Source organism: Malurus melanocephalus, unplaced genomic scaffold (assembly GCF_030028575.1).
Source record: "Malurus melanocephalus ecotype Western Australia unplaced genomic scaffold, MMel_1.1 scaffold_86, whole genome shotgun sequence".
Lineage (NCBI taxonomy): Eukaryota > Metazoa > Chordata > Aves > Passeriformes > Maluridae > Malurus > Malurus melanocephalus.
The window spans coordinates 2,077,487-2,148,393 of NW_026623318.1; the positions used below are offsets into that span (position 1 = coordinate 2,077,487).

The 70,907-nt window shown below is 49.9% G+C and overlaps 1 protein-coding gene across 7 annotated transcripts; it reads right to left on the reverse strand.

The window, feature by feature from the left end:
* Positions 1 to 3,771: 3,771 nt before the first annotated feature.
* Positions 3,772 to 57,889, reverse strand: TSPOAP1 (TSPO associated protein 1). 7 transcript variants are annotated; one of them, XM_057367939.1, is made up of 29 exons: positions 57,771 to 57,889; positions 56,028 to 56,156; positions 53,803 to 53,979; positions 50,357 to 50,611; positions 46,037 to 46,144; positions 45,156 to 45,239; positions 44,397 to 44,486; positions 43,569 to 43,691; positions 43,068 to 43,172; positions 42,292 to 42,342; positions 36,204 to 36,387; positions 35,660 to 35,880; positions 33,363 to 33,472; positions 31,500 to 31,609; positions 29,286 to 30,101; positions 28,628 to 28,779; positions 26,633 to 27,205; positions 24,991 to 25,293; positions 24,540 to 24,719; positions 20,297 to 21,430; positions 19,564 to 19,690; positions 19,259 to 19,410; positions 18,681 to 18,843; positions 16,765 to 16,836; positions 16,358 to 16,390; positions 15,178 to 15,281; positions 13,320 to 13,391; positions 11,711 to 11,839; positions 3,772 to 5,030 (listed from the first exon to the last, which is right to left on the reverse strand). In XM_057367939.1, exons 4-29 carry the CDS (start codon positions 50,483 to 50,485, stop codon positions 4,818 to 4,820), a joined length of 5,538 nt encoding a protein of 1,845 aa, XP_057223922.1. In that variant the 5' UTR covers positions 50,486 to 50,611; positions 53,803 to 53,979; positions 56,028 to 56,156; positions 57,771 to 57,889; the 3' UTR covers positions 3,772 to 4,817. The 7 variants fall into 7 exon arrangements, with proteins under 7 accessions (XP_057223922.1, XP_057223925.1, XP_057223926.1 ...); XM_057367941.1 differs by lacking the exons at positions 53,803 to 53,979; positions 56,028 to 56,156; positions 57,771 to 57,889 and adding an exon at positions 8,584 to 8,643 and having other exon boundaries at positions 4,966 to 5,030; positions 50,357 to 50,541; XM_057367942.1 differs by lacking the exons at positions 50,357 to 50,611; positions 53,803 to 53,979; positions 56,028 to 56,156; positions 57,771 to 57,889 and adding an exon at positions 49,634 to 49,708.
* Positions 57,890 to 70,907: the final 13,018 nt, after the last annotated feature.

Below are 70,907 nucleotides of genomic sequence, written 5' to 3' on the forward strand. Positions count from 1 at the left end.
TGCTGCTGCACCGGCAGCTCAGCTGGCAAAGCAGCTCCTCCCGCGGGCCAAAGTCCCTCTCTCTGTGTCAGAGCAAACGCACCTGATGSGCAAATCCTCACCACGCTGATGGGGCAGGATCCTGCTGGACCGGTGAGGGATGTGTTTGAGCACAGAGGTGTTCAGGGAGGCAGAGGAGCTTCTCCTCAGCTCCTCCCGACTCACTGCACACTGCGATTGTGTTTGCTCTCATGATCAAAACTCTTTGRATCAGCAGATCATCAGACTGGGAACAACAAAGCTCCTGCCAGGGCTCCCCAGGGCTGGTTGGATGAAGGTCTTTACCTGGACTCTGCCCTGCATGGACACCCCAGGACCCACAGTGGCTGTGGAATGGTACAAGTGGTGCAGTGCTTCTGGCAGTGACTCTGCAGGTGTGTCCATCCCCAAAGCTGGGCTCCACCATCCCCATCCCCAAAGCTGGGCTCCACCATCCCCAGCCCCATCCCCAAAGCTGGGCTCCACCATCCCCAGCCCCATCCCCAAAGCTGGGCTCCACCATCCCCAGCCCCATCCCCAAGGCTGGGCTCCACCATCCCCAGCCCCAAAGCTGGGCTCCACCATCCCCATCCCCAAAGCTGGGCTCCACCATCCCCAGCCCCAAAGCTGGGCTCCACCATCGCGAGCCCCAGCCCCAAAGCTGCCTCACTGCAAGTGGAGCCATGCACTGATGCTGATTCTGGTCCTCTGAAGTCTTAAAGAAAATCAGCAAAGCTAAATACAAATCTTACAGTGAGGCCCAGGTGAGGCTTTAAACCCTTTCTGATGACTGGTTTTGACAATCTGGAGGGAACCCACCTGGGTTTGGTCAGCCTGGAGGGGAGAAGGCTCTGGAAGCCTCACTCTTGACTTTGACTGTCTCTTGGAAAGGTTTCAGAGCAGACAGAGCTGTTCAGAGTGCCCAGGGATGGGACAAGAGGCAATTGCATGTGGTGCTGCTGAGAAAATTCCCAGCAGATGTAAGGAAAGGCGCAGGAGAGTTGAAGGGCCCAGAACAGAGGTGGGATCTGCATCCCGGGYGAAAATGCTCCCTTAAATGAGACCTGGATAACCTCTCCTGCCCYTCAAGGTGACCCTGACCCAAGTGACTCAGGAGGTGCCTCCAGCCCACCCCTTTGTGTGTGTGAGACAGAAGCCGAGTGCCTGYGGTCCCAGCTCCAGCTCCAGCAGTTTGCCCAACAGCAACCACAGCACGGCTCTTGGGCAAAGGGGCAGAGCTGGTGGGTTTGCAAAGCCACTCTGAGTCCTTCCCCTGCGGTGCCAGTACCAGATAGAGGAGGAGGATAAGGATTTTTCAAAGGCTACAGACAGTTAGTGCCTGTCAGTGTTGATAACTGTTTCACAATTAGGAACTTAATTCAGAGAATCACAGAATGGTTTGGCTTGGGAGGGACCTTACAGACCATCTCATTCTACCCCCTCCCATGGGCAGGGACACCTTCCACTGGCCCAGAGTGCTCCAAGCACCATCCAAGCTGGCCTTGGAGATGTCCAGGGATGGGGCAGCCACAGCYGCTCTGGGCACCCTGTGCCAGGGAAGCCATTTCTTCCTCACAGGAAAGAGTTTCCTCCCAATGTCCCATCCATCCCTCTGGCACTGGGAAGCCATTCTCCCTTGTCCTGTCTCTCCATCCCTTGTCCCCAGTCCCTCTTCAGCTCTCCTGGAGCCCCTTTAGGTACAGGAAGGGGCTCCAAGGTCTCCCTGGAGCCTTCTCCTCTCCAGGTGAGCACTCCCAGCTCTCCCRGCCTGGCTCCAGAGCAGAGGGGCTCCAGCCCTCAGAGCATCTCTGTGGCCTCCTCTGGATCCAATGTCCTTCCTGTGCTGAGCCCCAGGGCTGGAGGCAGCTCTGCAGGTGGGGTGTCACCTGAGTGGGGCAGAGGGGCACAATTGCCCCTCACCTCTGCCCATGCTAGAGCATCAGCCCAGGACAGGAGGGATTCTGACACAGGGCCAGGGCACATCCATGGCAGGGACTTGGAAACAGATGATCTTTAATATCCCTCCCACCCCAGGCTATTCTATGATTCTGTGTTGTGTTTCTCATCCACTAGCACCTCCAAGTCCTTCTCCTCCACCCATCCTTCTCATCCATCCATCCATCCATCCATCCATCCATCCATCCATCCATCCTCTTCCCAGCCTGTATCTGTGCTTGGGATTGCCCTGACTCCCATGCAGGACCTTATACTTGGCCTTTTTCAGTGTCATGAGTTTTGCACAGTCCCATCTGTCCAGCCTGTCCAGGTCCCTTTCATGGATGCCCCATCCCTGCTCTCCAGTGTGTGATCTCAACACAGCTGGATGGCACCAGGACACTGCTGAGGGTGCCCTCGAGCCACCTTGTGCTGACAAAGATGTTAAACACATCAGCCTACACCAGCCTCTGAGAAACACCACTTCAAACTGCTCTCAAAAACCAGAAACTGCTCTCTGCCTCAGAAACCATGAAGGTGGGGGGCTGTGAGATGCTTTGTCTCTTGAATATTTACTTYCCTGGAGAATGTGACCCTGCTCCCAGATCAGGGTGAATGGGAAAGGCCACGGGCCAGGCTGAGCCTTCTGGTGAGCACCAACAGCAGCACAAAACCCTCATGCTCAGAGACCACGTGCTGCCCCTCCGGAGAATGGAAACAGGAACACGTTGATGCCATCAGCAGCTCCTCCGAACAGGGGTGCCATCCACACCTGGGCTGTAGCACAGCTATTAAGAGCAGAGGATGCAAAGTAGACCTGGATGTATTTTATCTTTTTTCTTGTAGCCTTTTGTGTTTAGCCACAGCAGCTTGAAGGTCTTAGATCCTTCTCATGGAGAAATCTCTGAGCTTTGCTGTACAGCCTGCCTGGGGTTGGGGAACCAGCTGAATTAGAAACTGCTGAATGATGGGTCTGGGCCTACCACAGCAAAATTTACAGGAGGCAGAGACACAACACACACTGTGGTGCCAGGGGCTCAGCTGGGCAGGGTAAGGATAGAAGCACCAGGAGCAAGGGAGCTAGGCAGGCATTGGCTTTGCATGACCTCTGGCTCTGGGCAGACTCCACAACGTTCCAGTCGCTGCTTTTCTTTCTAAAGGTTTTGTTCTTCAATTCATCCCCTGAGGAACTGATAAAAGCAACGACAGTTTCTTTCAAAAGACCTTCAACAACTCGCTTAGGAAACTCCAGTTGGTAAATTCAGTTAGAGAGTGACTTCCTCCATGGGAGGACAGGCTGCAGATAAAGCTCTGGGTCGTTGATGAGTTTCATCACTGAGGCTGYGCCAGCAGAGCTGCTGCACTTCACCCTTTCAAAGCCTCGGGTCCTTGCCCTGTGTCCCATCCACCCCAGGACACGGTGCCTTACTGTGGTATCAAGATCCTCATGGAATATTKCTCTCTAAGGAGCAGCAGCTTCCTGCCTGTCAGGACAATCCTGCAGGATCCCCACAAAGTCCCAGAGTGACTTCTGCCACCTTGGCTGGATTCCCAGGGGCTCAAGGTGCGGGAGCACCACGCTGACACGAGGCTCACACTCCAGTGGAGCTGGGAGCACAGGGCTCCAGCCCCCAGCCCTCCCTGGTGTCCGGCATCCCCCGGGCTGCCACCTCAGCCCCTGCCTTCACCCCACACCCAGGGGCACCCACAGCCCCATCTGTCCCTCTAAGGGCACATGAAAGGTGCAGAATACCAAGGTGCAAGTGATTGGTATAATTTCCCCAACCTCTGAAGAAGCATCACTGAATCTTTGGCTTTTTTAAGGAAAATGTATTTTTGTGAAAATAGACTTTATTATAATAAAATTTGATATTAAATAAAAACATACCATACCACCACCACTCATGGCTGCTGTGCGGGCACCACTCACGGAGCTCACGGAACTGCCCTGCTCAGAACAAGGACCCACTGGAACATGCAGAGAAAGAAACACGGGGAGGGACAGAAACCATGGTGTTCAAAACCCTCCATGCTTGGACAGGGCTGTGTCTCAGCTGCAGGAACACAGGGTCTCCTATGAAAACACAGCAAACACACCAGCCCTGCTCTACCAATGCTCCGGCTCGGGAGCAGCTCACRGAAACAGCCAAACAGAACCACAGAAAGAGGCAGATGGASAAATAAATAAATAAATAGGTAGATAAATAAAGAAATTGATAAATAAATAAATAATAAGGCGGAGTCCCCAGCCAGTGCGTGGTCAAAGTGAACCAGACAAGAGCAGCTGACAGCAYCCCCAGGCTGAAGAACCGACCCCTGCCAGGGCATTGCTCCTTCCTCGCCGGGAATCCTCGTGCTGGAAGCTGACTGAGGCAGTGTGGGATGCTCTGAGGCACAGCTGCATATTTACAGGGCTACAGTACAAGTAAGAACTCACTCGTCAGCCCAGAGACAGCRAAGGGGAGTCACAGGAACAGCAAAGTGCAAATTTTCTTTGCAGGAAGTGAAGGAGTTGACATGACCTCCTTTGGAGCAGAGAAATACCAGGGTGTGGAGTACAAGGGAACTCTCCTAAGGGGCCGGGGCTTTGCTGGGAAAAGCCAGTTAGCTAACTTACAGCCAGAATATAATCCTTAAATTAAAATATTTACAGGGAACCGGTGCACCGAGGGCTGCATGGAGCAGGATACGCTGGATCCTGGAGCTGAGCCCTCAAACCCCAGAACCACTTTCCTCCCACACCCTCCAGAGTTTTCAACACACACATCTTCCCTTATGGAAATAATCAGCTTATTGCAGAGGGCTTCTCCTGAACTCTCAGTCTCTGGGGCTGYGTGGGCAGCCTGGACGGAACAAACCCCTCGTTAGTTTTTCTTATTGGACCCAAGTTTTTTGAAGAAGTTTTTCCCTTTGAAGAAGAAGCCTCTCTTCTTTTTACTTTCCCCAGGTGCATCACTGCAGGTGAGGAGGGCTAGTGATGCCTGGTCTGGACACTGTTCTCCTGGGACAAGGCAGGAAGGTGCTGGAGGAGGAGATGGAGAGGAGTCACTCTGWYCAACAGATCCATCTGGATTTAGCTRGGTGGGAAAGAGAAAAAACAAAAGACAAAAGCAGAATTTAAGAGCTGCAGAAGGAGGTCACACCAACATAAGCCTCAGCCAGAGAATCCGGCCTTCTCCCCTCTATGAAGGTGCAGTTGAACTTAGGAAGTTTCCAGTGGATTTAAATTTCATACCTATGACCCAGATGATTCTTGAGGTCAAGATTCTTGAGACTTCCTGAAATTCCTGAACTTTGGGCTAAGGACAGGGCAGCACAAAATACCCACTAGGGACTTGGTGAAAGATGCTGCTCCACAGCAGAGTAAGTGAAGCAGCTCCTGAGAGCATGGATGGAGACAGGTACTGATGAATCCATGGGCGCCTCAGCAATGGAGTGTGCTGGGCTCCCAGCATGATCTGGGACAGAAGCTAGGATATTAAAAAAAACCAAATTTAATAAGAACAAGGGCTCTGCAAGACCTCCAGATGATCAAGGAGACTGGCTAAAGGCCTAAGGCTTCTCAACAGTGCCAGGACTGACACGGTAGGAGGGGGAATTGGGGGTTCTGCAAGGTTGCTCAGTATCCAGCACATCCAGAGGCAGGAGGGGCAGAAAGCCAAGTCTGGTGCTCTGCAGTGGCACCAATGGAGAAGCTTGCGATGGAGCAGGACACGGAAAAGTCTTGGATCAAGTGGTACACAGGAATGTTCCTAAGCCCCCGAGTATTTGAGAAGGTTAGCTGGGACCCACCAGTCTCAAACGGGGCTGCTCCTTTTGGAAAGGGTTTTTGGAAATCAGGATGTGCTGTAGTCCTGGGCTCAGCTTCCTCTTCACAAAGCACTTACAGGTCCGTTCCCAGCAGCAGCCTTCCTCCCGTGATCTCTCACTGGGTTTAGGTGTTCAGACAGTAACAATTCCCAATCTGGCAGGTCAAGCTTTCCCAAGAGGCTGAAACATTTCTCACGGAAGAGGCTCTGGGCTGCTGAGGCCTAGGACAGCCTTAGTCTCATTGACTTCCACACAAGCTTTCACAAACCAGCAGCTTCGAAGCTGCAGCTGTACATCCTGCTTTGGCATTACCCAAAACACAAGGTGAGAGTAGCTGGAGCTGTGCCAGGGAAGAGCCCTCTGGACAATGAAACATCACAGCCTCAGCTTCTCTCTGTCTGGGTCCCACTGAGTCCCTGGTGGGTCTGCAGCAGCCACAGCCCCCAGAGGAAATGCAAGATGGTGACAGTGGCAGCAGGAGCCTCTGCCTGAGRTGGAAGCACTCCTGAAGATCAGACACCAGCTGGGAACTGTGTGAGGATGCCAGCAGCTGCCCCTGGGCAGGACTGGATGTGCCTGGTCCTGGTCCCACTCTGTGTCCAGGGAAACCAGCTGAATAAGGCAGAGGCACAGCCAGTGTTTCTGCCTCACTCTGGCACAGCCATGTTCATATGCTGTGGGGACTTCCTTTAAATAAAGTCTCCTGTGGTGCAAAGTCAAAGCAGCCCTGCTCTGTCACCCTGCTGCTGGTTCAGCACACACCTCCTGTGGGAYCAGGAGCACCCAGAGGCTGTGAGCTCCCCTTCCCTCACGGGTGGGAGCTGTGCTGCTCTGGGCTGATGCAGGAGTGAAGCATTTCTGGCCCAGGACGAGCAGAAACCTCCGCTCTGGGTCAGACTCAGTCCTGAGCAGGCAGGAGCACAGGGGGGCTCTGGTTGGGAGTGAATCTGCGACCCCTCCCAACTCCACAAGGCTGAGARTCAACTTCTGCCCCACAGCAACGACTGAACTGTGCCAGGGCCATYGGCCTCTCCCTCACCTGAACTACAGGACAGAGCTGGAACTCTCCCCCACTTCTCTCCATGACAATAACCAATCCCATGGCTGACTTTCCTTGAGCTCATACTCTCTGTTCACCTGGAGATGTTGCTTTCCAAGGCACGCCTATGACTCTCCAGGTGTGCAGCATTGTTCCCAAAGGCTGGCTGCTGCCCAGGACATGCTGCAGGATGCCACACATGCTAATGGATGGCCCAGCCTGCCCCTTGGGAAAGCTGCACTCTGCTTGCCAGGTCCACTCCAACCTGCTGCAGCAGCAACTGCAACCTCTGGCTGTCCTGGCAGCTCCCTCGTGCAAGGAATGCACTTGGTGCTGATGGTCCCAGTGTTATTCAGGTCTGAGAAGTCTGGGAACAAACTTGAAAAAGTAAGAATCCTCAGGTTCTGCTCCAGAAACTATTTRTGATTTGTGCAATGAAGAATCCTTRGCTAAAATGCCCAAAAGCACTGGGCTAACATCAGAAGGAAGTCTGATGTTCTCTAACATCAGCAATACTCAGGAAGTGATGTCAGAGGGATGTAAAAGGCCCCTGTGCAGCCAGAGCAGTGGAGGCTCTGCCCATGCACCACTGGAAACCACATTTTGGGTAAAGGTAGAACAGTTGCAGGGTACATCTGAAGTGGCCCCACAAACAATTTCTCCTGCAGAGATATGCATGAAAAACTGTGCAAACAGAGGGTGGTACCCAAACCAACTCATAAAGTCACAATTATTTACTGGAGTAAGGACACTGCAGCACCAATGTCACTGCCAAATATCAAACAGCCAAAAGGAGGTGGAAATCTCCTGCCTGTGGCTGGAAGTCCTGCTGTGGATTCCCAGGTCTGGAATACGATGCCCAGGCAGAAATCCACACACAGAGGCACCCTCACACACACAAACATGTACAKATATTCTCAGAGGTCTCTGTGTGGCAGAAAAGCAGCAGAACCAGTTCACAAATTCATCTGGTAAGAGAAAAATCATACTAAAATTGGGGGGGGTGGGTCTTCTCTAAGACAAACAAAGGAAAAGCTGCTCTGTCAAGACCCTCATAGAAGTTATTAGAGTGACAGAGGAGTGATGTCAGTTTTCAGGAGTGGTTTCAGTGCTCTCTCAGRTGGCAGATTTATACAACTTTTTCTCCACTGCTAATTTACACAATTTCTGGAAAACAACATTTGAAACTAAGGAAAACAAAGACTGCTCCCACTGTCCCCCCAAACCAGGGGTCTCACCCACCCAGCTCCAGAACAATTATCCACACAAAGTTGGTTTTAGGGACTAAATGTTACTATTTTCTTAAATTGATGGTGGGCAGGGTTTTTTCAGGACTCTTCTCAGGAAGGATTAAAATCCAGAAGGTAAAAACCCCAGGCTGAACATGAAGTGTGCTTTTGTGAGCAGTGAGCAGGATCTTGCAAAGGCCAAATGAAGCTTTGGCTGTTGATGTGAGCAGCATTACAGGCTGTGATGTACAGCTGCATTACAAAGCAGGTCCTTCCCAAACCTGAATATCCAGCAGARTCCCATCCTGGTCCCCAAAACCACCAGATAATTGTTCCAACCAACTGCACTTCACGTGTGTAACAGATAATGGTTTGTCTTTAACACAGAACCCACGTGGCAGCGAAAGGTCTGACATCAGACCTGAAGGCAGATTTGCCAGCACAGCCCCAAACCAGCCTGTCAAACTACAAACAAGAAAAGGAGCCAACYCCAGGTGCAGGAGCCTTTCAGGGGCTGGGCTGGGTGGGAGGTTGAAGGTCTCACACACTTACATGGTTGCTCTCTCTATGTATCATTCATATCTATCACTGCACTCTTCTCTTCCWCATTCTCTGAAGAAAAGAACCGTCCCGGGTGCACAACACAGGCAGAAATAAATACATGAAATCAATTAGAATCAAACACTTTCTGAAGGTGCTTTACAATCAGTCTTTGACAGAAACTGCATCTTACTGATGGAAAAATATTCCATCAAGAGGAACAGCGTTAAAGCAGCGTTAAAGAAGCGTTAAAGAGCTGATGAGCACAAATGTTTTGGGCCCTGGCTGTGRCCAGAACTTCTTGGATCCTCCTCTTTGTGCTGTTTTTGTTTGCTTATTCTAATCCCCAAATGCTGTCAGTTTGTAAGGTCAATTGCTTCAGAAATGTAGGTTGCCAGCATTTTAAGATTTACTCAGAAATAATTCAAAATGATCCACCTTCCCCAGTTCAATTTGGAAATCAATTGTCCTTATTCTCAGGCCTTTGSTAGAGCAGCAGGAAGAAGGGAAGTGTGAAGAACACACAAGGTGAAAACATCAAATCCAAGAAGTTACAAGTGATTTAAAAAATCACTCATGGAGAAGCTTCTGTTGCAACAGGAACAAGCTTTAACCAAGCCCAAAATTCTGCCACGGTGCAAACACATCCCCCTTAGGTGCCAGGTTTCAAGCTGGGATTGGGAATTGGCTGGGAGCCTGATCTGYCAACAGAAAATTAAACAAGCAATTTTTCCTTAACTCGGTGAGGTGAAAGTGCCACTGGAATTTGGAAAGCCCCAGGCATAGCTCTATTACTGAGAGAGTTCCCTCCAGCTCAGGGATGGATATGGAATATGTCTGTTTTACAGGAGGTGTTTCTTCCTTCTGCTTTCCCCATGAGGTTTTCTGCCCACAGGCTGGGATGCTGTGATTGCTGTGACAGCCAAAACCTCTGTGAGGTCAAGTTCTGTCTCCTCAGGAATCACTAAACACACTTAAATGCAGTTTACTAATACCAGYTTGGCTCTGAGCAGGGTAAATATACCACTTTTAACAGGGGGCAGATATGCCCTTCCTGTTTGGAAGCTGTTTAGACAGGTCTGGACTGCAAAACAAAAGTGGGAGGAGTGCCAGGAGTGCTGAGCCAGAATCCCTGGGACAGGCATCCAGGGGAAGCAGGGAGGCAGCAGGACAGGAGCCAGGCACAACGCAGAAACAGCCAAAGCACAGTCATGCCTAGAGAGTTCAAGTTGATTCCCACTGAAATAAAATTGGTTTACTCATCCACTGAATTTTCCAAGTCCCCAGACTACAAAGAGCAGCAGTTCATGGATCAGGAGAGTACCAAAAGTACCAAATCCAACAGGTCCCTTCCCACTCTGCACACCCAAAAGTCAGAGCCAGTGCAAACAGAAGCTCCCTTGGATCTCAGGTACAGAGGACTGGAGACAAATGGGAAGGTCTGAAGGGCAGGCAAGCCTAAAACATATCTATTTTATATGTGTTGTTTTTAACACACCTGAAAGGCATCTCTGTTCTTAAAAAGTGCCAAAAAACATAGGAAAAGAGCTCCCAACCTTCAGCATGCAGGGATATTGGGCCAAAGTGCTGTCCAGGGAATGTCACCCATTGAACTCAGCAGCAGTGGAAAGCAGAGAGGAAAGTGGGTTTGGCTTTGCAAACCCTTCACCACCTGCAAGTGGCAGACAAGGTTACCTGAACTCCGCCTGGTTCCTGGGAGAACCCAGGCTGGGTTGGAATAACGAACCCTGGAATCTGAAATGTGCCCTGTGACTGCTGGTTGATGCCAGAGAGCAAGGGAAGATCTGCAATAAATTACACTTAGAATTCCACCTTTCATTTTACTGGTTGAGGTCTCATTTGGCACCCTCTATTTCAACAGAATAATTTTGTAAAAGTAAATAATTTTGAGAGGGAAACTGAAGAACCCCGCTTTGCATTCTTGTTAACTCCCGAGGAAGGCAGACTTTGGTAACCTCAGGGCTCTTAAACCCTGACAGTAACAGCTGATTAACCTGTGATTCCCAGCAAGGACCAGTATCCTCAACAGGGAAGCACAAGGATGCCAGAGAGCTATTGAGGTGAGAAAATGATCCAACAAAGTGCCCACAACCCTCATATGTGAGCCAGGCTGCTTTGCATCAAGGCTGGGGTGCAAAGCCTGGAAGCAAGAGATGGGGCTGAGGTGAAGGGAAACCAGGCAGCATTTGAAGATAGAAAGAAGAGGTGGGTACAGAGAAAAGGAAGAGCTGAGCATGAAAAACAGGYCAAGGAATGCTGCAGAGAGCAGGAAGGCTGGGGTGGCACCAGTGGGGAGTTCAACATAGCAGGACTCAGGGATTCAGAGACAGGATGGCTCAAAGCCAACTTGCTCTAAGTCGTGTGGGTCTGGCACCACATGACAGTGCCAACAACCTCCCAAGAAGGACTGAAGGTTGAAGCCCACTTGAGCTGGGACCAAGCTGGGACCAAGCCTCCCACTCCAGAGTGACACAGCACAGGAGGTCCAGGAGTGACGAAGGAGCTACACTTTTGGCCTCAGCTTTTGACATGACCCAAATCTCCCACTTAAGCGTTCATTCCAAAAGTCTCAGCACCATAATGCAAGGGGTTACTTTAACCTTTGAATTCCCTGCCTCTGGGGGATGCTTTTGAAACATAGGATCCATCCCACAGATGTGTTTGGGGAACTCCTCACAGTGTTTCGAATTTATCCACAAGCACCTCAGCCTGGATTAAGATAAATCTAACTCAGGGATGGAAGAACATTGGTGTTTGGGCATTGCTAATTCCAGAACTCACTGGCATGGATATAAGCATATTTAAGGAATTTCATGTGCATGGGGAGCTGGCTGAACTTTTCCTCCAGTAGGATTTCCCCATGGACCTTTCAGTGGATCTAAAGAATTTGCTGGTGGGATTTGGGCTCTTTGCCCACGAGGTGTTTGTTTTTTGCCTCTTTTTGCACTACAAATAACTCTTTGGGAAGAGCTCCCAGTACTYCCTTGGGCATCTCCACAGGATGAACAGGCTGCATGCAGTAAGTTCAGTGATCCCACGGGTGCTGCATGCCGTGCAATGCCCAGGCTCCAGCCACAGCCCAGCCTAGATGGCAGTGCCATGCAGTCACACAGCTCACCTGGCTCTCAGCACTCAGCGAAGAAGTTTCTTTATCTTTTGAGTGGGATTCCTCAGCTGTGTCTCCGTCCAAAGGGACAGCTTCCAAGAAGTTGGATGGGACAAGCCCTCTCTGTTGGTTCAGCTCTCCCTGCAAGATCAACAGTTAATTCTCACATCAGCTTTCCTGGCAAAATAAATAACTTGAGGTACAGTGCCCTGCAGAGAAGGTTAAGCTGTGGGCTGAGACAAGTTCAGAAGACACCCAACATTGGGAGAATCCTCAGCAAATTCAACAACTCACATCATCCTTGCTTAGCTTGCTAACAATTCAGAGCATGGAAATACACAAGAATGGAAGAAGAGATGGCAGCAAGCTGTGACAAAGGCATTCCAGCAATATTCTATTTCTACAAATTCAAAATTTCCACTACCATACTGGAATATGACTGTGCCACACGCTCCCTAGAGACCTTTGATTTGCCCTGGTATTTACTGATGTCTTTTAAGAATGAGGCAGTACTGGTACAAGGTCCTGTAGGTATTGCATCCATGATCACAAAGGCCCAGAGCTGCACTACTGTACTAAAAGAACGTCTCCAGTTCAACAGACAGTGGTTGGGTGAGACAAAACCCACCCTGGTAAAGCTGTTTGTTCAACACTATAAAAGGATCAAACAAAACATTCCCTGTGATGCCCTCAGACTTAACCTGGAGCTCAACCTCAAGCCTGATGTATGAAGGCTGGCATGTGCAGGAAGACGTGGATGATCCAAGGGCCAAGGCTCATGTTTGGCACACGAGAGGTCAGGCACAGCCTCAGGAATGTGTTTGCTTCCTTGGATCACGATTCCAGCCTCTGGCCCAAGTGTCTGAGTGCCTGCTGAAAAGTCAGCTCTGAGCAGGTGCTGGTTTCAGCTGCTGTGTGCATGGAAAAGCACAGGCAAGGCTTTGGGAAACCTGCAGGCAACTRATGCCAAAAGAACTCAGAACCACTRGGATATTTAAAGGCCACAGAGATGCTCTAATGGCTGGAGTCGCTCTGCTCTACAGCTGGAGTGGGAGAACCACGGGTGCTCACCTGGAGAAGGATCAAGAAGGAGAAACCTCACAGCCCCTTCCAGAATCTAAAGGRGCTCCAGGAGAGTTGGAGAGGGACTGGGAACAAGGGCCTGGAGTGGCAGGACAAGGGGGAATGGCTTCCTATTGCCAGAGGGCAGGGTTAGATGGGATGTTGGGAAGGAATTCTTGACTGTAAGGGTGCTGAAGCCCTGGCACAGGTTGCCCAGAGAAGTTTTGGCTGCCCCATCCTTGGAAGTGTCCAAGGCYAGGTTGGATAGGGCTTGGATCAACCCAGGGTGGAACTAGATGAGCTTTACGGTCCCTTCCAACTCAGGGTGGAACTTTTAGATGGGCTTTACRGTCCCTTCCAACCCAACCCATTGCAAGGTTCTGTAAGCAGGAGCAATGAGTGCCAGGAACAGGCTGCCCTGCACTAAGCAGAGAGGGGTTTATTTTTTTTCCCAAAAGCAGAATGGGAACTTTGTTCCCTGATTTCTGCTTCCCTGCCACTCCATGAGCTCCAACAATTTCCAGTGTAACTACAGTACCTTCCCAGCCTCTGCACTTACATAGTAGAATCCATCATCATCCATGGACCCAAAGACAGTGATAACATCCCCAGCACTGAAGGTCAGTTCAGCCTGCAAAGAGCCAGAAAAGAGAGGTCACAGTGGAAGTACTGCCTGGAATTTCTCATCAGGAGAAGCACTGCCTGGAATTTCTCACCAGTGAAACACAGGCTCCCCCTAGGCTTCTTGCCCAATCTCACTCCAAGGGAGGCAGCCCACTGTGTTTAGTCTTGCAGGACCAGGATACAGGAGAGCAACTGAAGTGTGTAACTCTGGAATTTACTGCTAAGAAAGCATTTCATAAATTAAGACAAGAGCAAAGCCTATTTTTAAACCAATTTTAATAAGGCTTCAAAATAGTACCTACCTGCTCTGGAAAGGTGCACTGAGGACAAGCTGAGCAAGCACCAAAAATATCTTTAATTTCTTTAATTATAATTACAAATCCTGCTCCTTTGGATGAGCCTGTTCTGTATGCAGCACTCAGGGATTAGTCACTAGCGGGAATGTGCATAAAGAGGGAGATTTAACCTGGATACAGAACAGGAACACAGCATATACTGACCCTTTGCTGTCACACCCTCTGTCCTGTCAGACACCCCAGCACACGCTCCATGGGACACAAGGCCAAAGACAAAGGTGTTACCATTCTCTTTAAATGGAAAAATCTGCCCAGTGGAGGCTCCAAACAGGCTGAGCTCCACTCAAGATACTCTGGCACTTCACAAGTGTCAGCTGGAAGGAATCTACTTCCAGTATATCTACCATACTATAACCCTAGTCCTCAATTTCTCTCTAGAGGCTGCAGGTTGCTCCTGTGGAGCATCTCCCACAGAACTGCACCATCTTGTTTCAATAACTTGAGCTCTTGTCCAAAAGGAAGGTTTAAGAAGAACAAATCTCTGCAAAAAGTACAGTCACTTCCTTGGTGACAAGGGTTCAGATGTGTTCTGTGGCTGGATATGTGCTCACACTGCATCTCTCCCAGGATATTCCACCATCCCTAGAACGCTGTCCTCGGCTGCAGCCTGTCCTGTGCAGGACAAGCTCAGTTAAGGAGGCCAGCATTCCCTGAACTGTGCCTTCTGTTGGCCAGACACCCCTTTGTGGATGAGGGAAGGGATGTGAATCCAAACCCCATGTTTCTGTCACTCAGAGTGGGCTAACACAGCTTGGAGGAACAGAGAACAGAGCATGTGCTCCTCTCTTTCTGCAGAAAGGATTCTGCATTGCACCTTTTCACCTGGAACAGACTTACCCACAAAACTACTGCTTAGAGTATATCCTTACTGCTTAGAGTATATCCTTCCCCATTTAATTATACTCCTCCCTGTCCCTGAAGTGTCCAAGGCGAGGCTGGACAGGGCTTGGAGCAATCTGGTCTAGTGGAAGGCGTCCCTGCCCATGACAGGGGCTTGGAAAGAGATGGGGGCTCTAAGGTCCCTTCCAACCCAACCCATTCCATGATTCTGTGATTTCATATGCAGGAATTGCTTGAAAACAAGAAGTTTGCAGACTGGTCCATTAAACTGGAGCTAAATCTTCTTGCTTGAACAAAGACCTACACAGGTACTTAACACAAAAATCATGCTCAAATGAAGTGTCAAAAGTGCTTTCAAACCTTTAAGCACGTTTTTCCTTTTACCAGAATGTTTCCTGGATCAGTTGCTATCAGTAGGAGCTGCCTCCTCCTGCCCCACATCTACTCAGTCCTGTCTAATCACTAAAGGATGCCACGAATACTCACACAGTTTCACTGAGACTCTGGTTGGGCCAAGATGCTCAATGTCTTGGGAGAGAAGGTAAAAAGAGATAGGAAGAAAAAACCTCAAAACAGGAGSGAGCAGCTGGTGGTTACCTCCACATCTGTGTTTGGAGAGCTCTCCTTAGGGTTGTAGTCAAAGGCAGCCACCATTCTGCGAGGAGTCAGCAGCTCTGCTTCAATGTCTTTATGTTTCTGTCCTGCAGGACAAAAATAAAATATTCTGAGCTGGAAACACTAGGACAAAATCCCAAATCACARCAACTCCTTCACCATTCTTGTAGTGGTCTGAGCAAAAAGAATACTGAGGGAAACAGAATGGACAGAGACTTCAGAGGCATTTGGTAAAGCAGTTTCCTGATCTTCGTTTTCACTTCATAAGCACAAAAGTGGGGACATCCCCCCATCCCAGTGTCCTGGTGTTCAGTCTTTATGTACAGGAATGTTGTTTTGTTTTTTTTTACACACACATACACATATATCTATCTACACATACAGAGGACAGCTGTCTCTTTCCAGTGTCTTGAAAAGACATTTCTCTTCCTGCTACACAATGTTCTACATTGTTCTACCGAGCTACAAAATTAATCCTCCACATTCCACGGAACAGCACACAGGGAAGTGYAGGCCTTGCCACACACAACCTCCTGCCTGCTCAGTCCCATTACCTACAGACCTGCCCTGAGCCTACAAAAGCCAAGTCTGGTGCTACAGAAAACAAATATTCATGGACTTAAACCCTGCTTTTGGTCAGCACCGGATGGGCTGGCAAAGGGTTTGTTGATGTCTCTGGACATCAACAGCTGATGCACCTCAGCAGAGGGAGCACCCTCTCGGTGTACCCCGGATCTTAAGGCCCAAGCATGGGATGAGTGAGAGATTGCCCTGCTCCTCCACAGCACAGCCCCATACATCCTCCCCCTACAATGAGTGAGAGATTGCCCTGCTCCTCCACAGCACAGCCCCATACATCCTCCCCCTACAATGAGTGAGAGATTGTCCTGCTCCTCCACAGCACAGCCCCATAGATCCTCCCCCTACAATGAGTGAGAGATTGTCCTGCTCCTCCACAGCACAGCCCCATACATCCTCCCCCTGCAAGTACTCCCTGCTCAGTCAAAGGACTCTGCACCTACTACTACTAAACTAAAAGAACTAAAACCTTTTGTTACAGTGCTCTGAAGCAGCACCATGGGGTGTCATATTGGCCCTCAACCGCAAAATCTATCCGAATTTTGATCATTTATTACCTACTCCCACTAAAAGCAATTCTCACCTGGCTGAGACTTGTACTCCTGTTTGTCCAAGCCTGTCGGGAGAAGAAAATGCCTCATCAGTGAAAGCTCATCTTCCAACACTGACCACACAACACAACTGACAAACAATAAAAATAACAAAGACCAAGGCAGCAAACAACAGAAGCAAACTGTTCATGCAACTCAAAGTCTACGCCAGTAACCAGGACTCAGGAACATAACAAGAAGCAGAGGTCAAGCTCCAAAACTATAAAAGACATCACTGTTGTTAAAAACTTAACACCAGCATAGGGATGGGCTCTCTTTCCACTTCCTAGCAGTCGTACAGAGACAAACATCTGARGGTCCTGAAAGCAAGTAGTAAAAATTCAATGCAGTCTGTAATCCTATAGCAAAGATCAAAGAGGAAGCAGTGGGGGACACAGACCTTTCTTGGAGCGTCTGGGTTTTGGAGGAGGGACGGTTTGGCGGCGTGGAGGTGGAGAAAATGTGCCATTTCCTTAATAAAAACACCAAAAAAAGCAAATGAATAGACAAGAGAAACAGACAGTGAATGGAAAGTGAAAAGCATCTTGAAGAGTGAACAGGGAACAGAGGAGATGATGTGCCTCCCCTGGGAGGCTGACACCGGGATTTCTGCGGGCAAAGCCCAAATCTCCAGGCCTCATATGTGGACTCAGAYGAGGCATGATCCACATCCCAAATACACAGAGAAATCCACATTGTACTTATGCCTTTTAGCCATTCCACAGCTCACAGCAGACAGACTTTGCTGCTCATTATCTTTCTGAAGCAGCACCATAAGGACAAAATAAAACCTTTTACCATTAACACCTGAAAAAWCCCAGGTCTCTAGCTAAAGCTTCTGCACTGAGCAGGGCTGGGACTGGATGAAACCCCAAATGAACCTGCAGAAATGCCCAGACCAACCCCTCCAAGCATTTCGTTAGTTACAAGGCTGTGATAGGAGTTCATGGSAGCAAGAAAACAATAGAGGTACAGCCTGCCCAACTGCCAAGGAATCAGAAAATCACTACAGTTGGAAAAAGACCTTTAAGATCATCAGGTTCAACCCTCACCCGGCTGCCCCCGCCTGTCAGGGAGTTGTGCAGAACCACAAGGCTCCCCCTGGAGCCTCCTTTGCTCCAGGCTGAGCCCCTTTCTCAGCTCCCTCAGCCACTCCTGGTGCTCCAGACCCTTCCCCAGTTCTGTTCCCTTCTCTGAACACGCTCCAGCCCCTCAGTGTCCTTCTTGCMATGAGGGGTCCAGAACTGCCCCCAGGATTTGAGGCATGGCCCCATCAATGCCAAAACTACAGTCACTCCCTGCACAYACATGGAAGATACATCTTTCTGACTACCACCACCCTTCTGAAAACTTTAAAGGCTTCATGTTTAATGAAGTCTCAGAGCTATTAAGATCCTTTACTTTTCCAAGAGTACGCACTGGGGCAGGGCAGAGAGAGCCCGGTGTAGCCACGGAGGGACAAAGGCCACCGCAGCATCCAGCCATCTCTGGCATACACACAGGAGAAAGAATATAGATGTGGAAATCACTTTACTCAAATCTCTTCTCCTTAAACATCTCTCTTAGAGAGAGGCCAAAGGACAAACATATTCAAAAAAATAACACAGTGAAAGCATCAGGCTCCTTCAATCCCTGTGCTGCTCAGGATCAACCTTCCAGGGACCAACATTTTGGAGGTGGGTAMTGTCAGCCCCTCAGAATCACAGAATGATTTGGCTAGGAAGGGATCTTAAGATCTGTTAGGGCTTGATACTAGGTCTCCCTCCACAGWAATAGGAAGAAGCTGGATTGCTCCTTTTTTTTTTTTTTCCCTTGGGTTTTCTTATTTTCAGGTTGGTTTGGTGTTTTTTTCCAGCTCAGGCAATGTCAGGGTTTATCTCTGCTATGACCAACACTTGTGTTTTTTTTCACTGCTGAACTGGCAGGGAAACGGGGATGAGCCAAACCAGGAATATCCTGGCATTTTAACAGTGGAGCAGATCCAACAATTGGCACTGGCAGTGGAGGGTGCACAGAGRAGTGCAGGATGAGCAGTGGGAAGCATGAGGGACAGGCACTGGAACACCAGTACTCCCAGCAGGGGCAGCTCACACTCACTGAGCCTGACTCAGCCTGAGCTCTGCTGGCTGCACATCTCTGGGATACTCCCTTTCCTCTCCCTCTCCCTCTCCCCTCCCCTCCCTCTYCAAGTGCAGATGCAGGGACAGCCCTCCAGATGGGTTTGGTGGCTGCAGTGCCCACACACAACAGAAGGACTGAGCTTCTCACTCTCCAGTAAAGAGCCACAGAAGCAGGGCACACACACACACACAGTACCTGGGCTCTCTGTGTCCGCAGGCAGGAATCCCTGCTTTAGGAGCTGCTGCTTGAGCTCACTGCTCTCCACAGGGACTTCTGACACCATGTTGCATGGAATGTATCCCTCCCTTCCAGCACACTCCCCCCTGTAAAAGCCATCAGCGTCCTTGTCTCCACAAACCTGCAAGGGAAAACAGACTGTTTATGTTGCAGAGAATTGCACAGAGAAAGAATCATGGAATATCCTGAGTTGGAAAGGACCCACAAGGATCATGAGTCCAACTGCTGACCCTGCACAGACACCCCAAAAATCCCACCCYGTGCCCCAGAGTGTGTCCAAATGCTCCTGGAGCTCTGGCAGCCTTGGGGCTGTGACTGTTCCCTGGGAAGCCTGAGCAGCTTCTGGGGGGAAGAACCTTTTCCTGATACCCAACCTAACCCTCCTTGACACAGCTCCAGCCATTCTCTCAGGTCACCAGAGAGAAGGTATCAGTGTCTGCTTCCCTTGTGAGGAAGCTGCAGACCTCCCAAGGTTTATGCTGTCCCTGGAACACCCGATGGATCCATAGAGTAGGARATGTTCACTAAGTTCTTACTTTCAGGATCTGCCCCTCCTTAAATGGGAGCTCCTCTTCTGCTGCATCAGGGTTAGGGGACATGGAGACAGGATCRTAGTCAAAGAGAGCCACAAAGATCCGAATGCCATCATCTTTGGCAGAGCTCTCAGGAGCGGAGCTCCTTGGAGGGCCTGTGCACGGAGGGGACACAGCAGAGAGAACATCAGCACCCTGCCCCTGCCCCAGTCCTGCATTGCCCAGGCATTACCTGCCAGCCTCTCCCCACACATTTCCAGGAGCTTYCCTCTCTCCTGATGCCCACCTCTCTCCCCATTCCCGCTCACCTGGACTGGAGAGCAAAGGTTTCTGCATTTGGCTTCTTCTTATGCTCTTGCTCCGTCTCCTGCTGGGAGCGTGCCAGGTGGCCGTGCCAGGCGGCTCAGGGCCCCTGGAATCTTTCTGACTGGATGCCTGCAATTGGAACCACCAGAGAATTAGTAGCAGCCTCTGCCTTACAACTCCCTGAACAATGCTCAGCCCAAACACACTCCACAAAGAGCAGTGCATCCAAATGCAACATTCCTCTTCAGGGACACTCTAGAGCTGGAAGACCAAGGGAGCTGGAAAACAGAACTGAGGACAGGCAGGCACCCTGCCAGGCACCAGTGACGATCCCCTTGGTGAGGGTGAAGATGCAGGAAGGGCATTTCAAGGGGAGGCAATGACATTACAGTCAGGATCTACAAAAAGTTTTCACCAATCAGCTCATTGCACCAGGGATTTTCGTTTGGGTCCCACAGCCTCCTGCCATGGGGAAGAAGACCCAGCGTGAAAAGGAATACTGCATCAGTGACACTCAGTCGGGGAGCAGGAAAAGCAGAAGCAGCTACTACAAAAAAAGCCACGGAGCAGCACAGAACTACAGAATCTCTCAGATATTCTTCCAGACAATCCTAGAAGAGGGTCCTTTCTCTGGACAACACTGAACAAAGCAAGATACAGGCAGGCCAGGGAAGCAGAGGGAAGCCAGCACCACTGCAAGCTGCTTCAAAGCCAGAATAGGAAAAGTCACCCAACCCTTTTGTGCAAGGAGGTGCTACGTATCCCCTTCGAAGGATGTTCGAGCCTCCTTCTCCAGCCAGGTGACTTACAGTCCAGCTCCCAGCCCTGCTCCTCAGAACTGCTCTCACACCTCAGGGCTTCCTTCTCCCGGCAGAAGAATCGCAGGTGCCGGCTCGGAGACCCGGCCCACTCCATACCCTGCTCTTCCATCACCTCCAGCCTGGTCAGGTCCCTTTTGCCACCTGCGTGCGCAACCTCAGATTGACTGGAGCCATCACTCCAGTCTCCCTGGCAGCTCTGGGACCTCTCTGGCCACAGCCTGCTCTCCGGGGAGGATGGACAGGTCGAATCCTGATCATCTTCCGAGTCATATTCGATGTCTATTTCCAGGCTCCTGGGGCCGGGGCAGTGCRTTGCCATCACAGCAGGTTCTGGCCCCCCTGCACCCACCGTTCTCGGGGCTTTTTTCCGTAAAGTGCCTTGTCTSGCCCGGCTGTATAAATCCAATCCCTCCTTCCCACTGGCACTGCTGACAACATTCAGCTCCTCCCTGAGGCTGGGAGCTCTGTATAACCCACTCCCCATCTGGCTGCAGCTGCCCAGAAGACGACTGCAGTGCTCTGTTAAATCACTCTGTCTCTTCCTACCCATCTCAGGTCGACTCCGSATCTTCTCTCGATAATTACTTCCCTTCTTCTTGTTCCAAGAGGGACTTGTCCCACTCCCAGACTTTGGATCATTCTCCTGATAGCCCAAGCTCCAGTTTGCCTTCTTKTGACTCCAGGCCAGCTGGCCAAAGGCAGGATTTGCATGGTCAGCATCCACTCTGCTCTCCTTAGCACCGTGCTCCTCCTGTGGAGCCTGAGAAGACACATCCATGCAGGTGTTATTCCTGTCTTCTTTTAGAAATGGCTCCTTGCTGCTGGGTGCCTTCTCTGTTCTTCCTGAAAGGTATGTTTGTGTTTCCAAGGAGTCTTGAGGGTTTGTCTTTTCTTCTGTAACACCCTTCTTATCCTCATCTTCATCCTCATCCTCATCCTCAGTCACTTCAGGAATGCTAAACAACTTCTTGCTGTGGGTCTTCTGAAGCGGGAGCTCYAGGATCCTCTCCAGAATCTCCTCATCGCTGTCAGTATCACAAAGATCCATCTGTACCCAGACCCCGAGAAATGCCACAGCCAGGACAAGCAAAGGAAAAAAGAGAGGAAATAAACATTAAAACAAGAGRCAGAGTGACCCTGATTCCCTCCCAGCAGAGCAGAATGGAGCTGTGGCTGCAGCAAAGCAAGGGGAGGGGGCAGGGGGAGYGATGGATCTTCTGGCAAAAGCAATTGGATGAATCAGCAATGCAGCGGGAAGCGAGGAAGGCGAATGCATGAAGAGCTCCCTCCCAGCCTCTCTCCTGTACACACACAGCTACCTGCAGCACCTCTCATCCTGCCACGGGAATGATTCCCATGCCTTGGCATCCCTGGGCTGGGATGGGGGCTGCAGAGGTGCAGTCCCTCCAAGGCAGAGCTGAGTGTACTCTTCTGCCCATAGGGCTGAGCCTCAGCCTGTGCTCACCCACAGAGCCACGGGTCCCCCTCACCTGTCCTCTCGCTGGAGCGCAGGGAATGGCCCTGTGCTGTAGGACACCCCTCAGAGCTGCTATCACGTGGGCCCCTCCCATCTCCTGGCAAAGTGCAGCTCTACTGCAGGTTCCTGGCTTCTGTCTGAAAATCCAGGAGCAGAGTTCCCACAAACACACAGGAAAATCCTTTACCCCACAAGCTCACACAGACTTGTGTTTAACTTGCAGCTGGATGAGAGCCTACCAGGTTACAGAAAATTTTGGGAACAAYACTGCTGAATTTTAAAATTTGCTGTGGACCAACAGTGGAATTTATATGGTTGTTTCTTATTACATTAACACTAAAATGTAGAATTGCAGGTGCATAGTGTCATTTCAATAGGAAGATCCTCTACAGATCTCTTGTTCAACTTCCTTGACAAGTTATATCATTATGTGTTCTAAAGACACTTACAGATAGCTTACAAAGTGTGTGTAGCAACTGATGTTTTAAGCTACAGCCATGAGCAGGTGTGTTCAGAGATAATTAAAAACTGAATCACAGTGGGGAAGAAACAAAGGCAGTTCAAGCTGTCCACTGATACTTCCAACCTCCATGGCTTTTTCCAGGCAAAAGTTTATCTTGAATTATACCTAGACCTGGTTGAAGGGGCTTCCCGAGGTCTCCAGTTCAGTCTCCTCATTGCAGCAGCACTGTTRCTAACAATAAATCAGTGTTTTGCTTGGCTTGAAAACACCAAAGAATGGAGACCCTGAACCCTCTGGGGACCTTGTTCCAAGGCTGTACTGCCCTCATGGGAAAGAGGTTTGAACTCATCTCCAACATGAACCTCTCAAAATGCAACTCATGATTTCTGCTTCTTTTACTATATCATCTACCAGAAACAAGAAAACTTTGGCTCCTATCCTTTTAACCATCATGTAAATAGTTGCAGGCAGTTACAAAATCTCCCACTCAACTCCTCTAGACCAAAAAACCCTCAATTTTCTCAACTCTCTTTATAGGACATGTGCTCCAAGCTCCTGCCTTGTTAGTACCAATTAGGAATATTCARAATGTATAAATACAACAGTAAAATAAGTCCAATAAGACTCCTTTTAGCTGTTTACAAGGTTGGGGCTTCTGCCTTTGAGTTTTACTATAATAAATGGTTTCAGCAATTAAACAACTTATTTTGAGGATAAACATTTAAAAAGCAGCACCCCTTCATGTTTTCATCCTCTGGATCCTGACAGAGTTGCCTGAGGAGCCTTGGGGCAACAGAAAATTCAATTAAATACRAAGAATCCTAGAAAACAGCCCTACTCAAGTCACATCCCCTTCACTTCATAAGGCAGTCATGGGAGCTCCATGCCCTAAAGCGTCCTACCCCTCATGTCCACTCCCCATCCAGCATCTTGTCACACTCAGTCTGTCACTGCCAGAGCAGAAAACAATCACTTTATCCAGTCAAGAAGCATCACTTCCTTCAGCTCAACAGGACATGAGCAGGTTTTGGTGTTTCTTTTCAGAAAAAAAATTGAACCAAACAAAAACATTAAGACAAATAAAATATTCAGGAAAAAAAGAAGAATAGTGTTCTTGATTGCTCTTATTTCTGTTTTTCTCCTTCCAGGAAAACTTGTTTTTCTTCCATTTTTTCTCAGTCCAATCCAAATAACTGAAGCCCTTCCAAAACCTTCAGAGGCAGYCCCAGCCCCTCCAGCCACCAAGCTGTCCCAGGGCTCCTGATGTGCTGCACTGAAGGTCCAATCCCTCACTTGGGAAGCAGAAGCCCCTTCAGAAGTAGAAAAAGGAGCTGCACAAAATTTACTCCAGAGTCATGACACTGTCTGCTACCACTTAGTGTTCACCAGCCCCATCCCTGCAGACTAGCAGCCACACAGGGCACCATCAACTACAGATTTCTTTGGTCACACAAAAAACCAAAAAGAGGGTGCTTTCTTGCTATCCAGGCAAGGCTATCCAGATGACTTTTCCTGCAAATCTAATTTCCCAATCTCTCACCCTCAGTGCTTTCCCTCATGGACATTCATCCCAACTGCTTTAATCTGTATGGTTACACACCATCTCCGGGCCAAGCAGTCAGCAGCACATTCCCACAGGTGCACTCAGACCAGACTGAGCTCTTTGAGCACAAATTAACCTGGTCACTCACAGCTCAGCTCAGTCAGGATTTCCTCCCTTGCAGCAGCTGAACTGCAAAGCCACAGCTCTGCTCCTACATGCCATCCCTGGCTACAGAGAGCACCAAGGCCTAAGCCAAATAATCACAGAATCATGGAATATCCTGAGCTGGAAGRGACCCACAAGGACCCAATCCAGCTCCTGCTCCTGYACAGGACACCCCAACAATCCCACCCTGTGCCTGAGAGCATTGATTGTTCCCTGTTTACATCTGTGTTAAGAACTCAATCAATAGCATTGATTTTAACCCTGGATTTTTAACATCACATCACACTGTGTGTTTTTCCAACTAATTAAACCCTGGCTCCATTCATTACAAACAAACACCCCTCCCTGTCCCAAAGAATTTGTGCTTTCACTACCTTGAGCCAACACTGGGAGTAAAAGCAGAGCAGCAGGACCTTGGGAAAGGTTCAGTCCAGCCCCTCTTCCTGTAAGCTGATGGCATGGGATGGCTGCACTGGCGCTCCCCRCAAGCGGCACCTGGGACAAGTTACCTTTTCCCCATTCTCCTGGGAACACAGCTCTCTCTGGTCCCATTTCTTCTCTTCCAAAGCTTCTGAAGACAGCTCATCTTCTTCCTCCTCTTCCAAAATATCWGAAAGGTCAGAACTCCGGTTGTGCTCCGTGAAAAGGGTCGACTGTCGGCGGCCTGTTTCCGACTGCTTTTCTTCTTGCTGTTGARAAGCAAAACAGATTATCTCAGTTCTCCCAGGCTCTATTTCAGCAGCAAAGGAGCATTTTTCCTTTCTCTGAGCACACACACGGCTCAAGTGTGGCAGGAAAGAAAGTGGGCAGAACCCAAAGCATGTGCAGATACACATGAACAACTGTCAGCTGCACTTTACAGCYTGCAGAACAGCACTGCCCAAGGCTGGAAAACTCAGGATATCAAGTACAATCCACATCCCTCCATRGGCACACACATTCAACCAAGGTTAAACAAACCTCTCTTTTCACTCTGGACATTTCGTTCATCACCTCCTTGCCAGGAGACAACCTCAGGAACTCCTGGCAGCTGCTCCCACCCATGTTTCCATCTTGGAAGGTGTCCYGTGTCCCCTCAGCCTGGCTGGGGGAGGATGGAGGCTCTGGGCTCAGGTGCTTCTCCTCTGCCTCTCTCTCCGTGTCAGCACTGGGACCTTTGGGTGTCTCCTCCACAGAGCACACGTGGCAGCTCTCTGTTTGGAGCTTCACCCCCCGGTCAGAGGGGCTTTCCAGCTCTGACGCTTTGGTTCTGGATTGCTCCATCTGGGAAACAAACCAAACAGWGAAATCAAAGGGAGGTATCTCAGAGTGCTTATGCACCAAAAGGGAGTCCTGTCGCCCCAAACTCTGTGACCCTCTGATGTGTTCTGTGCTGTGGGCATATGAATATTTTGGCAGGCAATTTGCAGCTGGGAATGTTGGCCAGCCCTGGAGCAAACCCCTTCATGGACACATGGTGCTCCCAGTGCTGTAGCCCAGGAAAGGCTCCCACGGGTAGTCCAGTAATGAGTTTCAGAGGAGCAACAAGAGCCCAAGCTGTTCAACAAGGTCATTTCCCACTCTCAKCTGCCAGAGGAATGTCCTAGACACCCCCCAGCATGTTGGGTTGAGCTGGAGATGAAGATATCACTCCAGCACTTTGTGGAGTGTAAGGGGTATGAAGGGGACTTAATGAAGAATAATACACACAGAGAGTACAACAAGGTCCTGATTAGGTCACCTAGTCAGAATTAAAGAAAATCTTCATCTGTATTCCAGCCAGCTCAAGACAACCTCTGGAAGATGGAGGAATGGAGCTCCAGAAACAAGGAGGATAAGGCATGTGGGCCTTTCAGCTTGTGCCCACCAAGCTGCTGTTGCTCCAGCAATTCTTAGAAATCTCAACCCAACTCTGAGCCTTTGCAAAGCCACACTGCCACGATTAAAAGTTATACTGAATTTAACAGTTTAAAGCATTGCCCTGAGTTCTGATGTCAAAGGTCAAAATGGGAAACAGATCAATTTTCCTGATGTAATACATCCCACACCAGGAGGGCCTACTTCCAATCACAGAACAATMATTTACCTGTCTTATATGACTTTCAGACATCCTCACCATTGCCCTAGAAGAGTTCCGAAAGCATTCACCCACCCTACTGAAATTCCACTGGGAATTTCATTCACCCACTGGGAATTCCAAACACCCAGTGTCAAGTTTGCCATTCTGAAGCCATGGCTGCCTCACTCTGCCATCCACTAAAGTGCTCGAACTTGTGCAAACTACCACTGTCTTGTGCAAACCCACCAGATCGGAGAATGTCCCTTCAGGTCAGAAAGCACACCCAGACTAACATAGGAACATCCTTTTAACCCCTTAACCCTGTAAATTCTACCCTTCCTCACTCTGTTCCTCATCTGCTTGCACACAGAATCAAGAGATGAGCTGCATCTTCCAGGTAAACAGCAGCCAAAATTCCCTGACAGTTTGYCACCACTGGATGATGGCCCAGAGGCAACAGTAGGTCACAGAAAAAATGCTCAGTGGCATCTTGTTCCACTCCCCAAAACGATCCATTCCCCTTTCCTGGACACYTGGCACTGGGCAGGATATGTAAGAGCTTACCTGCATCTCTGTCCCATCACTCGGCTGTTGCAGTCCCAGCTCCCAGGAAGGGCTGGGCTCCATGCTCTGCCCTGGGAGCACCATGCCAGCCTGCTGGGGTGCCACACTCAGGCATTTCTTGTCTCCCACAGTGTCTGACCCSTGTGAGGAAGTGCCCAGAGCCTGCCCCAAGGAAGCACCGGGGGCAGGGAGGCGTGATGGGGAAGAGGCTTTCTCTGGCAGGGTCTGTGCTGAGCCGCAGGGGCTGGAGGAAGGATCAGCTGATTTGGCATCTGAGCTCTCAGAAGGAATTTTCTGTCGGAGCAGGAGCGTGGACATGTGCTGTGGGCTGCGGGCAGGCAGTGAGGCCCTGGAGACACCCCGGGGCACTCTGGAGGGGACAGTGGTGCAGACAGGGGAAGTGCAGTGGCAAGATTGCAGCAGGACTGAGGAAATCTGGGCTGGAACTGAGTCCACAGACTCCCCATACTGAGACATCGTCCTCACAGAAACCTCACGGCACACCTGGAACATCTGAAGCTGGGACAAGTCCACCAGGACACTCCCAGCTGTTGGAGAAGTAACTTCTATCACCTGYAAGCAAAACAACAGGAAGGAATTATTTATTGTGCACCGCTCAGCCCTTCMGAGAAGAACAATTCCCAAGCCAAAATTAAGACAGACTCCAAAGCTCTGGAGAGCAGCTGTGCAGAATTCCCACCCTTCTGCACAGTATATGGGAAGAATGAACAGCTAAASAGAAATTGCTACAATACCATTTGGGAAATTGAATAGTCTACAAAATACAAATACATTCACACCTACTCCAGATTTTAACTCTCCTTGTTTCCTAAGCTTTAAAGAGCTTTTCCCTTTTTTGGCTGCTCTTCTGACTACCTTCCCAGACTCCTCCTTTTTTTGACCTGTGTAAAGGAAAAATCATTTCCACAACAAAAGASCCATTATCCAACACAGCATCATTCCGTATTGCACTGTGCTCCTTCAAACAACATCATGTGTGCACAAGACCACAGAGCACTTTCAATACAGCATGTCCTTGGACGTCCTGTAGCAGTAAAAGCACTGAACCCTAGCCTGTGTGTATGTTAGAATCATGAAATGGTTTGGGTTGGAAGGGACCTTAAAAAMCATCTCATTCCACCCCCTCCATGGGGAGGGACACCTTCCACTATCCCARGCTGCTCCAAGCCCTGTCCAGCTTGGCCTTGGACACTGCCAGGGATCCAGGGGTARTCACAGCTTCTCTGGGCACCCTGTGCCAGGGCCTCAGCATCCTCACTGGGAAAGATTCCTTCCCATATTCAATCTAACCCTGCCCTCTGGCAGTGGGAAGCCATTCCCTGTGTCCTGTCCTTCCAGCCCTTGTCCCCAGTCCCTCTCCGGCTCCTTCTGAGCCTCTTTAGGCACTGGAAGGGACTGGAAGGTCTCCCTGGGTCCTTCTCTAGGTGAACACCCACAGCTCTCCCAGCCTGGCCCCAGAGCAGAGGGGCTCCAGCCCTCAGAGCATCTCCATGACCTCCTCTGGACTCGCTCCAGCAGCTCCCCATCCCTCTAAAGCTGGGGCATAATGCCCCCCTGCCCTTCTGCCCATGCTGAAGGGGGGCAACTTTGTGATGGATCACTACACCTCACTTCTCACATTCCACAGAAAGCTCCAGCTGGTGGCTGTTTGTGGTTGTGCTCTATCCATGCCCTGGGACTCATTGGTTCCTAAAGGATCAGGCCAGTGTGTGGGCTGATCAGAGGAGGCTGATTGTCCCATTTTGCTGCTGAAGGATCCTGCTCCAGGAGCATATCCAAAATTCGGACAGATGTCTTTCATGGTGTACACCACACAGCCCAAGCAATGTCCCTCCTCTGACATCACTCCTTTCCAGGCCAAGCACCGTCACGGTCTCCTCAGGACACCCTACTGGATCCAGCTTCCCATGGCTTAAGGTTGGACACTTCATGCTACCCCTGCAGCAGCCCCAGCCCACCCTGAACACCAAATACCTTCTGTCCATCCGCGTACACGGCATATCCGGTGACACGGACCCCATTAGAGGATCCCTCAGCATCAATGGTGACAGGTAACCAGCTGATAACCAGGATACCTGGAGAGGGACCAGCTTCTACCTGGACATCCAAAGGRGCATCAGGTGTGCCTGTGAGAGACCAAACACAATTTCTTCTTGCTTATCAGGCTACAGAATAAAGCTCAACCCTGGTTAGAATCAAAGGGCAAACTCCCARCCAGACTTGCCCCTGCAGAACTGAACTACAACAGCCAGGCCAGTCCTGGGGAGTGACAGATAGAACCACAGGAAGTAAGCTGTCCTTGTTCTGTGAAAGCTTTAATGCACAGAAAACAGAACTTTGCAAAAGCAGCTGAGGCCAAAATGCAGCAACCCCTGGAGCAAGGTCATGGCAAACCAGCTCTTCCCCGCCCAGGAGGCATGCTGCTCCAACCAGCACAGAGGATGTCTTCCCAGAGCAAATGAAAGCAAAAGGGATAATCAAATTTTAAAATAAAGGAAGAAAAACATCAAGACAAAACAGTGCAGCACCTCAGGCTTTGGGGACCTAACCGACCTTGCTTCCCTTTGCCACATGGCTTCCCAGCAAAGGGCCAGCTGAGTGCAGCCTCTCCATGTGCAGAGGCTTCTGGTACCTGCTAGAGGGGTAGTGAAGTGTATGACGGCTGAGTCCTGCTCCTGCCCCTCAGGCACCTCTTCCCAGGGCGTTTTCATGGGCCGGGCCTCCAGCTTGGCCACATACTGGGTGCTGGGCTGCAGGTTGCGGAAGGTGTACCAGTACACGCCCGGCTTGGTCACATCACAYTCCTGCCCGTTGAGATACACCCCGTGGCTGTAGTTGCTGTTGCAGGGAAGCCATGTGACCTCTGCCGATGTGGCTGTGACGTTTCTGACTTTCAGCATTGTTGGTGCCATGCCAAAATCCTGCCCCACAAAGAAAGTGCAGCGCAGTTTGTCAGAGCTGCCGTGCTCCGTCACTGTCTGCACAGACACGCGGTAAGCCCTGCTGTGTAAATCCAGCTTTTCTATCACTGCTTTGGTCTGAAGGCCACTCTTCACATTCTGACGTAGCTCTTCATCCACATAGATGTTGTAGCTTTGTATGTCTGGGCAGCCAGATGGCAAAAGAGGTGGTTCCCAGCCTACAACTATGCTTCTGGCAAGCTGCTTGATCAGAGTCAGTTTTCTTGGGTAAGGCACTGCTGTGTGACTAACGGGTTCCTCCTGGTCTCCTTCTGCTCTACTGGCCAACGGGCTGATGCTACTCTCTTCAATGGAGAACTCACTCTTATCTCCACTGCTGGTGCTTGCACTGACCAAACTTTTCTCCTGGTATGAGCTATGKGTGAGATCATTCAGTTCCGGAGGCAGAAACGTCATGAGGTCATCATCTGAAACTCGCTCAACAAAATTGGAGGGGACCAGCCCACGCCGGCCATCCATCAGCTCCCCTAAACAAAAAACAGGACACCTGTTACCACTGCTTCTGCCATTGAGCCTTCTAACCCAGCTGTGAGGACTATGAGACAACATCTATGCCAGGGTACAACTGCTCTGCAGTCAGGAGTGGAAAAAACCTCAAGAAGGTTATTCCTGGCAATGTCTCCTTATTTCCTAGGGCTTCTCTTGTTAGGTCMCAACGACTACAGTAAGGGGACTCACTGCTCCACACATTTTAGAGCCAACTAAATAGAAAGTTGGTTTGTGTAATTAGCTAAAGGGTTTCTCCTTCTTCGTGATCCCATTCTTCCTCATCACAGCTCTCTCACTAACTCTTTTAGCTTTCCCAAACTATGCAGATAGATGATTTTATGTCTTCTCCCAGTCACACAGATTTGGGGTTTGAAGTATTTCATCAACAAAGTCCATCGTTCCATTTTTATATTTAGCTCTGGCCTTTCTTTTAGCTCCCTCCTSTCCTAAGTTAACTTCTGTACTAAAGGTGTCCCAAAATGACTTGTGGCGACAACAGATGCACAGCACTTGGTCCGTGCAGATCCATCAAACCACAAACGAGCAGCATATATGGACTGCACTGCCTCCCCTTCCAAACTCTACCTACAACATATCAACTGAAAGCAGGGAAAGCAGGAAAGGTTAATAAAGAATAACCTTCTTAATTAAAAAAAAAATAAACAATCAAATGAGAAGCTTGGGAATAGAAAGAAAAATGAGGCAGAGCAGTCACAGAGCAAGCAGTGCAACACRCATGCATTTGTCTCAGCTCTTGCAAAGCACCTCAGAAGTCAGGAGCCATCACTCCTTAAGCAAGTGGCTCCACAAAGAAACCTCAGCACATATTTACAGCCCACATATMTTGGTTTCAATTCCATCCACCTCTTAAATCAATCAGGATCATGTTTGCAAAGGGGCCAAAACACTGTGAAACCAGTGAGGGTCACAACAGTAGTTCAGGTTGATTATTTTATCCCCTCYCTGCCAAAAGAGCACGAGGCAATGGAGCTCATTATCTGTTGTAGTCCCTGGCTCACTACAGTCACTGGAAAGAGGGAAATAGCCCATCTGCAGAAGGGGCTGAACATGTTCCTCTCCATGGTGAGGGAGGAACCATATGAGGGTTGAAACCATAGCAGATGAGATCTGGAGCTTGCTGAAAGCAACAGCAAAATTTCCACTGAAATTGCTGGACCAGGATCTCATGGTTTATACTTCATTTAATCATGACATAAATAAAGCCTTTTCCAACAGAATCTGCTCTTCCTTCTAACAAACTAACTTTGGGCAGAAAACCTTTACCTTGAGGTTTCAAGATTCAYTAAATTCCTCTCTCTGGACAGAGATCAACCCTCCACAGCAGTTCAAACACATTTCATTTTGCTAAAACATACCTTCAAAGAAGCCATCTTCATCCATGTCTCCATAGATGTAAATATATTCTCCAGCAGTCAGTGGAAGCTCTGCCTCTGGATTTTCATTAGGTCCATCAAAAGGATTGTAGCTGAAATATTCACAATTGGAAGACTTAATTTACATAGGAACTTTCCAGCAACACACTGCAGCTGTGATGTTGATAAGCTTTCAATTCACTGGGAATGCATCCACTTTGGCAAGCAGCAAATTCCATAGACAAAGGTCAAGACTGTAGTTTACATATAATAATATTTAATAACAGATAATTTCTGAGGAGCAGAATAGATGCCTTGTGACATCCTAAGGAATAGGGGTATGAGGATGCTGAGGGGACTGGAGCATCTCTCTCTGAGGAYAGGCTGAGGGAGCTGTTCARCCTGAAGAGCCAAGARAAAGGGGATTTTCTCAATGCACAGGTATACTTAGGGTGGGTGTCAAGAGRAGGGGGCCAGACTCCTTCCACTGATGCCCAGCAACAGGACAAGGGRCAATGGGCACAAAAGAACAGGAAATTCCACCTGAATCTGAGGAAAAACTTCTTCACTTTGAGGTTGAACAAACACTGGAAGAATCTGCACAGAGATGTTGTGGTGTTTCCTCCTGCTCTAACCCCACATTTTAAACAGCCCTCTCAAAACTTCACTAGCAAGAAAATTAGGAATACATTGGTGATATGGCTTGGACTCCAGGCAGTTCTAACCTGCCTACCCAGGAATCCTCAAACTATCAGAGGGTCTCATTTCACAGGAAAATGCCTCATGAAAAGCCTTTATCTTTCCAAACACCAATTCCTGCTCTTTACSCCTTAAAAGGGATTTCATCATGCCAAAGCAATGTTTATCTCTCTGTGATCTGACTGAGACCTTATGGGCCCAAGACTGACATGAAGACACTGACCACATTTGATGAACTCCTCAAAAGCACTGAAYCATCCCAGTTCTCTTCCTCCCAAGCCCCAATGTAAAAGCTGAAAGATGGGTAACACTCTGTGAACTGTAGCAATTTTGGCTTCACCATGATCACTCAGTGAACACTGTTACGAAAAAAAAAATCTGGCTTTGTTCTGTGCACATTTTTTTGTCCTCGAAAAATTACCACCAGAAAGATTTTGGCCAAAAATTTCAGGAATTCTAAGCTGAAATTTTCTTAATTGCTGGAATAAGATTTCTTGGAGAAAATTTCTTGTACTTTTCTGAAAAAAAAATGACATTTCAACAAACATGTCAAGTCAAACTAATTCTCAACAGAAGACAGTATTGGAAGTTTCACACAGTGCTGTTTATTGAAGAGCTGTTGAGCCTAATGTGCTTTTGTTGAGCTAAGCCTGGATTGTGCACGAAGTAACAGGTCTCAAATAATTCAATCATGCAATGGTTTGAGTTGGAAGGGACCTAAAAGTGCATCCCATTCCACCCCCTGCCATGGGCAGTGACACTTTCCACTATCCCAGGCTGCTCCAAGCCCCAGTGTCCAGYCTGGCCTTGGGCACTGCCAGGGATSCAGGGRCAGCCACAGCTGCTCTGGGCACCCTSTGCCAGGGCCCCGCCACCCTCCCAGGGAACAATTCCTTCCCAGTATCCCATCCATCCCTGCCCTCTGGCACTGGGAAGCCATTCTCCTGGAGCCCCTYTGGGCACTGGAAGGAGCTCTAAGTCTCCCCAGGGCTTTCTCCTCTTCAGGCTAGACACCCCCGGTTCTCCCAGTGTGAAAATCCCATGGATAAATAAGAYACAAAGTCTAACCCAGTATTAACCACTCCTAACAATGGTGAATCCCAGAGAGGAGTGTCAAGTAGGGAACCTGTGTAACTTCACAGAGCACAAATAATGACCACTCAGTACCTGTATCGAGCTAAGAACACCTGGAGCTTTGCAGGGCCTTGRCTGCCTGGCTCTGGCATGAGGGAGATGCTGTCAACATCCAGTTCTTCCATTTCACTTGCAGTGTCCACCTAAAAATGTTAAAGATAAAGGAACACTCAAAGTGTTTGTGCATAGTGAACAGATCCTCTAATCTCRTGGCTGGTGTGTCAGTCTCCTGGGCTAAAGACCATCTATAAGAACGATGTTTTAGGTGAGAAACTAGTAACAAGAGGCAAGAGTCCCATGTTGGAGCTTCAGGGCTTCCAGTCAGATATGGGGAAAAACTCCTTGCCTGGGTGGGTGATGCAGCTTGGGAACAGTTCCTACTGCACTGGGGGATCTCCATTCTTGAAGAACCTGCAGCCTCAGCCCAGCAGAGCCACAGCCACACTGATCTAGGTCTGGTGACAGTCCCACGGGAGCAGGAGACTGGATTAGAGGCTTTGGAGATCTCCTCCACCCTACACTCCCATAATTCAGTACATTAATTTCTTGCTGCCTCTAAATCRTAGTTGTTCCTGTGTACAACACAAATGTCAACATGAAGAAAGGAGCTCTGTTGGATCTTAAGGTTTTTAACTGCCATTGTCCTCTTCAACACCTGTAAATTTTCTTATGAAGTTTATGTACTTCAGACAGCTTTTGTTGGAACTTTTGGTTTTAGCTGGTTCTGCTAGCAGCACATGCTGAATGGAAAAGTACAAGAGCCAGGGCAGGACGTCCCCCTTCCTGCTACAGCCTTTCCCTTTCCAGCCAGCAGCTCATTCTGCACTTTGTAAGCTGRAGGCTGCGCCCTCAAGGCATTTGGTGCCTACTGACAAAGCACCTTTGAGAAATTCCTCTCAGTTTTTCTGATCCCAGTGAAATTGGGATTTTACATCCAATAGCAATGGGTTCTATAACACAACCCTACTTTTTGAGGCAAGGCACTTCCTGGAGTTGGTCTAAAATTGTGCCAATGAACCAATTCAAACTGCCTTTTCAAAGCAGACCTCAAGGCAAATATATTTTTCATGTAGATCCATTGAAGGCACAGAACACAAAGCATTTTTTCTAATACATGAAGTGCGAGAGTTAGTCTCAGAAAGACTTCAGAGCATCTTTTCAAGGTACTTTACTCCTTGCAATGCAATCCTGCCCTTGAAGAACAAACACCTGCAACACTCAAATGTAGGGGCTTTTAGTAGCCTGGCATGTTCCCACAACTATGTTTTGTGGAAGCCAAACACTCCAGACACTGGYTCTTTTCCAAGGATCCCACACTGATCTCTGCAGACACCTATCTCTCCAGGGAGGCATGGTGGCTTCCAAGCTTCCTCTYGCACTAAAAAGTAGGCATTTTTCCTGCTGCAGAATTGCTAACAGTTCCATACCTGTTCCTTCCCAGGTGTGACCTTCACTTTGTCTCTGAACAYGACACATCCCAAAGCTTTTACACAGTGGAAGGCTCTGCCTGGCACTGCAGCAGCCCTTTGTTGTGGGTGTCCTGACCTGGGCACCTCAGCACTTCAGTGGTTTTAGTGCTCAGGAAACCCCAAAAGAGCAAAATATGCCCCCCCAGGCCATCACACACAGCCCTGCTCACAGCACTGCTCTGCTCTAAACTGTCCCCTCAAGTGATGCACAGCAGAGAGCATCAACCCCTGCTCAAGTGAACCCTACACCACTGTGAAAGGACTCCTGGGCAGGAGAAGCAACAACCATTGTGGAGATCTTGCTGACACAAACAAGCAAAACCTGTTAGTTCCAACCCTCTTAGCACAAACTCAGCATCTTCTCATGGTTTCTTTCACCAAGTAAAATCTTAATAACTAAAAACACTGAACAAGAAGTTTGAGTTCCTCATCCACAGCTCAAGGCCAAAAACAGTCTGGACACAGTTTTTCCCAAGCTAAACATTCCATTTGGTAGCCTTTATGAATTTTAACAGCAGCTGAGATGCCACAAGGAAGYTCAGCAAGAGCTATCTCACACTTCCCATCCCCACTCCTTCTCCAAGCTCCCAGGTGCTGTTTAACCAGTTGTTTCCTTCCTGGAATACAGCAATATATTAAAATAAGCATTACAGACATGGCATCCAAGGTAATTCCAGTATTTTCCTACACCTTTTTTAATTTTTCCCATTTTCTTAAGCCAGAAGGGAATTAATGCAACATTACTGGTGAATGCATGTGATCTTACTGGGGAATAAGCTCAACTTTACTGGTGCTCTCAGCAATGCACTTACTCCCTTCTGGCTGGAAAGCACAAGCAGCAGAGGGGAGTCCCATACTGACCTCTGGAGTYGGGCAGGATTTTGGGCTGTTCTGCATGGATTCTGATTTTGAAGAGCTGGACAGAGATTCCCCTTTCTTGGATTGTTTCTGAGCACTGGTGGGAGCAGCTGGGGAGCCCATGGTGGTGTCTGCCCCCCGCTGCGACAGCTCCAGCTCATCACTCCCTTCATTATGAACCTTCTTCGTGCTCTGATGGGGGAGTGATGCAGGTACAGCTGATTCTGCAATAAAATCAGCTATCCATTAGCTACAGCCACAGGCAGGATACAGTATCAGCAATGAGCAACACAGGAAGCAGCCCAAGTCTCAACAAACGTGCCCCGTTCAACAGATCAGACAACCTGGGCTCTCCTTGGCCACAGAAATGCCAAGTTCTCTTTACAACATGAACCAAAAGTATTTACAATAGAAACAGAGATGCCAAAATTATCCAAATTAAACAGAGATGCCAAAAAAGACATTTGCATTATCTCCCTTAGCCTTTTTCAATTACTTAAATATCAAATCATCTGTGAAAGCCTTCTCAGGCATGTCCAGCAATTACCCTTCTCCCAGCGGGGCTGTGGGGTGGAGCTGCACAGAGCAAGGGGCAGCTCTGAAGTCACCAGGGTGGAGGTGAGAAGGTCGATTTTTCCTGTTTGAAGCCGGAATTGTTGGAGTTCCTGGGACAGGAGGCTGAACTGCTCTGTTTGACTGCGACACTGGTCTTCCAGATCCTTCACCCGGGCCTGCCAGGAGAGAACAAGGTGAGGAACAAACCCCTCTTGAAACAYTGAGGTTGCAAAGAGGATTCACCTTTGATGCATCTTTTCCCAAACACCAAGAAGCTAAAGCATTGCTTTTAAATGTCCTGCCCAGGAACAGGCACTGGAAACTGGCAGCTTCACACCTCTAGTTATCTTTGAAAAGCTGAGGCTCATTATCTTTGAGGAAGCTGACTRCAAACTCCATTAGGACTTAACCCTAAAATGCTGGGTTTGAACTTCAATATCCTCTCCCAGCCTTGCACAAGATCAGAYGAGGTAAGTCAGAGATAAATAAGCCTTTAAAAGATTCAAAAGGCTTTGCAACGTTTTTGGAGCATTAAAATCATGTCTCCATAAGGAATTGCTCTCCCAATTTTGTCCACCACTCCAGAGATTTCAGCAAGCTCCCAAAACCTTACTCTGACATTCTCACCTTTCCAGGCAGGACTACCAATTGTCCCTCCAGACCTTGCCTCCTCCAGGCATTAGGATGGGCCAAGATCACCTTGGCCCATGCTGCAGAGCTCTCTTTTGATGTGGGAAACCCACACACTTTCCCCCCCCCAGGTCCTACAGGAATGATTTGCTCTAGGCAAATAAACGCTGAGGACAAGAAAGCTACATCTCAGCAAGATGAGGTGCCAAGAAGCCTTGGGGAAATACTGTGGAGAGGGAAGGACACAGTCCTGCTAGAGAATCATACATATTTTCCCACATTCTCTTTTTACCACTTCTAGAACTTCCCCTTACAAAATACTGCTGATTCCTGCCTGTCCTTACACAACCCCACATTCCCCCAGGTTGTAGGCAGATCAATTCCCAGGTGATTGCAATTGCTCCTTTCCCTCCTCTCAGTTTTTTGTAGGTAAGATGCACCAAAACAGACAACTGCACTGCACTTTCCAAAATTTTCCATTCTACAAAATGTGTCAGAAGCAGTTTTTCTCCTTCCAACTCAAAAAATAAATGATGCCTTGAAATATTACGTGAGACAGAAAGTCTGGGTTTTTAAGCAGTTCTAAAAATAACATTTCTGACCTGGAAAAAGTTCTCTGTGGTCTCAGAGTAACACAAAACCCTTGTAGCTGCTCCCTAAGGATTTAGGAGCATCACGTATTTTTATTTCACTGTGACATGTCTGTTTTAGGCATTTCAGTTTATTACTTGTTCCCTCCACAAGTCCAAAGGTGCTCTCAGGCTTTAAGAAAAGCCAAGTGAAGTCTCTCAAGTTTGGCAAGAACTGCCTCTGAACTGAAATGCGATGCTCAGAGTCAGCTCCTTGTTTACAAAATCACATTACACAGGATTCCTCTGCCATTTTGAGTGTTTGAATTTACTTATAATTTGGATTTTTCACATAAATACTTCTTCCCTACACATTACATCTTAACAGAGAAAAGAAACCCTCAACAGTAAGAAAAGATGCACTGGATCAAAGGACGGCTTCCTCAGGTCCAACATACATCCCTGATCCCACCTTGGGACACAGCCTACAAAACAGACAGGTACAGAACAACTGCAGGACCAGAGAAGGATTTCCTGTCTTCTCTGGAGACCTGAGCCAGCAGATGCATCTGGATATTGTGTTTAATAGCCTCATAATAGCACCTTGTCCTGTAAATTCATAAACCACAGTTTAAATCTATTTACACTGGTGGCTCAGCCAATAGCCCGGATAATTYACAGTTTAATTCTAAGACACCTAATTAGTCAGGTGTGTTTTAAATCTGTTATTCCAAACAACATACAAACATCTCTTAAGTACTACTGCCACATCATACAACATCAACATGTACTTCTAGCATTACTTGCAGGAGATCACAGGCAGCTGGGAAGCAGCAGGTTTCCAGGGCAGTGCTGGGAGACAGGAGGATAAGGAAGGGGAGACTCAAGGATGTGGCCCAGAGGTTCAGGGAACCAGCAGGAATCAAGCTCCAGACACAGAGGAGACTTCTGTGTCTATAACCAACCCAAAATGGGGAGAAAGAGGAGCCTCCCACTACTGGGACCGGACTTCCAGAAGAGGCTGCAAGAGCAGGAGCAGAGCTTGGTGGGGTCAGTTTAACCACCAATTCAGGAACTGACTTTCCACACCTAACCACCACCAGCTCAGCCCCAACCTCTAAGACACTCTCCTTCTTGGCTGCTCTGTTCTACTTCTCCAGTTCATGCTCTCCTTTCAGACATCCCCTGTTTTCCCATATATTTTTGAGATTAGAGAATCCCCATTTTGCTAGAAGGAATTCTACAGGTGTGCAGCCCAAGCTCTTGCTAAAAGCAGGGCTGATGCCAAAGGAAATAAAGGAACATCCATAACTCGACATCAATGTGGGTGCAAGTAACGAGACGTGGGCATACCCCAATAAAGTTCTTTACTGAGAGTTCCCAACACCTCAYTTGGTTTTTTGACCAGACTTGCGGCTGGCATTTTTATTAAAAATCCTCCCATCTCCAACCCTGCACCTCCTGCCCCAGCAGGGAATTCTGAGCCCACCACTGGGCATGTTTAGTCCCTGCTCCCTCTCCTCCATGCCTTTGCACAGTCAGTGTTACCTGCATTTCCTCTCCCCATTCCTCCTGAGATCTCTGCCAGAGAGGAAGGTTTTAAAGCAGTTTTCWATCAGCTACAAACCCCAGCACTGCTACCCGAGCCCTCTTTCCAAATCACTTGTGAATAGGCCAGCTAACACAACTCCCAGGCTGGAACACCATTAGTTACCACCTCTTCTGGGAAAACTGCTATGCACATGCTCCACTTCCTATCTTCCACCCAATAACAAAGCCATCAAAACCCATCTTCTTCTCCATGACACTCATTTGCACCGCTGTCTTTAGGGCTTGAAGGAAACATTTCACTCTTGGACTGCAAGTACTYCCCAAAAGACATTTAAACGTGGAGAAGGAACACAGTTGGACAATTCTAAAAATCTGGAAGTGCCAAAAAATAAGCTCCTAAATCTAAYTGGCCAAGAAAGCAAAGCACTTTAAGARAAAAGCAGCTGCTCCATCAAACTCRTAGTGGGAGCTCATTCAATTACATTTACTTCTTGAAAGTAACACTCTTGCAATCTTTTCCAGAGTGTAGTTAAAACAMGAATATCAAGCAACTGTCAAAGTCAGGACAGAGGGAAAATGTCCTGTTTGACAGGATTATAGCAGTACCTGCATGCAATCCAAAGTACTCTGGGAGCAAGAAGAAAAGCAAAAAAGAGATATCAAACCACATCAGCAGTTACACTACAACACTCTGCCAAAGATAACCCAACCCTCAGCACAAATGAAATTGTTTTCTCACAATCTTCCAGTGTCTGCCTTGCTCCACACTGAGATTCCCACCTCATTCCCAGAAGCATCTGTTTGCCAAACAAAAGCCAAACCCACATACCAAATGCATGAACAAAATAACCAGGTAYTTTTTGAGGGCCTCCAAGCCACAGTGTGCTTTGAGATAAATGACAATACACTTAGATTGGCTGCTAAATTTCAAGCCCACTTTTCCCAGCACATTGCACCCACCCATAAAATCAATGGAATGAACATTTTGTCCAGACCTTTCCTCAGGTCTGAGACCATGCATTGCTGAAAATTCAAGGCACATTGGCTGTGACAATCTGAAGCCGCTGACAGTCTGTATCCTGCTCCTAGGTCAGGGAAAACAAGCAAAGTTGAGCTCTGGTTACYTCATTTCCCAACAAAATTGGATTCCTTGAAGGAGATTGTCTCCTTTGGCATCTATGCAGTGCCAAAGGCAGTTGAAATCTTGTCTTACGTACTTTGGAACTACTAAACTCCTTCACTCCACTGACCATAACCCTCAAGGTTTTCTTCGTAAGCTGAGGCAGAGTTTCCATCCATGGCATTCTGGCACACACCCCATTCCATACTCTCCTCATCTGTCACTGCCTTATCTCAGAACTACAGAACATCTGAAGATGAAGGAGATCACCTGGAGCACCAGGATCACCTACTCAAGCCCTCAACTCAGAGCAGGGAGAGAGATCTGCTGAGAGCTCAGTCTGAATGTTCTGAACATCTCCAAGGAGGGGAACTCCACTTAGGACAATCATGGGACAGAACACTACAAACAGGAAAAYGGACTATCCTTCATTAGTATCATATCAAAAGCTATTAAAGCACATGTAAAAATGACAATACTCAGAATAGGCACCTGAAACCCCCTAATTCTGCCATACACTGATTTCTGGAATGACTAAGTAAGTAATTTAAATGACTGCTGCTAAACGTTAGACTAGCTTTTAATGGCAATTCCTCTTTCTTTGGTCTACTTTATAAAATYCAGGGTCAGGTTCAATGCGGCTTASAGCAACCTGGTCTAGTGGAAGGTGTCCCTGCCTAYAGCAGGAGGTRSARCTGGATGAACTTTAAGGTCYCYTCYAACCCAAACCATTCCACAAATCTGTGATCTCTGTACCAGTAACATGAAAGCAAGAATATTTAACTGATAAGGCCCTTGCAGGAGAACATGACCAGCTCCTCAAACAGAACAAGAGGACTGTCCCTTTCTTCCTTTGCAAAGGAAATGTCTGGTTAAACYTAAGTAGCTTCTCCAACCMTTCACTGAGTTAGTTCAGAAAATGTTTGCAAACATAAAATTATCAAATCCCAGAATGGTTTGGGCTGGAAGAGACCTTAAAGCTCATCTTGCTCCATGGGTAGRGACACCTTTCACTAGACTAGGTTGCTCCAATGTGGCCTTGAAGAAGAACCACCAGCAAGCCTCCATTCCCCTAAAGGCTGCTCAGAGCCCAGCTAAAGACCAGCTGATGGAGAGTAGCACCTGTATCAGYGGATCCCACCTCTGCCAAAAGCAGAGGTCCCCACAGGGATATGGCAAGGGGACAATACATTATGTCACATCCCCCAAGACTCACCCAGTCTGCAGCATTTCAATCCCATTCAGGAGCCCAGCACTCCTGGGCTCTACAGCTCAGACACTGATCAGGCTCCCTCCAAAGTTGGTGTTAATTGCAGTCATGGAGCCATCTCCTCCATCAAGGACTTCCCCTCTGGATCAACAATCTTGGGCTCCCAAGAGCCAGAGTTGCACAGCAGTGGGCACATGGGAGTTCAGCCTGACATCCCTGACTGTCACCACAGCCCCAGGAGATCTCACTGTCTGGGTATACAGTGAGAATTTCTGCTCATTTCGGATGCTTTAGGGGTCAGAAAACCTCTGAGATCGGAAGATGCTCCCCTCACCATCACACACAACCCAAACCTCTGGCAGTCACTAATCCCATCAAGTTCCAGGGTTTGGTGCTGAGCCTTTGCAGCTCCAGGAGTCCAAGGTTCTCTYCAGTCACCCTGACAGACACTGAGCTGATGCCAGTCAACCCCAAAGCAGTGCTTAGCACATGTGCCAGGCTGCACTGTGACACTGGCAGCCATCAGGCAAAGCACRTTCCCTGCACATGTCACAGCAAATGGGACAAGGGAGCTGCTTCAAGCATCACCACTCCTTATGCTCAGGCAAGGGCCACATTTTTCATATTTTTCCCTAACAAAACAAAGAGAGCACACATAGGCAAGAGAAATTTTTAATCCTATGGATGCAAATACTCTCCTTTCACACAATGCTGGAAAATGGAGCAGGCAGATCTGAGTTTGATTACTTAATGCATCCCTAAAAGAGTTTTTGGGCACAATCTGAATGAAGTAACCTATCTAAGGATTGAGCAGGCCAGGATTTAACACCCCAGACTTTGACTCAAATGCTACTTTCAATACAGTGACATGTTGCATCTGATCAAGACATTACAGCATTCTGCTCAAGAAGCACCAAAAGCCAGGGCATCCAAACTGATACTATAAACAAAAGGAACCAAATCTGCAGCCACTAATCCCTCTTGTTTCCATCTCTCTTACCTCTAGAAGCTGTACTGCTCCCTCATGCTCCCTTCTTGCCTCTGCCTGTGCCTAAGGAAAAACAAGGAAGAGAGTAAATCAGAAAGCAGTCAACCTGACTTCACTTTTATTGTCATCCCACCTTGGCAGTCCATTGTAGATTGGAGCAYAGATCTGGTGAGGAGCAGCTGAGGGAGCTGGGAAAAGGGCTCAGCCTGCAGCAAAGGAGGCTCAGGGGGACCTTCTGGCTCTGCACAAATCCCTGACAGGAGGGGGCAGCCAGGTGGGGGTCAAGCTCAGCTCCGAGGGAACWAGGGACAGGATAAGGGGAAACAGCCTCAAGCTGTGCAAGGGAATGTTTAGACTGGATATAGGAAAATTTCCTCACAGTCTCTGGCATAGACTGCCTAGGGCAGTGATGAGTCACCATCCCTGGGGGGTTTAAAAACTGTGCTGATGTGGCACCTGGGGACATGGGTTAGTGGTGCCCTTGCAGTGCTAGGGAGAATGGATGGATTTGATCTTAGAGTGCTCTTCCAACCTTAATGATACCATGATTTCATGATTTAAACCACTGTACAGTCTGGAAGCATCTCTGGGCTCTGGATATAGAGCAGTGAGAAGTCAGAACTGACATTCACCAGCAAAGCCCCTTTGCTCAGGTACCAGAGCTCACCTGGACTCAAGACACTCTTACCCTGTCAATTCATATCTACCACCTCCATGCACACCTCCAGAGAAACAGGTACAGGAGTCGATTCAGAGAGGAACCCGTCCCCCTGTCACACCCCACATACCTGCTGTAACCGACGGACCTCCTCCTGCTTCTCCTGCAGGACTAGCAGTGCTTCCTTGTGCTCCACTTCCAGCTGCTGCCTCCGCTCAGCCACATTTCTCATGTGCTGCAGGACAAGGCACACACAGCTGAGKGGTGACACTGCTGAAACCCTGCCCTGTGTTCCACCAACCCCCACAACACCGAACCATGGCCTCTATTTCATCTCATCATTGCACAGAGGAGAAAGTAAGAAATTCCCATCACAAGGCAGAGCAACACAGTCAAAGAAAACCCTTACAACAGTGATGGCCACCTTATCTCCCACCCAAATCCCAGAAGCAGCCTTTCCAAAGCACCTCTGCCCACTTTGGAAAGCTTTGTTCTAGGATCCTGCAGAAGCAGAATTCCCAGTGAAAGCACAGAGACAAAAGAATGGTCAAAAAGGGCAAAGAAACAAGTGCCATCCAAAGGCAGCAGTAGGTGTTTGGACAGTCCTTCCAGCCATGGGGGTCCTACCAACCTTCAGCACCTGCTCTAGATTCTCCAGCTTGGTTTGGAGTCCTTGATTTGTCTGAATTACTGAATCCCGCTCCTTCGTCACCAAAACAACCTGCAGCTTCAGGTCAGCATTCTCAGATTCAACCTGAAGAGAAAGGATTTCCAGTGAGCACAAGCAGCCATAGGTGTTCCTCGTATAAATAAGAGACGGACTTGTTTCTGTGCTTTCTGCTGTAATGATACCAAAAATCAGGAGTCTCTTCCCCCTCCAGTTTTCCCTTGAAACAAATAAATAAGCATTTGTATCAGGCCTCAATGTGTAACATTTTATTTGCACACTGCTTCTCTCCCTAGACTCATTTCCCCTCCCCGTTTACAAGTAGGAAGGGACTGGGATAGGAACTGGCTACATAATGAAGAGATAAAAAAAAAAAAGCACAAAGGTCTGTAAGCATTTTTAATCCTACATGGTAGGATTAAACACAGRGAACAGGACAGAAAATGCAGTAGCCTGCTGAAATCATCTTTGCCTTGTCCACTCACCACAAGGAATTTTTGGTTCTAGGGTGCACTACGGCATGATGACTATCAGCAATGCAAGCAAAGGCAAACATTACCACTTACAGCAGTTATTAAATATGTGCACCTTATGCATGGTGGCAAATTGACACATGGGATCGACAAATGACTTTCTAACTCTTATGCATTACATTTGTCTAGAGAACAAGCTGGGAACAGAAGCCCAGATCAGCATACGACCATTCCTGAGCTGGCAACTTGAGAACAGCATGTTCCTTCAGCAGAGTTTTGCAGAAGCCAATGCTTCACCTGACAAAGACACTGCTTTTACCTGTCCTGCCCACCCAGCCTTCTCATTCAGCTGCAAGTTCTCTTCGGCCAGTCGTGCATTTTCACTCTGCACCTCCTGCAGCTGGATCTCCTGTCCAGAAAAAGCAGGAATTACCACACCAAGGCCCTCCATCTAAATCCCCCAAATTATCCTGCAGAGCAGCTCCACTGTTCCCATTTCCTGATGGTGCAGGATGCTGGTGGGATGCTGCTCAAGGGGTGAAGGGCAACAGTGAGCAGCACTACTCAAACAGAGCCCTGCCCTGGGCCAGATGATGGAGTTGGATCTAGATGACCTTTAAAGGTCCCTTCCAACCCAAACCAGTCCATGATCTCTTCAGCAAAGTAAAGCAGAAACAGAAGGGTGAAATCCAGATGCTCTGCTATGACCTACAATACCTCCAATTATATACAATTGCAGCCAACAAGAAGCATGAGAAAATGACAGCGGGATGGTGTAATTACCATCTCAATACTTGTCTGGAGTGCCTGTAAAAATGGTTAAGTATCTCCCCAAATTAGCAAAGACCATGGAATTTCATCCAGTGATTTATGTAGCTGTATTCAGCCCAGAGGTAGCTGAAAGACTAAACAATCCCAGCCTCAAGGGCTAGAGCCCAAAATTTGTGACACTGTTCAAATAACAGAAACACCGGTAATTCCTCATTAAGATAAACTGAAGAGAATCCAAAAAGGCACACAACAACTTAGCTCATTTTCTCCCATTATASCCATAACAGTAGGCAACAAGAACACTCACTAGCTCTTTGCATCTTTTATGCTTTTTCCTCACTTCATGCTCAAGGTTTTCACATTTTTTGCGCTTTTTCTTCAGTTCAACTTCCTGCACGAAACAAGGAGAAGTAGATCAACAAATCCATACTTTTACAATGTATATGAAATTCAAGCCCAGCCTCTCAGACCTAGTGCTGTATTAGATATTTTTATTTTCATATGAAAATCTCTTTGTGACATACTTAAACAACATAGAAACTAGGGGAGATTTTTCTGAAAGGTAGAAAAACCAAAWAAAATAAAACAACTATTCCTCTCTTTTCCAAGCCTTTAGTCTGGAAACAGTTCAGTTGCCACTTGCATGGACTGTTCCTATTTATCTGGAAGAGTACAGAGGACAAGGTGTGGGGAACAAAACAAGAGAGCTGTATAAAATGTTTATCTTTAAAAAACAGCTGTGCAATTTTAGCTCCTCTTCTAATTCCAGTGACACCTAACAGAGCACAGACGTCCTCTTTATCTGCAGCTCCTCACTACCCTTCAGACAGAGAAGAGCTTTTAAACCTGCCTGCGAACTGTCCTAATTTGCTGGACTAATTCACATCTATCCCCAGTTCAAACAAATCTAAACCAAACACAGCACAGAATCCACTGGCAGGTTTCGCTCTCATTTGAATGTGAYATAGCCCCATGCCAGCCCAGCACCTGGAGCTGCCACCCAGCGACACTCTCCATGCACATGGCCTGTGTCTTCCCACCTACTCCCCAAGCTTCTCACTTTTGCAGAAYAGCTGCACCTATAAAGACTTCAGTCCCCAAAATCTTTACTTGGATTGCACATGTGAAACCCCCAAGAAAAATTTAAAAGTAGCACACTCCTTCCCCCAAACCAGGTTCACAACTCACCAGCTGCTGTATCTTTTTGCTGCTGTCCTTGTTTATTATTGCATTTTTGGGAGGGAAATTTTCATGTCCTTCAGAGGCAGGTCCCAGTGGTTGCACACCTGGCTCCACCTGAAAGCAGAAGAAATGCCAGAGAGCTCAGGGACATCCAGGACTATAGAGAACACTGAGGGAGAAGGGGCTTTCCTGGCAGTACCACCCAGGAGAGCAAYGCTCCACAGGGAACTCCTGATCTCTGAGCTGCACCACTGGACACAGAGAAAGCTGGACACCGTGCCGGGGATTGCTGTGCTGGGCATCTCCTGAAGCACAGTGCCAGCCAGCCCAGCTTGACTGAAGCCCCCTCAAGGAACAGTGGGCTCCTGGAAGCTCTCAGATCCAAGCTCCCATTTGTGCTTCACCTAATGACTCAATGAGAGGCAGCAGCATCACCTTTCATGGCTCTCCCCAAAGCGACAGAGAGAGGATGATCCAAAGGGAGAACACAGGTAATAAAGGGGAGAAATCAGTAACCATGTCAGAATCTAAAGGCAGGGAACAACAGACAAACACTACCAAGAAATGCAGYATCCCACTTCTGCTGCTAGCTGGGAAGGGCTGAAATAGCAGCAGTGCTACGGCTTATGCACCACCACCAAACCTGAGGAAAGGACTTTTTGTACACATTTGTACATAAGTTTGTAACAAAATGCCTTTTCATTTGGGTCACAGACAAACACACCTTAATCCTCCGAATTTTTGCTCTCAACTGATACTTGACATTGTCTGCCTAGAGTAATCCCTGACTGCAGGGCAAAGACTGAGGCACACAGAAGAAAAGGTGCCTTGATAAGGGTTTAAACATTCCCTGAAAAGTTATTTTTGATAAACAGATTTTAGGGACAGATCTTTAAGATCATCAAAGCCAACCTGCACAGTAAGGAAGCAGTAAGACTTTACAAATGCATCACAGCCTTAGCCTTCAGCTGACCTCTCCTCAGACACGGAATTCCTCATTTCACTCTGAACACCCTCAGTGCTGAGGGATCCACGGAACAAGGTCTGAGTTACCTTTACAWCCAGTCCTTAAGGAGTGTCTAAGCACTATACCTAGGATGTGATTTTTAACCTATTTTTGGCTTGAAAGATGCAGGTTTTATCTGTATCTATATTCATGACTCTTCTGCTGAAAGCCTGAGAGCTCCAAAAGCCCACACTCAAGCCCAGGCTACCAAGGAYTTCTCATTTCTTGCTACAAAAATTCTGAAATTACCTCCCATGTGAACCTCACTCTCTACAATCCATGGAATAAGGTTCACTGCAGAGTCTGGTCTGACAGTCTGAGAACCCATTATTACATGGAAATACTGGGATCCTCCACCCAACCCATGGCAACTCACAAGTCCCAGCCCAGGGAAGCTTTCAGGTCTGCTGTGAAACCTGTGGCATATCAGTGTGGAAATGTTTGAGACTTTTTTTTTTTCCAATCACCTTGCTCATGCCAAGTTTCAGATCGGTATTTCAGAGAATCCCAGAATCACTGAGTATGGAAAAGACCTCCAAGACCATCGAGTTCAAGCTATGCGCAATCCCCACCTTGTCACTAGCCCAGAGCACTGAGTGCCATGTCCAGGCCTTCACTGRGCACCTCCAGGGATGGGGACTCCACCATCTCCCTGGTTACCTTCCAGTGCCTGACCACCCATTCCATGAAGAAATTCTTCCTGATGTCCAATTTGAACCTCCCATGGCACAGATGGAGGCCATTCCCTCTCCTCCTGTTCCTGTTCTCTGGGAGCAGAGCCCAATTCCCCTGGCTGCCCCCTCCTGTCAGGGAGTTGTGCAAAGCCACAAGGTCCCCCCAGAGCCTCCTTTGCTCCAGGCTGAGCCACCCCAAGCTCCCTCAGTTGCTCCTGGTGCYCCAGCCTGGGRTGCTCTGTGGTACAGGGTACAGCCAAGGGACTSGCAACAGCCTCCTCCTTTCACCAGTGCTGTCAGACTTAGCCTTGCTGACTTGTTTGTCAGCCAGAAAATTTTCTGGCAGTGAGGACAGATTCTCCTAAGTCAGAGAAATAAAACAAAGCACGTCCATGAGAAAAGCCATCTTGTCTGACAGAACCTGCAGGATCAGGTGAAAATCAAGGTATGGAAGGGTCATTCAAGGAAGGYAAGGGCAGGGCATCTGTCCACCCCTCTTCATCACAGAGGAATTTGGGTGTCACTAGGATAAAATCTCAAACTATGAAGAACAGAGATGAGGACCTTTCTCAAAGTGAACTGTCCGTAAGAACTGTGGAAGCCAACAAAATAAACAGTAACAAACCGCCAAGGTTACATAATATTCACCCCAGGGCTCAAAAACCCCTTTGGCAAGACCTGAATCCTTTACTTCAGCAGGAACAAAATCAACATGTGCAGTAGTCACTTCTCCAACTCCATTTGAACACAAAATAACTGAAAGGTGGCAAATGCCACGTTCTAAGAGTATTCCAGAGTTTTAAGCATATTCCAGTACATTTGACACCAGTTCTGGGCAAACTGATAGAAATCGCAACAAAGGTAAATACTTAAAAAAACCAAACAAACTTATATTGGGGAGAGAGATGGRGGACAGAAACATATTCACAGATCTATGAAGAGTTTGTCTGGGATGTCAGCAAGTGGGTGAGCCAGATGCAGTGGGAACCTGGTTGGGCACTCAGAAGACATTCAGCTGCAGAGCTTTAACAGGTGGCTGGAAACATTGAGCCAYCAGAGGGTGAGGGGAGTGTTTTCTCTTGGGTAAATATTCAGTAAAAATGAGAGGGCTGAAAAAGAGGGAGCAGGAACTGCAAGTACTGATGCAGCAGAGACAAACAGTGACTTGGGGCCTCGTGACGCTCAGAGATTACAGAGACAAATGATGGTTTAATAGAACTCAGTGCTTACACAAAAAGGTAAAGAGATCTTTTGGGAAAGGGAGAGAAAACTTCATTATGCCATCATATAAATCAATGCCACAGCGTCCGGGGTACTGCTGCACGCTGCTTCCCCAACACAAAACTGACAGAGAAAACACACAAAAGAGCGAGACAAAGATGATGAACACTGAATAATGGAAGAGGCTGGAGGGAAACAAAAAAACGGCTGAAGGAGAGRGGGTTATAAATCCAGGGGTGACTTGGAATAGACGGACAAGGAATGAATATTCAATACATCTGCTGTACGAGCCGGGGGGCAAAAAACGAGAGCAGCTGGCGGGAGGGTAGGGTGGGGGGAAGATGCGCAGCCCGTCCTCCCACCAGGGAACACGGGATTCTACCGCACTGAAAATTCGGAAAGAAACCGGGAAAACCTCCAGGAGCCAAACCCCCCGGAGCCCGCGGCCCCCGTGGCTCGGAGACCCCCAGTCCCGCCGGCCCTGGGAGCTGCGGGGCACAGCGGTACACACGGCCCGGCCCCGCCGAGGCCCCGGCCCGGCCCCACCGCGCTCGGCAGAGCCGCTCCCCGCCGGGCCTCGGGGCCGCCCTGCCCAGCCCGGCCTTACCTGGCGGCGGCGCGGCCCCGTCCGATGGCCCGGGCACCCCCCGGGCCGGCCCCCGGCCCAGCGCAGCCCCGCACGGAGCCCCGGCCCAGCCTTACCTGGCGGCTGTGCGGCCGCGGCGGGGGCGGCGCCCTGAGGCGGCCCCGGATCTGCCGGGCTGAACCACTGCGGGCGGAGGGGCCGCGGGCTGCGGCGGCACCGGGAGCGGGCTGGGGCCCGGCCGCACYGGGCGAGCGCGGATTCTGCCCCTTTGCTCTGGTGAGACCCCCGGGAGCTGCCTCCAGCTCAGTGCCAGAGGGCAGGGATGGATGGGATATTGGGAAGGAGTTGTTCCTGTGAGGGCCGGGAGGCCTGGCACAGGGTGCCCAGAGCAGCTGTGGCTGCCTCATGCTTGGAAGTGTCCAAGGCCACGTTGGACGGAGATAGTGGAACTCCCCTCCCATGAACAGGGAGTTAAATGAGATGCAYTTTAAGATCTCTCCCCTCCAAACCATTCTATGATTCTATGAAARAGTAACATTATCTGGTTTCCTAGGCTGAAAAACACAGCACGGGAGCCCCTTGCCAAGGAAAATGAGCAGAAYTGAGCTCCTGGCACGGCTCAGTGTCCCTGTGCTGGTGTGGGCTGGCAGCAGCATCTCTGTCCCTCCTCACCCTGAGACCTGGTGCTGGAATTGATCCCTTTGGAAACCAGYGCTGCACATGTTTGCAGCAGATGTGAACCACAGCCCTCACCTTCTCCAAGTGCAGTTCCCTAAGGACAGCAATTAATTGAGTAATTACTTAGCCAGACTTTGTGATTGCTGACCCACTTGTCTCACCTCCTTGTGAGCTCTTCCTCCCAGAGCTGGGTCTCCCAAGGCCTCCTTTGGTCGAGATGCACCTTTGAAGCAGGAATTTGTTGGTCCCCGACGTGTGGCAGTGCTGGGCACGGCACTGCCTGAGCTCATTTTGGAGGAACGCAGACACTCCTTGAAATTCTTGAGCGCAATCTGCCTCTGGAGCCGCAGCACCTCTCGCTGGGATTCCCGCAGCAGGCGGTCGAACTCGATAACGTTCAGGCAGCGAGGGTCATCCTGTGGAAAGCAAACATGGCAGCATTGCTCTGACAAGCTCTGAAAGGTGGGACAGGTCACGTTTAATGTACAAACTCCACAAGAGGAGAGGCAGGGAAAACCCAGGTAGTGTGGCACACATGCACGGTTGATTCCTGGGTCTCTGAAGCCTCAAAACTCACTTTACATCCTTTTTACAAATACATTATTTCTCATGAAGATAAAACCCAGCCTGTAATGCTCCTGCAGCTCTCCCAGCATGACACCCAGAGCTTTTCCGAGCATAGGCCATCTCAGCACATGCCAGCAGGGAGCGTGGCAGGACAGTGTCATTTCATGGCCCAGCCAAACCAGAGCTCTCCCTACTTTCTTTACTCCTTGGTGGAGGTGCTGGCAAGCGCTCKGCTTTGAGAGGCTGCAGAAATGAAGAACATCTAGGATTTGGTCAGTTCTCCCTCAGGATACTATTTCATATTATATACGTAAGATAACATTCTTGATTTCTCTCCTCTCAAGACAGTATGTGTGATGGACACCTATTTTCAGCACAAGGGGTCACTTCCATCCCGTCACAGCCCAAATCCAGCAGCTTTTGAAGGAAACCAGCACAATCTGACTCTCAMAAAACCAGGGAGAATATGTTGCCACCTTATTTGATTCTTCAAATGTTTTCAGATTTTAGGAAGCTGAAGAAACACATACCTGCATGTCCATACATACAAAATTGGGTTATGAAAACCTGTCTTTACAAATCTGCTGCTGGAGGAGACATTGTTCATTCCCCTGGAAAGTTCCTAAGCCAGAGAATTCAAGACACAATTGGTATCCAGGACAAATTTAATCTGCTTCCCCATTCGCTTCATATTTGCCCTAAAAATAGTCTGTGCTTTTAAAATACAGTTTGTGGAGAAAACCATGGTTACTCTCCTGCTGCAAGGGGGAAACSGAGGCAGCATTAATGGGAACTGATTATAGATTCAAGAAGTGAGCAGCTGGGCCTCCTCTATGCCAGACCCATGTTCAGGCTATAAGGGTAGTAGTTCTTTAAACAAAATTGGCTGTGGGTATGTATAAAATCTCCCTTCCCCCACCAAAAGAAGGCAGCTATTCCCAACAGACAGCCTTCAGAGCCTGGGGGAGCAAGGGAGTAGAAAAAAAGGCTCAGTCCTCCCCTCAGTTTCTATTATACCCATACCCTGCAGCTGTTCCCCCCAATCCCCCACCTCCAAGAAACAGTGCTGCAAAAAATTGCAGCCTGGATTTAGCTGGAGCCAGGGTTTGGTTGGAAGCAGATCACTAGAGTATGATCTCAGGAAATTACTTTATCCCATCCTAAGGAGCCCTGGCTTTGCAAAACAGGGCCAATGCCTTTGCAGCACAGAGTGTGAGTCCTGCTACTGCCAGAGAACTGAGTGGATCCATTTCATAGCTACTGAAAATTTTCTGCTGATTTAAATACCCGAGATTAAAATTGATTTGGTTACAAACTCTGAGTGTGCACATCATATCTCTGCATAAAACCCATTCATTGGCGTAATGCATTTTGCATGCTGCAGACAGATTAGGAGAATTTGGAATTTTAAGTAGCTGAAAATTAAAATTTAATGAGCAGTTTGCCTGGAAGAGAAATGGGAAAAACAAGATCAGACAGAATGATCTATATTGCTCTCTTTTCTGTGGATTTCCTGCTCAGGCATCGATAACCTGGTTGCTGGTTGCCACAGACAGTGTCACCTTCCGGGATAAGGTGGTCACCWAGGTCACCCGTGCCCCAGGAAGACAGTGACTGAATTTGTCAGCCCTGAGGGTTGCACCCATGTGCTTTTCCTTGGTCAGGAATGAATCTTGTTCACCCGCTTCTGTCACATTCCTTTCTTTGRCAGGTTCAGGTTGCCCAGCACCATCTTCTAGGAAGATCAGAGTGCTTTGGAAAGGGTCTGTTCCCCTTTCTGTGGAGGTCTGAGATGAGAAATAAAGGAATGGGAAGGAAACGTCTTTCTAGCACAGACAGACAGGGACAGGTTTGTCCTATGGTTTAATGCCAGGAAGGATCAATGGAGCAGCTCTGTACAAACACCAAATACACCCCATTGTTCTTCATTGTTCTATCCTGACTACATCTACATTAGGGAAAGCCTGAGAATACACCTTCAAACTCGTAGTTATAATGAACATATGGGCAGCTCAGGGACAAAAATAAAGCTGTTTTCAGTGAGGAAGTATTTGCCACCTAAATACCATGTAAGTAGGACAGGTAGAAGTGAAAGTGTTCAGCTTAGCTGTGGATAGGGAGGWAGGGTGGCACCTGACCACATTTGCATCAGCAAAACAGGGGAAAACCAGAGTGGTTCCAAGTGTTACTGAGCTTCTCTGGAGATTTGAACTGACCTAAACTAAAAACATCTAGTTTGGGAATAAAAAATGCAACTGAGATGCCCAGAACAGGTTGCTTTAGTYACCTTGAGTGGGAACCATCTCACTCAGCCCCAGCTGCCTAGAGAGGCTCCTTTCAGAGCTGTCACAGAGAAGGTTTTGCAGAAGTGACACATCTGATCAGTCTTTGATCTTGGGATGAACTCAATTATCATTTTATCCCACCATTTATATTGGCATGGCCTGTGGTGGTGATGAGGGGAACTTCAGTCACCAGCCCAGGAGCAGACACCAGCAGTGGGGATGGTTTCATGAACACCCAGCCCTGCCTGGTTTGTAGCCTTGGTCATAAACATGTCAGGAGGCACTGAGTTATCATCAGTCTCAGGATGGCAGTGAGTTCTCAGAAAGCTGCCCTCAAGGCTTGGGAGCAAGACTGGTTTTTGGGAATGTGCTGGTTGGCTTCACAAAGAAACACTTTAAAAGAGGCCCTGCTTCTACATATTGCTTGCAGCACAGCTCTTTAAAAAGTTATCCTATGTCAGTGGTTTTCCAGGGGTTTCCAGAGAAGGAGTTTCTGTCACTGCTGGAAATGGCAGCTCAGATCCATGRATTGGTGGATGGACAAGCAGGATGTCCCCCAACACATTGTTCTGGAGAGATCTGGACACTGTCTCTGCCACAYACTCCCCCAGTGTCCCCATTTAGCTCACACATCAAGTCCCCTCTGTTTTCAGCCTGCAATTGGGACTAATTCCATTTCCCAGAGCCTGGTTTCCATCACTGCTGTTGCACCACTTGTCCCCAGCTCCAGAGTGATGTCCCACAAAGTGTCTCACCTTCCCTGCCAAGAGTTTAGCCTGCAGCTCCCGGCATTCCTGCTGCAGAGCTTCAATCTGCTTGTCTTTTGCCAGGAGAGCACTGGCTTGCTCTGTCAGRTCCTTGGCACGCTGGCGGGCAAATGCTTTTTTGCACAGTTCCAGGCTGGAGCCCTTCAGAGGCACTGGAGCAGTTACCTACACCAGAGAGCAGAGCAGTGAGATGCGTTGGAGTGTGATAACCACCACTCCATCACCCCTTGGTGTTCAACAACCACCACCCCATCACCCCACACAGGGAGCACTCTCAAAAAATGCAGACTGGCCCCAAAGGACAGACAGACAGACAGAGGAGCAGGACAGATCTACAGAAATGTAGAAGAGGAAAGGCTGGATGGAGAAGTGACTAAGAGAAGAAGTGGAAAGAAGAAGGTACTCGATGGGTACAGCCAGCACAAGGACTGCAGGGAAGGCAGCAGTGGTGAGGGGAAGGAGAGAAAAACAGGATGAGATAAAGACAAGAGAAGGCAGCAGAGAGGAGGGAAGAATGGCAGGAAAGATGAGCATGGGATCAAGTGGAGCMTGGGATCAAGGACTGAGGTGGCCAAACCAGGGAGAGAAATGGAGCTTCCWTGTGTTTCTAGGCAGCAGGAAAGAGCTTCAGCATGGACAGGCAGAAGATAGAGGGAAGGGCAGAGGGAACAGCAAGAGCCAGCACGGCCAGAGAGGATTGGGGAAAAAAGGAGGACTGGAGGAAAAGTAGCTCAGGCTCACATGCCCCCTGGTAGGGAGGAAAGCACAAGGTGGGGATGGCAGTGTGCTTAGGGGGAGCAGGACAGGCAGGGACAGGCAGCTGGCTGAGCACAGGCTCTGCCCAGGCAGGAGCTGAGGCTGCCTGGCACAGTGTCCCTGGCATGTCCTCATCCCAGGACTGGGCTCTCCCACTGGACACCAGCACCACAGACTTGGATCCARCTCACACCCCCTGCTCATCCCAGCCCTACAGGCAGTGAGGATACATCTAGTCCCTGAGTTTATCCAACCCTGCCTCACTCTRCCCAGCTATTTTTATCTGCACTAAGCCTGACAATCTGGGAAGGGGGATCTTTCCACAGCCTGAACAGGCACACGGAATTCCTCTATGCAAACTTTTCCTGCCTGGATCTTCCTGAGCATCTCATGCATATGCAGAAGCTGTGTGGCCCTGGCTCCACAGGACCTGGGTACCAGGCACTGAAGTGACCTGCTGCCAAATCAACCCCAGCTCCTCARGGCCCCTTCTCTGGTCCTGCCTCAAGCCCACCATCCATGAGGCTCAGCCATCCCAGCACTTGCTGCTGTCATGATACCTGGGCCAGCACAGGAGCCCAGYAAGATGGTTTTTCAGGGCTTGCACAGGCCTTAAAGTGTCCCCATCCCAGTTTCACTGGGGAAACAAATAAAACAGTGTTTATATGGGTGCTGGAGGGTCTGCCTAGCTGTTAGATGTATGTCAAATGGTTTCTCTTAACATAGTATCTGACAAGTCCATCTGTTGCCCTGCAAGTACCAAAACCCCGTGACAGACGGGCAGCACGGTGCCTGGGGACAGAGAGGGCAGCAGTGCCAGGAAAACCCCTACCTTCTCTCCAGCACAGCTCTCACTTCTTCTTTTCTATCCTAAACAGCTTGAATTCATCATCACAATTCCCGCTTTCCTTCAGGAACGTGTGCCTAAGATCCCACACCTTACAGCCACCTCYCAATGCTGCTGCACCACATCAGACACTGCAAGGCTCACGACAAGCTGCTTTTGCATTGGAGAAGGCAGAAGCCCTGTAGCTTGAACAGCATTTTGAGTGAGGTGTGGATGGGACAGAGCTGCCTCTCACTCCTTCCTGTTTTGCTTCACTGCACTCCTTTTCTTATTCAAATCCATCCTATTTCTTTTTGGTGAAGTCAGATGAGGTATTTCCATGACTTGCCCAAAGAAAGCTGAGTTAATTACCTTAAGTGGTGACCTTACAGTAAGAAACCAAGCAGGAAGAAATTGCTCAAACCAGCCCCCAAGAGGAGCAGAGAAACTGGTGATAGCTGGTGTTGGTAATTCTTGCTCTGCTATGACATGTGAAGTATGTTTGCCATAGGCTTAAGAAAAAGTGAAAGAAAAGGCCTTTCTAGCCCAATGGAAGCAGAAAACCAAAGGTCCTAGTTGTGAGGTGCTCTCCCAGCCCAGCTCCCTGGCCATGGCAGGTCCCAGYACCTACCACTTTGAGGTTTGCCTCCTGGAGTTTCCGGGCTCTCTCCTCCAGGCGCTTGGCGATCACTGCCAGCTCTGCGTTCTTCCTCTTAAGGTGCTTCACCTTCTCCTCCGTCTGAGGGAAGCAGCTCCTGCGCTGGAGAGCAGAAGGAGAAGTTTGAGGTGAAGCCCTTGCTCAGGAACCAACATCCCTGGCWCCTCCTGACGTATGTGCTACACACAGGGCTTTTCCCAGCGAAGGCTTAGCCTGTTCTTCTAGAACTATCCCAACCACTGAACACCAACCTCTGTTACTTCTCCAGTCCCTGAAACCTGTGTTTTCCTGGTATTTTTGTTACTGTGACTTCTCAGTCCCAACAAGATGCCCCTCACCCACCCCAGACCCACATGGTCCCTCTCCATCCACAACATGTCCCTTGCAGGCTCTGCTAGGACTCMACATGTCTCCAGCATCAGGGTATTGTGGCCACCCACCTTTTGGGCTTTCTCTTCCAAAGTCTTCCCTGGGATTAYGGACTCAACATGTCCCTGAGGATTTGTACTGCACCCCCACAGCAAGCTTATCCATGTCCTTTCTCTCCTGACACCAAAGCATGAGCAGGAGAAGACAACAAAGGACKTTATGATATTTGCAAAGCAAATTTCCTTTTTCTTCCTATTTATTCTGCTCGTTCTTAATCCCCTTTTATTTGTTATCTCTCTGTTCCAATAAGCTGCCACTTGTCAATGGCTCCTTCCCCCAAGGTCRTACCCAGATGTGTTGTGCTGTCTTTTCACATCAGCAGAAATGTCAGGTCGACTGATCCTCACGATTATTTCCCTCCCTCCCTCCCTCCCCCTGTGAGACCTCACCATGGGCACCTGGGCTGGAAGGCTGAGGCTGATTTTTGAGAATCAGATTTGATGAGAGCACAACTTGTGCTTTACTGAAATCCAGATGACTGATAAGGGGTAACCCTTTGGGTTACTGAAATCCAGATGACTGATAAGGGGTAACCCTTTGGGGTGCAGGTCATGCTGAATTTGTGCTTTCAGTGTAAGAAAATTATCTAAAATATGCGTTTTGGATGGGGTGATATAAATCTGAAATGCTAAGCAATCAAATTTGCTGAGGCCCAATGCGTGGCTTCATCCCCGCTCTGTGGGGCTGTGCAAGGGGTGATGCAGGAGGGGAATAKCCCCTCTGCCCTGAGGGTCCTGGCAGCCCACCTGGGGAGTCAGGGATGGGGAGAGGGCAGAAGCCCCAGGCTGTGGCAGCCYGGCTTGGCTTTGGGGTGCAGCTGGGGAGGATCTGGGTGCTGGACTCCCATGGGAGCAGGGGGCAGTGCTGCACTGTCACCCAGAGCCGAGGCTGAGTGAATCAGTGTTTCTGCTTTTCCAGTTAAAGAGGAAATAAAAGCGACTGCCCCTCCCCTGCCCGGCCCTGCTCTGCACCGTGGGGAAGGGTCCAGCTCCAGCTGACGGCTGCAGCGTGAAGGCAGCCAGGGGATCCAAAGCACCCAGACGGTCTTTGTCCTCTGGCCCCTCCCAGATGATCCCGTGATTTCAAGAAGCATTTGGACAATACTCCTGCACATGGTGACTCTTGGGGATGGTTCCRTGCAGGGCCAGGAGTTGGACTCAATGATTCTTGCGGGCCCCTTCCCACTCAGGACGTTCTGTGATGTCTTAGAGTTGGCAGCAGAGAGCAGCTCTCCATGCCCCGGACTCCCTCCCCACACAGCAGCCCAGGATWGCATCCCCTGCTCACCAGCAAGCTGTTCTCCTCGGCCAGGCTGGAGCAGCGGTGCCGCAGGTCCTCCAGTGCACTCAGGAGCTTCGTGTTCTGGCTCACAAGGAAGCCGTAGTCAGCCCCACTCTGCAAAACAGCACAGAGAGGCAAGGCAGGGCTTCACCTGCCTGGGGCAGGGACTGCAGGTCCTGCAGGGCCAAGGGATTCACCAGGGGCAGGGGGATCCCAGCCTTACGTGAGCCCCAGCCCTGCCGTGAGCCCAGCCTGGCTGTGCCAGGGCTGGCAGGGTCAGGGTGCTGGTGGCAAAGGGTGGGATGTGGGGGCTGATTTCAGGAGGAGGCAAGTGGCAGCATGTCCTCTGGGGAACAAAAAGCTCTTGGGGCCACCCTGAGGGTGACAGCTGCTATCTCCCGAGCTCTAAAAATTCTTTCAACTTCCACCCGGGAAAAAAGCCCAGACCCTTGTGTTGTCCTGAGCCATGGCACCATCCAAACTGCCTCAGGTAAACATGGGCAGACCCAGGCAGGCAGAAAAAAACCCATTGCACCACAGACATATGTGCTGCTCCCCATGGCTCAGGGACCTGGTGACCTACAGCACCACATGGCTTTGGAGCCAACCAGACCTCCTCACCCTCTTCCCCACACCAGTACTCATGTTTGGTCCAGGGGAGCTCCCAGGCGCCAGACCCCAGATCTTCTTCGCTGTGTCAGCCTTGGCTCCAAAAGAAGGTGAGATGCAGGATTTTTTGCAAACACCACCTTCATTTTGTCACCTCAAAAGCAGCAGCAGCAGCAGCAGCTCTGCCTGGAGCTGTATATAGCATTTTGTGGTTGCTGTTTCCTGCCGAGAGAAGCTCGCCGCAGGGTTGCTGCCAGAGCTGGCTCCCAGCAATGATTTCTGGGCATTATCAAAGCTCAGAGCTGAGCTGTTGCTTCACAGCTGCYATTTGGCTGCACCTCGGGAAGATCCAGCCACGTTTTCCCAGCAGCCAGGAAGGTCTTGCAGGAACTGCTCCCAGAGCCCATCAAGTCTCCGCTGAACAGCCGCGACCTTCCYGGTGCACAGCTCTGACCTGCAGCTCTCCAGCCAAAGCTATGGGGGAAACAGCACTTGATCCCAAAGGAATGCTGCCCAAGCTTTCTGGGGAGCAAGAGCTCAGCTCTAGGAGGTCTGARACTGGCTAAAACTCATGACACTTTTGAATAATTCAGGTTTCTTCATCATGTCCATTGGAAAAATAGGGCAGGAGACCAGTGCCATAAAGTCCCCCACCACTGAATTCCCCCAGCAGAGTGCTATGCCCATGGTTTTCTTAACCTCTCACACCTGTATGAAATTGCCTTGGCAAAGCAGGGAGGGAAAACACAGCTGGAGGAGGTTGAAAACAACAACAACAGCAAAAAAAATCAGAAGATGACAGCCAGCCCTTCCCCATCAGCCACACATGGAGTGCCTGAGACACATCAGGATATGACATGCCACGAGCTGACAGGCTTCTSGCAGAGTGGTTTGTAGATGTCCACCCTCCCTGCAGAAATGCCAAGGTTTGTGAAAGCTGGAGTGRAATGCCCCATGGAAGGAGACTGTACTGCTACCCACATGGGGGAAAGCAAGAATATATTTTCCCCTATTCTTTTTTCCCTCCTAGGCACTCCAGGCCACTGCTCCTGGAGATACCACATTACAGCACCTGGGTATCCTCTCCTGCGCTCCAACAACTCAGGGCTGCTCCCAGGAATGCTCAGGGTAGGCCCAGGAACAAAGGAAATCCCTGAACCCAGCACGCCAGGAGTGCCAAGAAGCTCCACTGGGAGCCATGTGCACACTCTGTGCCCAGTACCAGATCCTGCAGCATCAGTCCCATCCCCGCAGCTTTACAGGGACAGTGAGGTGTCCCAGGGAGCATTTTCCCTATCACCAGCTCCAGGAACACCAAAGCACTTCCTCAGCCCAGGAATCCATGCAGGGGACACTGCAGGTGACAAAGAGGGGACAAAGCAGGGTGGGTTCATGGGGAGGAAGATCATAGCAGTGTCTCCCATGCTGTGCATGACAGTGCCTCAGGCTGGTCCCCTGCTGCCATCCCCAGAGCCAAGCAGGCAGCCCTGGGATGAAGTCAAAATGCRTTATTTCCATCTCCTTGCCACTGCCAAGAGGCCTCAAAATTCTTGTCTGTGGTTGCATTGAGACAGGGTGAGCACCCTGAGCCAGCAGCCTCTGTGCTGGAATGGGAACAGGAGAGCTTTTGAGGGGGATCTTTTGGGGACCTGCATTTAAATTTCTGCATTTGAAACCCCATTTCTATAGCCATAAACAATTTCATCAGGGCAGGATGCAAAGGCTCATAACTCCTCACCCCCACCCTGCCAGGCTGTCCCTAGCTCAGTCCAAGTTTCATGTCACAACTCCAGAGCCCATGACATGGCAAAGGTTGGGATGTCCTTTCCCATTCCGTGGGTGTTGCAGCCTCCCCGGGTGAGATGCCACAGAGCAGGAGAGTGGGGCTGTGTGCTCCAGGCTGGGGCCAGGCACAGGGCCAAGCTTCCCCTGTGCCAGCACGTCCCTCTGCGGCCGCAGCGCCTTGGGGCTTTGCCCAGAGAGGCACAAGGGACATCAGCAGTGAGAAGACGTGGAGGCAGGAGATCCTTGCTGTGCCAGGATGTCTGTCCCGTGTGGCGACATCGCTGCCCGCGAAAGCTTTGCCAAACCTTCCCCTCGGCTCTGAGCCGGCGCAGGCTACGTCAGCTGAGCCCTCCTCCAAGACCACRGAGAGCCTGGAACCGAAGGGCTGTCTAGACGTCATCCCACGCTCATTAAACATTCATTTCCTATAATGAAATGGCTTTTAATTTATCAGCCGCTCCACMGTTCCTAAAGGATCCCGCTCCGCACGGTGCAGCCTCGCTGCTGGCTGCACTTGGGGCTCCCACGGTGCTTTTCACAGGGAGCTGGAAGAAATCGTCAGAGAGGAGAGACACAGAGGCTCCCCCCAAAGTGACTCATCCTGATGAAGACATACAGAAGTGTCAGCAGGAGCTGGAATCCAAATGTCTCCCTCAGGGAAGTTTGAGGCAGAGCTGACACTGGGGCCGGCAGAGAGGGTCTCCAAGCAGCCACATTCCCCAGATCAGGAACATCCTTGGCCACAAAAAAATTAACCTAAAAATTAACCCAAGTGACATGTTCTTTTGCCATGGGGAAAGTATCTAAAATGAGAGGAAGGCAGGAGCAGAGCATCAGGAATGCTGAGGGAGAAGAGCAGCAGGCACATAGCTTTGAAGYCTCCGTTACACTAGAATCAGCATAATCTGTTTTCTCTTTCAGCAGGTAGAGCCCAAAATACAGTTTCTCCAGGATGCATTGAGAACAGCAAACAAAGAAAAGCCTCAGCACGGCAGCTGCCAGAAAACTGCTGCTTTTTCACATGAAAGCTTCAAAAAGCACCGGAGAGCTGCGATGGCTTTTGCAGGGAGAGGTGCCTAGCCAGGCTGCTAAATGGGTCATGCAGGCAAAATCCCTCTGGAGCAACCAGCATCCAGCACAGTCCTTAAAGTCCTGCAGAAAACTTGCAGGAGGCTATTGGGGGACAGTAAATCAGCCAAGCACTGCCTGCAGCCGTGCTCTGCAATGCGGCTGGGGCTGTGCCGGCACCGCAGCATGGCCTGGCACCCCAGCCAGCCCCGGGGAACAGCCAAAATCTAATCCAGCCTTGCTTTGAAATCTCTGCTGAGAGCTAGACAGGAAGGAGGAATTTACCAGGTGGCTCAGTGAGCAGGAGGTCTCAGGTGGTCTTTGGAAACAGGTGGGCGCATGGCTGATTTGAAAACAAACTGAATTTGAAGGTATATAAACCACACACAATTTGAAGGTGTATAAACCACTGACAATTTCAAGATGCCCWGCAGTGATTTCTCCATCTGCAGCTGATCCAGGGTCCAGCTGCTGGCTTTGCTTTACAGGAGCCATCTCTGAACACAACCCCCATCTGCAGACACCTTGCAGAGTGATTTTTCATGTGAACTATCTCCCAGCTCTCCTGCTGTCTCAGATGTATTAAATCCACCACCTCTCCTTCATTTGAAATCATTGTCCCCAAACCTCCACCATGTCAAAGCCCTTTAGCTGTTAGTTCCACCTGACTTCAGTAATTAGTTCCCTTAACTTCTCAATCCTCTTCACTAGGAAATTAAGCCTATCATTGCCAATCCATTTTCTCCTCTTCCAGCCAGTTTCAAGGGAATCAGCCACCTCGCAGGACAAAGTTGTTTTCTATAGGCTGCTCTTCTGCAGTGCCCTCACTGCACGTCAAAAGCAAGACAAAAATAGCCTCACCTCCTGTTGGGTCAGTGAGCAGAGCCAGCTCCGGCGTTGCCGCTGCCGGCACAGTGAGCAGGCAGCACATCCCCGCCCAGGGAACAGGGACAGTGCTGCCAAAGGTATGGGACAAGTAAGAGACATGCCTGGGATGAGGCTGTGGTTTATCATGTCACTCCTCTGACAAGCAGCCAGTCCCACTGTGCTTGTCCTGCTTCCTTCCTGCATTCTGCACCGTTCCTGGTTTCAGACACAAACATCTCTGTTGTGCCCTTGCCTTCAGGGCACTTCCCCACAGCCCCATGTGCTGCCAACTCCCCTTTCCATCAGTCAGCATTTCCTCCTGCTGCCCATCCCTCTTCCAGCCTACTACTTGCCCTTATTTATGTGATTTCCTCATTTATCTGATTTTTATCACTCCATGTAACAAATTCACGGAAGAAAAAATCCATCCAAGGCTATTAACTTCAAAGATCCTGCCTCCAGCATGCAGAGTGCTGGAGCCATGAATTGGAAGATATTGAGGGAATATGCAGGGGAGCAGTCACTATATATTTGCTGTTTCCTACATTTCCCCAGGCTTCCTTTCCTGCACCCTCTCTGACCACTGCCAGCTCTTCATATGCTCCTCACTGGGTGTTAAAAATGAGATGCAGCTAAAATTGGAGTCTCACAAATCCAGGTCCTCTCTATCTTTAAACCCTCTATGGAAGCACCATTACGAATCCCAGGAACACAAACCAGCTGTTCCAGGAGGAGAATATTCAGCCCAGTAGCCCTGATGGCCCCGGCTCACTGTCCTTTGATGAGCTCAGCTTCTCCAGCCTTCCAACCACAGAGAAATTAATGTTTCTGCAAAACTGAGACATGGAGGGAGGAATGTGAGTGGAAAATAAAGTCCCAAGGCAGAGGATCAGCTCTCCAAAATCCAAGGCTGCAGCTGGGTCCAGGGTGCAATGCGGCACAATTCCTCACCTTTAACAGYAAATCCAAAAGACGGGAGGATTTGCAAGGAGATGAGAGAAAATGACACTGAAATACCTCACGGCTGCTGGGAAGGCAGTTCTGAAATGCTCCTGAGGTGCAGCACATGTGATTCTTCATCCTTCACCATCAAACAGAAAACAGGGCAGGCAGTTGTGAGGAATGGAGGGTTAGGAAAAGCCCAGGGGGACTGTGGCATGGGAAAGGTGCTGCTCAGGCTGCAGATTCTYATGTGGCTGAACACTGCTGGTATCACCAGTCCTTTTGTTCGGCCAGTTTGTTCCTGGCCCTGCTCTCCAGTGGGCTGTGGAATGTCCCTGCTTCCAGCTGGCCACAACCTGCCTGGAGCAGACGTATGACAAGGTGTGTGTGGCCCTGGACAGGCTTTCTCCAGTTGTGACCCAACTCTCTCCGTGTTGAGCACAAAGCGTTGTGCAATCCCAGGRTATGTGCGGCCACAACTGCAGCTGATCATCCATCAGATAACCTGCAGCACCAGATTGTGCAATGCTCCTCAAGCACAGCAACATCACTCTCCTGTCCCTGGCCACCCCTGTATCCCCTGCAGTGTCTTTGCCCCCTACACAGCTTGTGAGAAAGATATCTGCATTTTGTAGGGTGAAAAAGAGGTACAAAGCTTGTTCTACCAACTACCCTTTGAACTCCAGTGTACAAGTGTTTCCTTTGTTTCTTATCAGCTTTCAGAAAGATTTGGCCAAGTTCCAGTCTGGTAAAGCAGGACAGTGCTCCATCCCCACTGCACTCAGGGAACATTGCTGTTTCACTGCCCACCTGAGGAACGTGTGGAAGACAGGCTGTGCACTATAAACCCCAGCCTGCTTGTAACATCCCAAAGCCAAGACAGCTAAGCTGTCTTTTTTCCCCCACTGCAGAATTTTCTGGGTGCTGCTAAACAAGTCATTTAATCTGCAGAGAAGCAGCTCATGCAACGGTATTTCCACGAGAAAAAAAAAGCAAAATGTAGAAGATGTGGGAAGCAATGTGTGAACAACTTCAGTGCAAACACAGAAAGACTTCACAACCTCTGCTGCTGTGTACTCATGCACATTGCAAATCATTTGAGCTGAAATAAAGGTACTGGCTTACTAGAGACWTTTTTGGGCCTTTTTGTTGCCTAGCTGTGAGCAGAGGTCAGTCTGCAGCTCCCAGCACTGCAGGCTTGGGCCCAGACCACCCTGAGGTGTTTGTGGAGCATCTGGACTCTTTTTGGATGCCACGTGTCAGATAATTCTATTTTGTGAGCATGCAAAAACCCCCAAAAGCCCTGGGGAAGAATGATAAAATGTAGTTGTTTCCAGGTTTGGTATTTGATGGCTGGAGTGGGGATGATTGTTCYCTGATATCTCATCTTTGTTGTAACAGAAACTCTAATCCAAAGAAACACTCCCAAGAAAGGCCTGAGACTTCTGCCTTCACCCTGGCAAGCCACTGAGTTGCAGCTCAGTAAATCCCCTGCCTGTACAGAAAAGCCACAGCCCTCTAAGAGGATCCTGGCTTGCGAAGTCAACACCAGTGCCCCTTCTACAACAGAGCCTCAGCAGTTCTGACGTGGTCACAGATGTGCTTTGATTGAGTGGAAATACTCAATTCCTCACCATGTTCAGCTCTGAAGAGGCAGATTTGCTCTTCCACCTTGAAGAGTACATCAGGGAGCTGAGGGGCAGATTTGGTATGCACAGCTCAGTTTTTGCCCAGAAATCTGCGCTGCAGGTCTTAATCACTTCTTCCTTCCAGGGTCCAAGACCTCTTCTTTTGGGTCACATTGACTAAGAACCTGCTCTAGTTGCTCAGGCTATGGCATGATTAGATAGGAAGAAATTGTCTCCTGTGGGGACACAGACCCTGCCCAGAGCAGCTGTGGCTGCCCCTGGAGCTCTGGCAGTGTCCAAKGCCACTGGCTTGRAGCACCCTGGGATAGTGGAAGGTGTCCCTGCCCATGGCAGGGGTGAGGCTGGATGAGCTTTAWGGTCCCTTCAACCCAAACCATTTTGGGTTTTCGTGATTCTATGTTGGGATCAGTGATCTTGCTCATCTCGGTAAAGCAGGAACTCACTTGAGACATTTATAGGGTTTTATGCTGGGCTGAGAAGCCCCAAATCTCCAACAGCTTTAATAAGAAATGGAGAGGGAAAAATCATCCCCTTGCACCCACCACAGAGCCAGAGATTGATATCAAGGTTGGACTCGATGACCCTGGAGATCTTTTCCAACCTTAATGATTCTATGGAAATGGGAATGGCAAGAGCAGCAGCAGCTGATGCTCCAAAGGGTGTTTTCCCAGAACTCTGGGCAGATGTTTGGTATGTGGAACACCTGCACTCACAGCACAAGGTGAGCAACAAGGCTGCCAGCACTGCACGTGCCGTTTCTCTTCATGGTATTCCTGTGGGAAGGAAGACTAGAGCCAGAGGGCACGAGAAAGGCAGTGGTGAGTCCCCTCCAAAATGTAGAGGGTGAAATGAGAAGGAATGCTGATGTGGAGGATYACGGTGTGGCAATGGCCTACAGCAACACAGTGTGACAGCCCTTCCCAAATCCAGTTTGTCTCTACCAGCCCAGAGAGCCAAGGACACAGTGAGGAGGCACTGCTTGGTGTCCCTCACCCTCCACGTCCCACACAGGTGAMCTGGTCAAGCCATGTGGACACGTCTTTGCACAGGGAGTGTGAGCTTAATTAGAAAAAGAGCTAAAATGAACATTGCTTCCCCTTCCTATCTCACTTTTGTTTTCCATTAATTCCTGCAAATAGAGAGGCACTGGCTCTTCCTGGCAGGAGCTACCTGAGATGGCCCTGAATCCATAGCGCTGCAGKAACAGCACTAAGGCATTGGCATGAGGCTGAGCATCACCAAGCCAAGGAAAATTAATTAATTTACTCAGATTTTGAGCACGACAGAATACAATCTTCTAATTGGGATTGCAGGAAATGGTATCTGTACAGAAAGAACTGGCTCCATTGCCCAAAGGTCTCCTTGTCCTGCTGCCATCCTTCATTCTGCTGACCTACCCTTCCCAGTCAAGGGTGCRGCTCTACACATCCTCAGACATTAAATGAACAGATTTCCAGCTTTGCTAATGGAAAATTTGAAGCTCTTGAAAGGCCACGAATTCCTGCAAAAGGCACTGAGCTTATCATTAAATGCAGCTTGGCCTAAGTACTTGATGTGGAGGATCTCTACCAGCATTTTATAATTCTTTCTGTGTCTGTGCTTTGTTTTATTAAGCCCCACTGGGACCAACAGGTTTTTCTGTTGCTATTTAAATTCCTAGTCACTGGAGAGGTCCTTGATTTAAGCATTTTTAGTTGGGTTTACTGATTTATTGAATATTCKCAGCTCCACATGACCTCAAGGGAAGCTGAGGCTTGGATTTTGAGAMATTCAAATCCAAAGCAACCTCTTTGATTGAGAAGGAATCATGAGAGCACCCTAATTGTGCTTGGAGCACCCTAACTGTGTGCTGTGTGCGCCCTTGCCTGTGTGGTTCTGGGATGGGAACAGGGAATGGTCAGCTGCTGAGCTCATCCCTTCCATGAGTGAGCTGGGAAGCTTGGGGAGATGAGTAATCCTGAAAGGGATGCAGGGAATATGCAGAAAGTGAATGACCTTGATCCTCTCCCCTTGTCCCCTTGTAGGGCAGCAGAGGAAGCTGCTTCCTCTGCTGCCTTCTCTTCAGCAGCCCACTCCCAAACCACCCTGAATTTTCCAGGGCCAAAGCAGATCCCACTGGAGAAGCATCCCCTAGGAGACGCAGGCAACTGAGCTCTTGTGGGAAGTGCTCTAAAATCTCTCTGACAGCWTTCTGGGAATTTTCCAATTTCCAGCCAGACTGTATCTGTGCCACTTTAACCCCRTTCTTCCTACACAGACAACATTTTTCTCCTTCTCTGATATTCATTATTTGGATTAGGATCTACCTCTGCAGTGCCTGGAGCTTCTCAGCAGGAAAGTAGTTTCTTACATCTCATGTCCATGCAAAAATTTTGAGAAGCAGGACCAGAGCAATTCCAAAGGGGGAAGGATACACTGGTGAGAGCCCCCAACAGCATTATCCAGTGGGGCCATGATGGGACACATTGCTCTGCCAGGGAGGTGGAAAAGCCTCGCAGAATGTAGGGACATGGCAAATAGATGGGGAGATGTGGACACAGGCCTCCACAAGGAAAATTCCCACCAGACTACAGAGAACATTCCTCTCCACAGGAGCGCTGCAGCTTCAGGACAGGGTGAGAGAGGTGGTGGCATCCAACCCCTGGTGACACTCAGCACTTGCCTGGCAGGACATGATCAGCCTTTTCCAGCTCTTTAACCTTCTGGGGGCAGGAGTGGAGGCTCCAGGTGTTTCCCCTTGTCCCACCTCTCTACCTCCAGAGCTTCTCTGCCAGTTTCCAGATGGAACAACGGCAGCAGCTCTCCACAGTCGCCTCTCAGGAGAGACCCAGGCACAACGCCGAGATTAACTTGACCCACAGACAGTATTAATGCCTGTCCACAGTCTGTTCCCGAGGRAATGGCTGAGCAGTGATGGGCGAGGCTGGGACACACAGCAAGAGCTTCATCATAAAATCAACATCTTTAATCAACTCTGTCAGCGATGAGCCCTCAGGAGGCTCTTCCCCACACGAGGAGAGAGCTCCCTGGAGGCAGCTGTCCCGTTCACATAATGCAGCTCTGACATCCCAAGGACAAATGTCCTAAAGGAAGCCTGGCTCTGGCAGCAGGACTCACAGGGCATGTCCCAGCCTGGCCAGGAAGAGCCAACCTTTGGAGAGGAGCTAGGCAAGCCTGTCCTGGCCTCAAGTCTAAGACAGCCCTTTGTCCCCAGATTGGAGGATGTGACTCTACAGCCCAGCAGCACCAGCACTTGCTCTGTTGGGGACAGCAACACTGAACTCCCTCCTGGAGCTGAACTGGAAGCCTTTTATATCCCTAAAGCCACTTGGCTCCAGGAGGAACTGCTGGATTAATTTTTTTTTCAGGAAAACACAAGGTAACCTTTCTGGAGATCAACATCAATGTTAAGGTTGGTACTGCCATGGTACCACCATCACGGTGGTGACATCATGGTGCCACTGTGGCACTGCCACGATGCAGCAGAGTAACACCAGGTCCCACAGCATCTGTGGGACACTCGTGCACCACARTGCATCACAGCACCACCAGCACCACCAGTCCCACCACAGTGCTGCCCACTGGTGCTATGATGGTAGTACCCTGGTGCTGCCACAACCCCAAGGGAGTGGGAAGGGAAGGCTCCCACCAAGCCAGGAGCCTCCAGCATCACAGGAGAACACTCAGTGCAGCCCAAGGAGCAAAGCAAACTGGATGGCTGGTGCTCAGCGGTCACCTCCATAGACACCAGTGGGGGGGACCCACTGCAGGGATCAGCAAGAGCTGGTGCACAGCTCCCACCCCACAGGTGTGGTTCAGCTGTTGGAGCACCCACAAACACCCCTCTGAACCATCCATCTGCCCCCCTTCCAGTCCCAGCCCTCCCACCCAGGCTTCCACCAGGACAAAGCACCTACTCCTGCCCTTGCCAGCCGGCTCTCCCAAAGGGAAATGTTCCAGGCCATGTTGGATGGGGCTTGGAGCAACCTGGTCTAGTGGAAGGTGTCCCTGCCCATGGCAGGGGCTGGAATGAGATGGTCTGTAAGGTCCCTTCCAACCCAACCCCTTCCAGGATTCTCTGAAGGCAGTAAGTCTGGCACAACCAACTGCACTCCTGGGATACAAAAAGAGGGCTGGGAGAAGAAATCCATCCCATTCTGTTGTCTTGTATTTTGAGTGTGGTGCTTCTGGCACAGCCAGGAGTGAGGTCAGAGTCAGACCAAGGTTCAATGTGGCCTTTCCCTAAGTATAAACAGCCCTTCAAAACAGACCCTTAACACACTGTGCTGGAGTGAAATCATGTTCTCCCTCGGTGGGATTCCAGGGCTACWGTTTCTCCCGCAGGCTGCTCCAGGCTGCTGTCCAGCTGGACTCAGCAGCACGGCACTGCCTSGTTCAAAACCCCCCTACTAACCCCCGACCAGCACTGGTCAGCTCTTCTCTGCCATGCTCAAGAAGAAGAGCCCTCTCCCCTGTTTTAAAAAGCACCACTGAGCTTGTCCAGATCTGGGAGACCCCAGGAAGATGGCTGATGTTCCCCATTGGAAAGGGTGGCAAGCTGTCCTAATCAGGGTGAGCTGATGAACTTTTGTGACCTGGAGCAAGGCCAGGGATGAGACTCTGAGGGAGCATTTTGGGCGGTTTTTAGGGAGATGGCTGCAGGGGCCGGACATTGCACAGCCCCAAATGCCCGGGCACTGTCTGCAGGGACTGGTTTCTCCTGCAGTGCAGGTGCCCCAAGCCCTCCAGGGCTCCCCGAAGAGGAGAGGGGAYGCTTTGGAAGGGGGTGGCAGTGAATCATGTCCCTACCACTACCTGCAGAGCCACCGATGCTGCCGGAGTGAGGCGATGCCGCAGGGATGGCTCAGCCTTGGCTGGTGCAGGGGCTGTGTCTGCTCCAGGTGGGCTCTGCCCAGCGCTGGCCCCATCAGGGTTCCGGCAAGACCCCGCACCAGCTGTAGYGCCTTCCAGGGCAGAGGCAGCTGGAAATCCCTGCGGAGGGGCAGCGAAGGCTCCCTTCTCCCGTGCGGGTGCAGCGGTTGTGGCAGGTCCCAGCCCCACGGGGATGGTTTTGTGGGTGGCTCAGCCGCAGCCCAGCGTTCCCATTCCCCGTGCCCATCTCGTATTGAGGTAACATCCCCCGCCTCTCACCCAAAACGGGCAAACACACCCCGACCCCCGCCTTACCTGGGGGGGTCTGTCTGTCCGGTCCATCGCTCGCAGCGGCCTGACGAGCTCCGGTGAGGAGTGAACCCGCTGCGGGTCCGGCGGGGGGACRTGAGGGGGTCCCGAGGACTCTTCCTGGGGCTGGGGTGCTCCGTCCCGCTCCGACCCCGGGGACAGCTGGCAGCCGACCGTGTCACCTCCCGTGCCTTCACGCGTGTCCAGGTCCGGGCGGGCGGAGGCGGCGGGGGCATYGCTCTGCCCCGGGGCCGCGCTGGGCATGCCGCGCTCCGGGTCCTGCATGGCTGGGGCAGGGTTGGGCTCACTCAGCTCCGGACAGGGCTCCCCGGGGCGCCGGGAGCCGGCACGGCAAAGCCGAAGGCATCAGAGCGGCGGCGGGAGCAGCCCGGGCCGCGCTCCCCCGCGGCGGGGCCGGAGCCGGGAGCGGCGGCAGCAGCAGCATCCCCGCACCGGGGCTGGCTCCGTCCCGCACCGGGGCTGGCTCCGTCCCGCACCGGCGCTGGCTCCGTCCCGCCCGGATCCGCGGCTCCCCGTGCGGAGGCTGCTCCCGCCGCCCTCAGCCCCCCGCCGCCCCCGGCCCCATGACGTAGCGGAGGGGCCGGGGGAGCTGCCAGCCCCTCGCCGCGGCCCCGGGCAGCCCCCGGCGCAGCCGCTGCCGAGTCATCAATACGAAGCCGGGCCGGGCAGCCCGGGGGGGGCTGCGCCGCGCCCCGGGCCGCCAATGGCGGCGGCTCCGCCGGTTTCCACGGCAACGCTGCGGGAGCGGGGTCTGGTGCCTATTGATGAGGCGGCGGCGGAGATGGGGCGGCCGCAATGATCCCGCACCTCCCTCGCACCCGCGGCCGGAGACACTCGGAGCCCCGCACGCCCTCGGGTTGGGGGTTAGAGGACAGCACCGGCCGAAGCCCCCTGCTCGGCTCGGCCCCRGGGATGCTCTGCTGTGGCACTGGATACCCGACTCTGGCCCCAGGATACTCGGCTCTGCCCCCCGGGATGTTCAATCTATCCTGGGATGCTCAGCTCGGCCCCAGAATACCCG